Here is a 72,089-nt window from a genome sequence, read left to right on the forward strand (position 1 = left end):
AAACACCTGCCATAATGTCTCTCTCTGTTCCTCCAACTATTATACCTCTTCTGGAAATTACCATGCTCTCCACTGTAAACCCAGACTCCAACAGAATTTCATGTACAGCTCACTTGAAAAACTGCCCATTCCTAGCCACTCTAGCTTTTCACTGTCCCACCCCAAACTTCTGCTTGGAGCTCAGTCTTGTGACTGTAATCAAGAAAGAAGTTCCTTTCGGACTCGTGGAACTTCAACTCTTGTCATGAATTTCACCATATTTCTGAGGCACTCGAATTACTCATGAATACTGTGTAAAATATTCCTAACAAGAGGTCTTTGCTTGAAGACCTCTAGAGAAGAAAACTAAATCTGCCCAGAAACAATCCATTACATTTTGGACATTTTTATTTATTAGGATCTTTTCCCTTAGATTGATGTAGCTGAGGAGAAAACACATCCCAAAACAATGGTTTTTCAGGTCTAAATTTTCTCCCTTCAACAAACTTTATATGTACTAGTTATGTCCTCCTTTTGTCCTGCCTGGCACTCTCTTCCTTCTGCCCTGCTCTTTAGCTGGAATTTCCCATTATCTGAAACTTTTATGTCTAGAAATCTCTGGTTTCCTAGCTGATTAATACTTCCCTGGGTTAAGTGGGAGGCCAATCAGATTTATTTGAGTGGAACACCATCTTTCCCTACAAAATACTAAGGCTGCTCTGACGTGTATACTGGCCTGATCTTGGATTTTCTGAGTTACCATGAAAGAAGAGGCCAGTTAAGTAGCACAATGGATAGATTGCTCAGCCTGGAGTCCAGAAGATTCATCTTCCTGAGTTCAGATCTGACCTCAGATATTTACTACCTATATGACCATGGGCAAATCGCTTAACTCTGCCACAGTTTCCTCATCCTTGAAATGAGATGAGTTGGAGAAGGAAATGGCAATCCAATTTAGTACCTGTGCCATGGAAACCCCAAATGGGGTCACAAAAAGTCAGACACAACTGAAAATGCCTAACCACCAAAACAAAACCATAAAGCAAGAACTAAAGATAGACCAAGGAGCAAGAGCTCAATGTCAAATCCTGTAAGCATAATCCTTCAAGACTGTCATATTTCTTCTTCCTTCAATGATCTGAAGGTCACATCTCAGGTCATGTCCATTCTCTATTCTTTCTAATCCAGATTTGGAGATTTTAGCCTTGGACTTAGTACAGAGTCAGCAGGTTGCCCTACCTTGGCAGTATCGGTTGCTGTCCCAGTTTGAAGAACGGATTCTGGCTGCTTTTTGGGTTGTTTTTCTTTGTCTAGCTCACTCAATGGATCATTCAGAGCCTGAGGATTCAAACAAACAATCCATTTAATAAAAATATATTCACATACCTCCCAGGAAAAGCAGTTCCCCAGGCAGTTAACAAGTTCAGGAAAATAAATGAGAATATAGCTCACCAAGAAGAAGCTTCCCACGGGACTCAGGAACTCTCTGCTAAACTAAAATTTGTTTTTATTTTTTCTTTGCCCAAAGGGTTCATAGCTGTGTCTCAGATAATCCACTTGAGGCAAAGTTAACCCTACTTGTTCCTGGCCAAAGTTTCTTTTCTCACAATAGTTGCTACTAGAGTTGTGGGAGTGCTCATAACTCATGCTTCCTCAAATCTATGGGTGTCTAGGCCCATAACACCCTACCCCTGACTCCTGGTTGCCAATAACATAGGCAAAAAGTCACAAACATCAGCTTCAGAGCTCAACAGCCCACCTCTTCTTCCTTGCAGCAAAGCTAAGGGAGTCCTATTAAAATAGCAGAAAAGGCATAAGAGCCTTTTCATACCTACCTGGCTAGGGCTGCTTCTGGACCAGCTTGGTAGAGCCAGCTTGGTAGAGCCCACCCATAGCTCTCTGTAATGCACCTGAAGCCCACTTAGCCCACATGTTCCAAGGCTGATTTTGGTGTCAGGTAAAACTGTTCAATTAGGTTCAACTAGCCACGTATCTGTAGATATTATACAGACTACATTTCTCTATGTTATTCACAGAGATATCATGAAAAACATTGTCAAGTGCCTTGCTAAAATAAAGATACATCATATCTTTGACATTTTCCTACTCTAGCAGGCTAGGAACCTATCAAAAATGAAAATTGGATTAATTTAGCCTCATATTCTTAATGAATCCATGCTTGCTCTTAGTGCTGGAAATGAATATCAAACTCATTGGTCTATTGTTTCTAGGACAACTTTTCATGTTGTTTTTTTTAAGATCAACTAAATTAAATAAATACTTATTAAATGAATTTTGCAATAGAATAGGTATTAGGTGCTAAGAAAGAACCAATGACAGTATGTACCTGCCTTCATGGAACTTATAGTCTATGAAGGATCAAAATGATATTGCATTGTCTCTGGTCTTTTGGCATCTCAGCTAAAATTCTACCTTCCGTGAGAAGCCTTTCCTAAACCCCCTCAATCCTAATTCCTTCCCTCTGAAATTATCTCCAATTTATCACATATGTGTATATATGTATACATACATTAAAATATATAGCTTTTTGTGTATTGTCCTTCCAGTAGAGCTCTTTGAGTGCAGGAACTATGTTTGCGTTTTCTTTGTGTGCCCAATGCTCAACATGGTGCCTGGCACACAGTTAGGTCTTAATAAATGCATATTGACTTGGTTTGACTTTCCATAGTAGTGATAAAGTGAAGTTGAATAGATTAGTAAAATGAAGAGGGTGGAGCCAAGAAGGTCTGTATCTTAGAGATTCCTGCACATATACCCCCCAAGAAGCAAAAAGACCCTTTTTGTATAAAATATTTATAGCAACTCCATTTGTGGTGGCAAAGAATTGGAATTTGTGGAGATGCCCATTAACTGGGGAATGACTCAACAAGCTGTGGTATATGATTGTGATGGAATACTATTGTGCTGTAAAAGATGACCAGAAGGATGCTTTCAGAAAACTTAGAATGACTTACATGAACTGATGCAAAGTGAAGTGAGCAGAATCAGGAGAACAGTGTGTTCACAATGTTGATATTGCATGATGATTAGCGTGAGTGACTTAGCTATTCTCAGCAATACATTGATCCAAGACAATCTCAATGTGTTTATGATGAAAAATGCTATTCAGTTCCAGAGGACTGATGGGGTCTGAATGTAGATTGAAACATACTTTAAAAAACTTTCTTTACTTTTTTAAAGTCTATTTTCTTTCACAATATGACTAATATGAAAATAGGTTTTGCACGATGTACTTATACAATCTATATCAAATTGCTTGCCTTCTCAATGAGGGGGGGAAGGGAGAGAGGGACGTAGGAATTTTCTAATTGAAAAAATTTAAAAACAAATGTTAAGAATATTTTTACTTGTAATTTAAAAAATAAAATATTGAAATAAAAACATATTTTTAAAAAGAATTACTTTTCAGATCTCTTGGTGATGTCATTCTGTTAGAAAAATAGCTTTAAGGCATCTAAACCTGAATATGATCCTTCAACCTTTGAAGTCTAATATACACTCATTCTCTCCTTAATCAAAACCTCCTCTTTTGTGTCATAAAACTATTTCTATGCATCCTTTTTTTCTCCCAGTCAGTAGCAATTGAACACCTAGCAACCAGTAACAATTGCAGAATTAATATTAATACTGGCATTCTCCTGAATGTTAAACATAGCTGGCAAGTGAGAAACCAGGGAAAAGCATCAAAGAGGATTTGAGGTAGGATATATTCCCTGGGAGCTTACATACATTCATGGAAAGAACAGGATAATAGCTGTGTCACCAAGAGCTGACAAACACCTCAGGCTCAACATATAAAAGCTAGTAATCCTTTGGCTGTTTGGCAGCATGGGATAGATCTTTGGACTTGGAATCAGGAGCCTGTGGTTGAGTTCCAGTTCCCACACTTCAGCTGAGTGACTATGGGCAACTATTTGACCTCTCAGAACCTCCAATTCCTTACCTATAAAACTGAGATAACCACAATGTTACAGAGATACTGCAAGGATTTAGAAACCTTAAAGTATTATATAAATGTCATTTCAATATTTAAACACTGATTATTTAGTTTGTATCCAGGTTCATTGCCTCTGATTGCTTCTCTCTTCCACTGCCAGACTTTTGACCACTCTTTGACTCACCCTCATGTCCTTTGCTAGAGGCTGGGAAGAGAACTGAGGAAGTGGTGAAACTCAATCAATCTAGAAGGATACACTAATTCTAAGAGGTTTGGGTGTAGAAGGAGGTAATAGCTAGAGTGAGATCTTCATTTGCAGGTTTCTTTTATCCATGCTATCTCTATTCTATCTTGCCATAGGTAGTCAGGAATTTTAAGTTTTCATAGTATTTAAAGCTGGAAGGGATTTTAGGGATCATTTTTGTTAAAGTACATATTATAGAGGAAGAGACTGAGATACAGCAAAGGAAAATTATGCCTAAGGTCACACAGGTAAGATAAATTTGAATCTACCCCATCTGACTCTATACTTTTTAAAAAAATCTTTACCTTCTGTCTTAGCGTAGCTATCAAATATTGGTTCCAAGGCGAAGAGTGGTAAGGGCTAGGCAATTGGGGTTGTGGCTTACCCATGGTCATAGAGCTAGGAAGTATCTGGGGTCATATTTGAACCCAGGACCTCTTGCCTTTAGGCCTGGCTCTCTATCCCCTGAGCCATCTAGCTGCCCCTATATCATTTCTTTATTACGCCATAACCCAGTGTTCCAGATGAAGTTCCCCAAGAGATTTTTAATCATTTCAGACTAAGTTTAACACTAACAACCCATTTATTTTGATTTAAAAATTGATAGAAAACTCTCTATCATTGATCATTTTTCCAGCATGACTTTCATCATCTTTCCAGGTTTACTTTCAGGTGGAAAGGAAAACAAATACTACATATAAAGCAAAAAATAATATTGTAAATTGGGCTGCATGACATGAGAATGATCTGTTTTCAAGATAGTTGAAAGGCACATGGGCTGATGGAGATATTATTGAGGATGTAGACACTAAACGATAACTCTAGTCCAGTGATTCCCAAAGTGGGTGGTAGGAGCTGCAGTGATCCAGGGGAGCAGTGATGGCCACAGGCGCATTTATCTTTCCTATTAATTGCTATTAAAATTAAAAAAAATTAATTTCCAGGGGGCTAAGTAATATTTTTTCTGGAAAGGGGGTGGTAGGCCAAAAAAGTTTGGGAACCACTGCTCTAGTCCAACTATCAATAAAATGGAATTAGGTCTTGATCAATGATACATGTAAAACCCAGTGGAATTATACGTCAGCTGAGGAGGGTTAGGGGGGTTTGGGGGAGAGGGAAAGAACATGAAATATGTAACTAGGGGAAAATATTCAAAATAAAAATTAAAAAAAAAAAAGATAGTCGAAAGGAAGGTTAAAGTTGCAGGTGTATTAAGGAGTCATGCCCAAAGATTTAAGTGGCAAGATCACACAAGGAGCAAGAAGTAGAGGTGAGATTTGAACCAAAAAAAGAGAGAACACTGGCCATTTCCTTAGCAGCCCATTTCAGAGAGCTAGACTGATAAAAGCCCCTATTCCTCTTGCTACTCTGATTTATGCTTTTAGTGATGTCCCTTTCCAAAGTCCCTCTGAGTGGAGGACTCTGACCTCACTGGATGAGAGTTGGGTCATCCAGATTAGGAGTCAGGAGACCATTCCTCTACCACACTATCATAAGTAGCTCATTTACAGTGTCAACGAAGCCCTCAAACTTGTAGCTTAGAAAGGTTCAATGGACCCCTGCTTAGCTTGAAGGTGAAAATCCTGGGTTTGACCTTGTGAGTGATGGTTCTTCACTAGTCTCAGTCTCAAGTGACTCTTCTTGTCTCCAGAAGCCTCTCCCTGTATATCACATCCTCCTTCAGAGGACTGAACCCAGGACCTTCAGCTTATGAGACTGACATGCTGCCTACTACACTACAGGGTCACTCGGTTTGGGCTTGGTCCCGATAGGAATGATTATCCCTACTCAAGCTCAAATAAGGTCTACTGTTAGTCTGAGACTAGTGAAGTTGGACTTTCCCTCAGGGAAGAAACCCTCCCCAACAAGGTCAAACCCAGGACTTTCACCTTCGAGCTAACTAAGCAGGGGTTCATCAAAACTTTCTAGGCTACAAGTTTGGGGGCTTCTAGATTCCACGTGGACAACAGATAGAGAACAGGCTTTGTTTGGATTCTTATTCAACCAGGGATGGGGTAAGAAGCAGATTGTACTTTAATCTTAATATTAAACCTTTTTCCCTTTTTAAAATCCAAAGTTTGTCTTGAGGTGTCAAAAAAAAAGGGCACAGGCTGGGGGGCAGCTGGGTAGCTCAGTGGATTGAGAGCCAGGCCTAGAGATGGGAGGTCCTAGATTCAAATCTGACCTCAGACACTTCCCAGCTGTGTGACCCTGGGCAAGTCACTTGACTCCCATTGCCTACCCTTACCACTCTTCTGCCTTGGAGCCAATACACAGTATTGACTCCAAGATGAAAGGTAAGTGTTTTAAAAAAATTAAAAAAATTAAAAATTAAAATTAAAAAAAAAAGGCACAGGCTAATGTTAAATGTTTACTTTTGGAAATAGAATCAGCAATACCAGACCCATCTGGGTCTAAGGATATACAGTTTTATAGCTCTCTGGCAATAATTCCAAATTATTCTCCAAAATGATTGGACCAGTTCACAGTTCCGCCAAAAGTGTCCCCACTTTCCCATGAACTCTCCAGAATCTGTCATTTTGCTCTTTGTCATTACAGCCAATCTTATTGGTGTGAGATGATATCTCAGAATTGCTTTGGTTTGCTTTTCCCCAATCAGTTAGTGATGTAGAGCATTTTTATCTGCCTATATGTGGTTTTGATTTCTTCATCTGAAGACTGTCTATTCCTATCTTTTACCCATTTATCAATTGGGGATTTATCAGTTGGGCTCTTATTCCCAGAAATTTGACAAAATTTTTCTTTATATTTTCAATGAGACCTCTGTGTGAAAGACTGTGAAAAATTTCCTCCAATTTTATGCTTTCCTTTTAATCTTGGCAACATTTGTTTTATTTTTACAAAACCTTTTCATTGTAATGTACTCAAAATTATCCATTTTGTATCTCACAATGCTCTCGTCTCTTGTTTACTCATAAATTCCTTTTCTATTCATAACTGATAGATAATGTGTTCCTTGTTCTTCTAATTTGCCTGAGATATCTTCTTTATGTCTAGATCATGTATCCATTTTGTTCTTACCTCAGGGAATAGTATGAGATATTGGGCTATATCTAGTTTCTACCAAAGTATTTTCTAGTTGTTTCAGCAATTTTTACCAAATAATGATTTCTTAGCCCAATAGCCTGGATCTCTCTATATATTTTTCAAATACAAGATTACTATAATTTTTTTTTTACTTTGTCGTATGTCTGTTCTGTTCCATCAATCCACCTTTCTATATCTTTGCTAGAACCAGATATTTTTGATAATTACTACTTTATAATACAGTTAAAAATCTGATACTGCTAAAATTTTCCAATTCAAAGCCAGTGTTCTCTTCTTTCCTAAAGATGTCTAGGTGGTGGTGGGGGCAGCTGGGTAGCTCAGTGGATTGAGAGCCAGGCCTAGAGATGGGAGGTCCTGGGTTCAAATTTGGCCTCAGGCACATCTTAGCTGCGTGACCCTGGGCAAGTCACTTGACCCCCATTGCCTATTTTGCATTTTTATTAAACAATTGCCTTAAAAAAAAAAAAGATATCTACGTGGCTAGGTAGATAGAGCACTGGGTCTGGAGTCAGAAAGACCTGAATTTGAATCTGATCACAGAGACTTGCTGACTATGTGACCCTGGTCACTCAACCTCTATCTCTGTTCTTCATCTGTAAAATGGAGATAATAACAGTACCTACCTCCCAGGGTTCTTGTGGGGATTAAATTAGATAATTATTGTAAAACACTTAGCAGAGTACCTACCGGCACATAATCGACATTATATATACTTCCTCAGCACTTTTACAAACTTTTTTTCTGGGGACATCAAGGTGATGTACATTTTATGCCCATTTTACAGAAAGAAAGGCTAAACAGAGGAAACCTTCTGCCTACTTCATTTAAATCAATGGGAAATGTAATCATTCCAGTGGGGAAAAAGTGGGGGACAAACTGCTCCTTGATGCCAAAGCAGCTAGTTGATTAAGTTAATTGCTTCTCATCTGATTGCTTAGTGATGGATAGAACCCAAAGAGTGGGTAGATCACTTAACTTTCTTTTCCTCTGTCTGTGCCATAGAGGAACCTCTGGTCTCACTCAGTTCTTAATAACAAATGCAAAGCAAGTCATTTTTATAGCTTGGTGTTTCTGATAATATGGTTTAGGTAAAAAAAAAATATGTTAATAGAAAACCTGCTGCTTCTGAGCTATGAAATTTCCTGATTGAGGAAATAAGTCATTAAATAGCAGATCAGTACACAAACTTCCTTTTAAAAAAATTTCTTCAGTTGAATTAAAAGCAGAAGGTGCTGCTACCATCATTCCCTGAAATAAGAGGATGAAACCAAGGAAGAGCAATCACCAGCTGTTTGGGAGTTATTCAGAAGACAAATTAAAAAAAGCAGCCTTCATTTCTCAACAGTTAAAAAAAACCCACTAATTCTTTGTGCTTTGAATGAAATCCATAGCTTGAGCACAGAGCCAAATGAAAGATGCCAAGAAAAGAAAAGAAAATTACAAAAGAGAGGTTTAATCAGCTGGATATTTCCAGTTACAATGAAATTTAATTTTAAAAGGAGAATGGCTTCATCACAGTGAGGAAGTCAAGGTTCATACTTGCCCTAAGTTTTCAGAAAGTCTTTAGAAAGTTGCTCAAGCACTGCACAAATTTCCTCCCTTACTTAAATATCTTGAATCCAGACTGGGAAGAAATATTCTGGATAAATTATGTGGCTGAATACCAGTTGAAAGTTTAAACTCTGGAGTTTGAAGACTGAGATTGGAATCTCTCTTACGTATGATCCTTATTAACTGAGATTTTGAACAAATTTCCACCAATCTGAGTTTCTTTTATCTGTAAAATGAGGACAGAAGAAGGACTAGATAGATTTTGAGAGCCTTCTGCATTCTAGACCTACAAGTTTATGATCCTACTCATTTCAGCAACATATTGGAATGTAAAATATGTGACATCTTAAAACCTAGTTTTCGATGTTGTACATAAATGAATATAATAGTGTCAACCGATGAACATCTCTGCTTTCATCCTTTTTCTTACCCAATAGATATAGAGAACAAAAATACTCACCAAGGATTTTTTAAAATTAGAGAGTAAATAATTTGGGAGGTCTATGTACCTGTTTTTAGAGGAGATACAGTTGGGTAAGGAGAACTGAGGTAGGGGGAGGATTTGAGTTCTCAGAAAATTCTTCTGACACAATTAAAAATGCAATAGTAGAGAATGGAGTTGATTCTAGTAAGAATAATTGTGATATTCTATTAACAAATAGCAGATTCTATTTTAAATCCTCAAATTATGTAGAATTTAGAGCCAACTGCCTGTCCACTTTCTCACTTCAAAGTCAGGAAAATATTAAACTGGTTTAGTTTTCCCCTAAAAGCCATGAGTGGGTTTCTTTGACTCTGGATTCTATAAATAATTCCTTTTGATTAAACTATTTCTCAGAGCTAGAGGAAAAGGCATAATGTTGATCATGGCAAAGGACAAGTAACTCAAAAGAATTTCCTGACTTCTTCAATGTTATGTCACAATAAAATTCTCTGTTCATGGAAAAGTCAAGTATATTTACTTTTGTTGCTGTCTTTTTTGCTTTTCCTTCGCTCACACTACTATTTACTGGGAAAGGAGATGATAAATGAATCTTAAATCTGATATAATCTTATAGGATCTCTAGCTCCAGGGTCCTTTCTTCTTTTAATAGTAATTGAGTTAGAGAGTTGAGAAAGACATTACTAATTTCATTTGTTTACATATGTCACTGAACTCCTTATTTCAAGATTATAGTTTATCTTTTCCTAAAACTATTTTTGCTTTTCTTAGGTCAATTGAAATAGATTTCCTTTTTTTGAACTTCCCAGGTTTTTCTGAGCTCCTCCTGTTCATCATTCCTTCTAGCACAATAGTATTCCATTATAATAATATATTATAATTTACTCAGCCATTCCCCAATCCATGGATGCTCCCTCACTACCCATTTCTTTGCCATCACAAAAAGAGCAGCTATAAATATTTTTGTATTCATAGGTCCTTTTCCTTTTTGTTTTTTTTTTCCTCTTTAGTATACAAACCTAGTTAACAGTATTGCTATGCCAAAAGACACAAAAGGCTACTGTTTTGTAGCCTTTGGGCATAGGTCCAAATTACTCTCCAGAATGGCTAAATCAGTTTACAACTTTCCCAGCAATGCATTTAGTGTCTCGATTTTCCCACATCCCCTCCAAGTTATTATTTTCCTTTTCTGTCATAAAATCAATTTGGCGAGGTGGTACTTAAGAGGTATTCTAATTTGCATTTCTCTAATTAATAGTGAGAGCATTTTCCCACATGACTATAGATAACTTTACTTACCTTGTCTGAGAATTGCCTGTTCATATCCTTTGACCATTTACCTTTTTTTGAACTTTTTTGAACTTCCCAGGTTTTTCTGAGCTCAGTTGGGAAATGACTTGTATTCTTATACATTTGACTCATTTCTCAACTTACTTGAGAAATGAAGCCTTTATTAGAAAGACTTGTAAATTATTTCCACCATTATTATTACTGTGTATTACTCTTCATCCCATTTCCCCATCCCCTTTTATCCTTTTATTTCTCCTTTCATTCTGTCCACCCTCAAAAGCATTTAGCTTCTGACCACCACATCCCCCAATTTGCCCTCTTTCCCTTCTACTTTCCCGTACCCAATTGTGTATGCTCTTCCCTCTCTGTGCCAGTTCTTATGAGAGTAAGATTCAATGTTTCCCTTCTCACTCCCCCACTGTAAAAACTCTTTCAAGTCTCTTTTATGTGAGATAATTTATCCAGTTCATTTCTCCCTTCCCCCTTCTCCCAGTGCATTCCTCTTTCTCACCCCTTAATTTTGTTTTTTAAGATATCATCCCCATAATATTCAAACCATACTCGGTGTCCTTTCTCTACATGTACTCCTTTTAATGGCCTTCTTAATGATAAAGTTCTTAGGAGTTACTAGTAGCATCTTTGAATGTAAACAGTTTAATCTTATTGAATGACTTCTGATTTCTCTTTCCTGTTTACCCTTTTATGCTTCTTTTGAAACTTGCATTTGAGAGTCACCTCTTCCATTCAGCTCTAGCCTTTTCATCAGGAATGTTTCAAAGTCCTCTATTTCACTGAATATCCATTTTTTGCTCCTGAAGGATTGTGCTTAGCTTTATTGGGTAGGTGATTCTTTTTTTTTTTTAAACCCTTAACTTCTGTGTATTGTCTCATAGGTGGAAGAGTGGTAAGGGTGGGCAATGGGGGTCAAGTGACTTGCCCAGAGTCACACAGCTGGGAAGTGTCTGAGGCTGGATTTGAACCTAGGACCTCCTGTCTCTAGGCCTGACTCTCAATCCAGTGAGCTACCCAGCTGCCCCCTCGGGTAGGTGATTATTGATTGAAATCCTAGTTCCTTTATTCTCCAGAATATCATTTTCAAGGTCCTCTGATCCCTTAATGTAGAAGCTACTAAATCTTGTGTTATCCTATTTCAAAAATCCATCATTCTAGATTGTTTCTTTTCAGCTCCTTGCAATATTTTCTCCTTTACCTGGGAATTCTAGAAGTTGGCTATAATATTTCTGAGACTTTTCTTTGGGGATCTCTTTTAGGAGTGATCTGTGAATTCTTTCAATTTCTATTTTACTTTCTGATTCTAAAATATTAGGGCAGTTTTCCTTGACAATTTCTTGAAATATGAGGTCTAAGCTCTTTTTTTTTTTTAATCATTGTTTTCGGGTAATCCAATAGTTCTTAGCTTCTTTCTCTAGGGTCTATTTTCCATGTTAGTTGTATTTCCAATGAGATATTTCACATTTTCTTCAATTTTTTTCTTTTTTTTTACTTTGATTGTTTCTTAATTTTTCATGAAGTCATCAGCTTCCCAATTCTAATGTTTTAAGACATGATTTTCTTGAGTGAGCTTTTGTACTTCCTTTTCCATTTAGCCAATTCTCCTTTGTAAAGAGTTTTCTTTTCCTCAGTGAATTTTTAACCTCTTTTTTCATATGGTCAATCCCGCCTTTTAAGGAGTTCTTTTTAATGAATTTTTGTTTATCCTTTTCCACTTGGCCAAGTCTTCTTTTTAAGGAATTCTTTTCATTGGATTTTTGGGCATCTTTCACCAATTGGCCTATTCTATTTTTTAAAGTATTAATTTTCATCAGTACTTTTCGTGTCTCTTTACAAGCTGTCTACTCTTTTTTCATTACTTTCCTGAATCACTCTCTTTTCTTTCCCCAATTTTTTTTAACTCTCTTATTTGATTTTTTAAAAATTCTTTTTGAGCTCTTCTATGAATTCCTTTTTGAGCTTGAGACAATTTTCTATTTTTCTTGAACTCTTTAGCTTTTCTTGTCCTCTGAGTTTGTATTTTGGTCTTCCCTGTCTCCAAAATAACTTTTTTATGTTGAACTTCTTTTTTTTGTTGTTTGCTTATTTTTCTGGTCTTGTTCTTGTCTTTTAACTTAAAAAACTGCTACAGGTAGGCTTCATTCCTGTGGTGAAAAGAGCACTGTTCCAAGCTAGGTTCTTTGTGTAACTCCCTTCATAACCAGATATGGGGATCTATATAAGTTTTCAGTTTTTCCAAGGTGGTATGATCTAAGGTGAGGTGTGTTTAATAATTCCCAACTATGCTCTAGTCTGTAAGCAACCACAAGCACTCTTTTCCATCTTAGAACTGTGACTAGACTCCCTTGTTTTCCTGTGGAGTCAAGTGCTGGTGTGTGCTAAAGCTCTTCCTCACTCTGAGACCACAACCCAGGACTGTGACCTGGTTCTGAGTATGGGCAATGCAACAGAATCTTGCACCCAGAGCTAGCCAAAGAAATCCCTAGCCAAAGAAATGCCCCTTCTGAGCAGTTGTCTAACCTTACTGTCTGTGACTGAGAGTTGGTCTGTGCCCCACTTCCACCCCAGTGTGATAGATATTTTAATAGCTTTCTAAGTTGTTTTGGGCTGAAAAACTTTCACTCCATACTTTTGTGGGTTTTGCCACTCCAGGACTCATTTTGAACTGTTATATCACAGTTGTTTGGAGGGTAGTTTGGTAGAAATCAGTTGGCTCTGTGGACCTTCTCCACCATCTTTTAAAAAAGTATTCTATATGAAACAGTGAGGCAAACTAGAAATCAGAAATGTGTTGAGGAGTCAGGCTTCTACTACATTTCAGTCTTCCAAAATCTATGGGTGCCAAATCCATTAGAAGAGAGTCTAGTACTGTATTACACAAGTATGCATCACTGAGTCATCATTCTCTCCTTTAATGAGAAAAATCTTATGCAAATGATCTACCTTTAAAGTCTAAGTTACATAGGTAATACATTCAATATAATACTTTACTTTTCTTTTTTTCTGTTTTTTTCTAATTATGTGTAAAAACAATTTTTAACATTTGTTATTTAAAATTTTGAGTTCCAAATTCTCTACCTCCTTCCATTCCCTTCCTCACCCACTGAGAAAGTAAGCAATTTGATATAGATTATACCTGTGCTGTCATGCAAAACATATTTCCGTATTAGTCATGTAAAAAAAAAAACAAAGCAAAAAAAAACCAGGAAAAAATAAAGTAAAAAAAAAAGTATCAACATGATATTTTCAAAGCTATAAAGCTTATCTGTGTTTTCTACCAACTTTTTTGATGTTTCTTTCTATGCAGTTTTTAAGTCTCAAAGATTCTTTTTCCCCTTAATTTCTTCCGCTTTTTTTCCCTTGGTAGCCATATCTCTAATCCCTGTCTCTCTCCAATTCCCCCCCACCCCCACACACACACACTTCCAATGGCAAGAAAGAAAATAAAACCCTTGTAATAAACATACTAAATCAAGTTCACATTGACAGTCCAATAAAGTATCTTACATTCTGAACCTTGAGTTCATCCCCTTTCTGTCAGAAGTTGGTAGCACAGTTCATCAGCAGTCCTCTTGGGGCTGCTAGGTGACTCGGTGAATAGAGAGGCAGGCTTGGAGATAGGAAGTTCTGAGTTCAAATCTGGATTCAGACACTTCTTAGATGTATGATCTGAAGCAAGTCACTCAACTCCAATTGCCTACCCTTTAACCACTCTTCTGCTTTGGAACAAATACACATTACTGATTCTAAGACAGAATGTAAGGGTTAAAAAAAGAGTCCAATGGAATTGTGGTTAGTCATTGTTTTGATTAGAATTTTTAAGTCTTTCAAGTGTTTATCTTTATAATATTGTTATTATATAAATTGTTCTCCTGGTTCTGTTCGCTTCATAAAAGCCTCTGTAGGTTTCTCTGAAACCATTCCTTTCATGAATTCTTTCAGAACAAATAGCATTCTATTACATGCATATACTGTAATTTGTTCTGTCATTCCCCAATTGATTGGAACTCCCTAATTTATTTGAATTTTTTCAATTAATGAAAATCTACCCTCCCTTCCATCCTACCTCTATTTTGTCCCCAACCTCATTCAAAAGAAAAATAAAATCTTTGTATCAAATATGCAAATTGCAATGCAAATATTGCAAATATGGCCAAAAAAAAATCCCCACATTTCCACATTGACCATGTCCACGATATAAATGCTTCAATCTGTGCTCCGGGTTCATTTCTCTCTGTCAGAACCTGGGTAGCATATTTCATAATAGGCCCTATGGAATCTTGGCTGATCGTTGCATTATTCAGACTTCTTAAGTGTTCCAAATTGTTTTTCTTTATGAAGTGATTGTTATTATGTAAATTGTTCTTGTTCTACTTATTCTACTCTGCAACCTTTCATTCAAATCTTCCCAGTTTCTCTGAACCTCTCCCTTTATCACTTCTTATAACACAATAGTATTCCATTACATACCTCTGTAATAGTCTAGCCACTCCTTAATTGATGGGTACCCCCTTAAGCTTCCAGTTCTTTGCCATTATAAAGAGAGCTACTATAAATATTTTGTAACCATGAGACCTCTTCCTCTCTCTTTGATTTCTTTGGGGCATAGACTTCATATTGCTATCACTTGAGTTTCAACAAGTATACATAGTTTGATAATTCTCAGAGCATAGTTACAAAATTGCTAACCAGAATGGCTCACAGACTTTCCAACATTTATCATTTTCTTCTTTTGTTATCTTTTGTCATCCAGGGCAAGGCAGAAGAAGAAGCATTTCAAGAACAACTACTACGTGCAATAGGTAATCAGTTCTTTATAAATATTATCTCTTTTGATCTTCAAATGAAGACAGATGCACTTATTATCCCCATTTTACGGTTGAGGAAACCAAAGCAAACAGAGGTTATGTGATTTGTCTAGGGACACACAGCTAATGTCTGAAGTCAGCTTTGAACTCAGGTTTTTGCATATGCATTAAGCATAACACTTCATCTACTATACCTTCTAACTGCCCATCTGATTGGTATGACGTAGAACCTCAAAGGTACTTTACTTTGCATTTCTTGAATTATGAGTGATTTGAGGAATTTTTTTTTATATAACTGAAAATAGCTTGGATTTCTTCCCTTGAGAGCTGCCTGTTTGTATCCTTTGAACATTTATCAGTTGGAGAATGGCTCTAATTCTTTTAACTTTGAATCAGTTCCTTATATATCTTGGATATGAGACCATTATCAGAGATATTTGTCACAATTTTTTTTCCAAGTTAGCTATTTCCCTTCTCATTTTTTTTACACTAGATTTGTCTGTGCAAAACTCTTTAATTTTATATAATCAAAAGTCCTTTTTATCTTATATGCTCCTCTCCATATCATGGTTAAGCATGAACTCTTCCCACTTCATGCATTCAAAAGATAAATTCTTCCTTTCTTCTTCTTTTTTTTAAGCCTTTACCTTCTGTCTTAGATTTAATACTAAATATTGGTTCCAAGGCAGAAGAGCAACGAGGGTTAGGGCAATTGGGGTTAAGTGAATTGCCCAGGATGATACCGCTAAGAAATGCTTTAGGCTAGATTTAAACCCAGGACATCTCATCTCCAAGTCTGGCTCTTTATCCACTGAGTCACCTAGCTGCCTGTTTCTCTCCTTTGATATCAAGATTAGGATTTTATTCATAATTTATTTTGACATATGGTATAAGGTGTTAGTTTAAGAATAATTTCTACTAGACTGCTGTCCAGTTTTCTTAGCTGTCTTTCCTCTAGCAATTGAGATCTTTGAATTTATCAAATAGTATTCTACTATTTGTTTGCTTCTGTAGATTATATACCTAATTTGTTCCTCTTATGGACCTTTTTTTTAACCAAATGGATTTGGTGATTGCTGCTTTGTTGTACAGTTTGAAATCTGGTACTACTTAAGCAACTTTCCTTCTCATTTTTTCATTATTTCCCTAGAGATTATTGGCCTGTTGTTCTTTCAAATCACTTTTGTTATTTTTTCAAGCTCTACAAAGTAATGATTCTGTAGTTTGAAGGGCATGGAACTGAATAAAGAAATTAACTTAGGTAATGTTTTCATTTTTATTATATTGACTTGGCCTGCTTACGAGCAATTAATAGCTCTCTGATTATTCAAATCTATTTCTTTAAAGAGAGTTTGGTAATTGTTATTGTAATGTAATCACAATAGTTATGTTTGTTATAGTAAGGAATAGTAAGGAAGCTTGCCAGTATTCTACACATTCTGTAGTTATTTTGAATGAAAAATTTTTTTCTCTATCTTTTCCTGCTGGGTTTTGTCAGTAATATGTAAACAGGCTAATGACCTATGTAAATTTATTTTATGTCCTACTACTTTGCTGAAGTTATTAATTGCTTTAATTTATTTTTAGTCAACTCTCTAGGGTTCTCTAAATAGACCATCATATTGTCTATAAAAAAGTGATTAGTTTCCTATTTGCCTATACGCATACCTTCAATTTATTTTCTTGTTTTATTATTATAGCTAGTACATCTACCACTATATCAAATAAAATTGGTGATAATGACCACCCTTACTGATCTTAATGGAAAGACTTCTAGTTTATCATTATTATGTATGATGCTAGCTCATGATTTTAGACAGATTTTGTTTGCCATATTAAGGAAAGGTTCGCTCATTCCTATGTTTTTGTGTGTGTTTTTAACAGTAATGGGTGTTATATTTTGCTAGAAGCCTTTTCTGATCTATTGTTATAATCATGTGATTTTTTACTGTTTTGTTATTTATATGGTCTATTATGTTTGAATAGGCAATTCTCAAATGCAGATATGGCAGCTATCAACAATCACAGGGAAAAAATGCTCTAAGTTACTAGTAATAAGAGAAATACAGATCAAAACAACTCAGATGTTCTGCCTCACAAACATAAGCTTGGCAAAGATGACAAAAAAGGAAAATAGTTATTGTTGGAGGATTATAGGGAAAAAAAACACACAGAGTATGCTGTTGCAGGAAGGAGCTGTGAATGTGTTCAACCATTCCGGAGGACATATTGGAACCATACCTTGAAAGATAACTAAACCATATATGCCTTGTGACTCAGGGTACTACTATTAAACATGTACTCTAAGAAAGTCAAAGACAGAGGGGAAAGGACCTTCCTGTATAAGAATATTTATGACAATGCTTTTTGTTGTGTCCAAGTACTAGAAACAAAAGAGGTACCCATCAATTGGGGAATGGCTAAACCAGTCATGGTATCCAAATTGAATGGACTTTTATTGTGTCCTATTACAGATTCAGAGAAGTAAGTTGGAGTCTTACCTGTGGCATATGGTTTATATATAGTGGTTTCCTGAAGCCATCTTATAGTAGAATCTGATTGTTAAATTTTCACTATGAATTTTTATATCATAGAAATGAAAAAATGATATAAATCATGGTTTGATTTGCTTGGTAGATTAGACTTTGGCAGTCTAGACTTAGAAAAATGATGAAGAAAATGTTAATAATTCAGATTAAACTTAAAAATGTGCCGTGTACTTTTTCTTCCCTTCCTCCCCAACATCCCAAGAAGTGGTTCTTAAATATTTTCCAACATACTACTTTTTACACATAATTATTTAAAGTAAAATAATTGGGAATAGGGATGAAGAGGAAGGTAGTTTGAGTTCTTTTCCTAAGTTCCCATTGGCTGCAGTATTTTCTTTGAATTCTTGACTAGTGACTGCAGAAGGAACTTGCATTTGGTTATCCTTTTAATTTTGGATTGTGTAATTTTATTGTATTATATTAAAATAGTTTTTAATGGAATTTTATGTTTCACAAATGCTTGCTACATTACCATTAAAGAAAAAAAAAGTGAGCCTCCAGACTAAGCCAAATTTAGGTTGAGCCAATAATACATGGCATGGTCAGAATTATGTATTAGGAAGATTTTTTTTTTTTTTTGGTAAAGGTAGAATATAAGTGTAGAAAGAAGAGACTGGAGGCAGGGAGATCTGTAGATCTCCTATAGGGAGAGTAGAAAGCTGCTACAATAAACCAAGCAAGACGTAATGCTCTGAATTAGGGTATTAGCAGTATGAACAGACCAGAAGAGAATCTATATAAGAGACATTTGGTTCACATTTTTCTCTTTTGTTTTTTAGAAGTTAAACTTGTGCGTGACCAAAAAAGTTTAGTTCACATGGAAAAGCTGCTTTTGTCAAGCATTTGTCTTGGGTAATTTTTAAGACATAAAAAAAATTCCTTCATTGGCAATTCCATTAACCATCAGACAAGAAATCTTAGAAACAAACCCAGTGTCTGTTTAATTCATCTCCACAAAAGGACTCCACTTAGGAATATGTGTTTCCGTCCTAGAAATGATTAGTGGATGGTTCTTGTATTACAAGAAGATTGAGAACTAACATTTTGAATGAAAGGATATATAATGAGAGAGTGTGAGGCAGAAGAAAATTGCTAGCAAATAAAATAGGATTTCAAACAAGAGGAAAGCTGGCCCAGCTATTTATGTACACTACCAATTTCCATTATTTCACTTTGGGTTACTTTTCAGTTCTGGCAGGTCTTTTTTAACACTGATCATTAAATATTTCACTGTCAAGGGTTTGCTAGAATTAAGGTTCTAAAAATAAAAGGCAAATCCTCTCATCTGAGCTGTACTGAAGAGGAAGTGGCACCTCTGAAGTATGGGGAAAGTTTAAGAATGTCTATGATACCCACCTCCTGATGGAGAAGTAATGGAAATAAGATTCACAATGAGATGTGCACTCTTCAACATGGACTATGTGGGAAATTCTTTTGCCCAACTATGTGTATGAAATTTCTGTCCCAAAGACTCTCCTTACTGATGAAGCTGAAGGCTTTACCCTATGTCAGGCACAGATGGAGGTGGCAAGAGACAAGAGAGCTCCAACCTTCACCAATCCCTTTTGGGACTTTTTAAGAGAGAGTCCTCTTTAAGGATGCTTCAGAACCAGTCCCCTTTGGAACTGGCCAAGCTTCAAGTCTTATTGAGGCATTTCAGCTTTTTTATTCATATTCAGCTTTGAGAGAGAGGTTGGAAGAGGCCAACTTCACTTCAAGTGCTGAAGGAAAAGACCCTAGAAGTCATGAGAAGAGCAAGCAGTCTTCATTAAGTCTCTGCTCCCAGTGTGCTCTCCTAGAGATTGCAGAGTTTTACCTTGGGTGAAATCAAGGTTGAACTGAGTTATCTTTTTCCCAATGGGAGAGCTCCTTCACTCTGTATTGTCTGGTTTATCTTTTCCTCACTATACCTTCTCTTATGTCTGTTTTGCTATGATTTTGGAAAAATGAGTTTCTTTGCTATCCATGCTGTCCATTGTGGAACTGGTAGTTAGAGAAGGGGTCAAGTCTTGGATATAGAGCTTAGGGGTCTCCCAAAAGCAATCAGAAGTTTGATGGAACCTTATATTCCCTATTAACAGTCTTTGAGGGAGCAGATATACTTCTAGCCTGGTATCCCCTCTCTTGGAGGAGAGCAGAGTGGCCTCAGGCCCTAACCTCCTATTTTTCTTCCTAGTAGAAGAATGGAAACCTCCCTTGGAGAAGGGTAAGGAGAACAAGAGTCTAGACTTGTCTCTTCTGCCTCCGTTGAGCCACACAGCAACAGACTCCCTCAACAGACACATGAGTCTCTCTACATGGGTGGGGCCCACTCAACCACCTAACTCCTATAAATTTGTTACAAGGGCTTTTCTTTACTTTTTTGGTTTTAAAATGGAAGAGAGAATAAAATAAAAGTTCATTAAAGTGAAAAATGAAATAACATTTTTTAAAAGTTTTAAGGCAGAGGAGAAGAAATGAAATAACTTACACTCTACTATTGTTTTGTTTTGTTTTTTCTCTCATGCCTGAAAACTGGGCAGAGCAGGATCAATAGAACAGAGCCACATAACTATGGCTGGACATTTGGGTTTCTTCAGTTAACCAACATGGGTAGGTCTCCACAACAGTCTCTGTGTTTAACGGTCCTCCAGGTTACACCCCTGAAAAAATGTCTTAATTCCCTTGCCATTCCCTGAGCTTTTCTTCCTCTCCTCCCTGATGATCATATCACCAAAAGTGTCCTGTCTTTTTGGATCCAACTTGCTCCACTGGCAACTTTCTTCAAATATTTAGAGACTTTTAACCATGGGAGACACCTAGAATCAATGGTGATGGTGTCCCATACTGGCCTTAGGATATCCTGGAATCTCTGGGTCTCCCCAGTTTTCTCCTCTCTTCCTGCACTCAGTTGGAATTGCCTAACTTTCTAGAATTCCTAGTTACCAACCTATAACCACAAAGACATTATTGATGTGAGCATTTGAATATATAATAACAGAAATAATATCCTGCATTCATGCATCACTTTGAAAAATATTCTCCATATACTAGCTCATGTGAGTTTCACAACTCTGTCAGTAGAATAAAGATGGGTATCCCCAGAAAGGACGTCTGTATAAGGGATGTCAAAATAGCAGAATAACAGCTAGCCAAAACAGAGCTTCTAACTCATAATCCATTCACTTCTTATCTTGGAAAGAAAAGAAACTCTTCCCGCCCCCCTCCCCCTTCCCCATCAGTCCTAAGTGGCAAAGTAAACATAAAATGCTTCATGTTTTAATGTTTGATGCATTAACCTCCCAGGAGAATATAATAGGAGGTATAAGTTAATGTGTCGCACTTTAAGTATTTGTCACTGCATACTTACGGGTCTTTATGTTTCAAGCATTTATTTTGTGGTGGAGGAAATAAATAGCTATCCTTATTTGATCTACTTTGGACACTGAGTACATTTCTTTCAAGAAGGAAACCTGTTTCCTTCTTTTGAGGAAACCCTAGATATGGGTCAAATTTAAGTTTGGGGTAATTGATTGTCCTCAGAGAATTACTTTGGGTAGGGGTATAATGAATCAGACAATAAGAAAAAAAGACTGACTCTGTTCTTGAGAGTCCATGCTCTCTCAGGACTGAACCCAGGCCATGCGAGTTCCAATCTCGGCTCCCTTAGTCTAAGAGGATGCCCTAGATTTCTTACAAAGATATGGGCAGTGATTCATCTGTTTTTCATTGAGTGGAAGTGCAAAAAGCCTCAAAAGCATCAATGACCACCATTTTTTTATTTCAGCAAATTCAAAGGAGGAAAAGTGGGGATCTTTGAATGTTAGAATAATGTGAAGTATAAAGTGCTGCTAAAGCCATGATATCGTCTCCTCTTTCGGAAACAGGAATTGCCTAGAGTCTTCTTGTGAATCAAATTCTTATATCTGCATTCATCTATCTTTTTTTTTAACCCTTACCTTTCATCTTAGAACCACTACTAAGTATTGGTTCCAAAGCAGAAGAGCAGTAAGGGCTAAGCAACTGGAGTTAAGTGATTTGCCTAGGGTCACACAACTAGGAAGTGTCTGAGGTCAGATTTGAACCCAGGATCTCCTATCTCCAAGCCTGGCTCTCTATTCACTGAGCCATCCAGCTGCCACTGCATTTATCCTGTCTTAAGGACTAATTTCTATATCCTTGATCCTACAAGTCTTATATTCAACCTAATTCAATCATTAAGCAAGTTCCAAACACTACAGAGGCTGTGTTTACTTCTAATGGTTTTTATGGTGTCAATAACCTGTCAGAGTACCAGGCCTAGAGTCAGGAAGACTCATCTTCCCAGCTCATATTTGGCTTCAGACTTACCAGCTGTGTGACCCTGGATAAGTCACTTAATCCAGTTTCCTCATCTATAAAATAAGCTGGAGAAGAAAATGGCACATCATTCCAATATCTTTGCCAAGAAAACTCCAAATGGTGTCATGAGGAGTTGGACATGAATGAAACAACAAAATCTTCCTGTGAGACCCCTCTGGGTGAAAACTGTTAGAAGCCTTGAATAAGTTCTCTTCAGTGATGTCTTACACAAATGACTCAATCTCAAGATGTTTATCCATTTTGATGAAAATGTGCTATAGATATGAGTGGGGTACTTATCAGACTTTCTGGTAAATCCTTTGGCTTTTCAATAGCTCATTTAGAAGAAAAAAAATCATCCAAAAAAGAAAAAGGTTTCAAAAGCAAGTGATTAGAACTGTGGTTATTATCTACAAAAGTAATTTTAAAAAATTCTCTACTTTAATTGACAGGTTCAATTTATCATCGTCAGCAGCAAAGGCAGAAGTGCTATCAATAAACACTTACTGAGCATTATCTACCACATACTGTTATTCCTACTGATAACCCCCATTTGTACAATACTTTCAGATTTATAAATCAAAGGCCTTATAAATGTCCAAAGGGGTAGGTCAAGTCAGTATTCTTAGCCTGATTTTATAGAGGAAATCAAGTGAGATAGTATTTGTAAAGCACCTAGCACATGCTACTATGTGCATAGCCCATATAAGGTGCTTAATAAATGCTTGTTCCCTTCCTCTCCCCGCTAAGAGGAGACTACTTTTTAATCTGTATACAAGATATTTCCTTCCAGTAATATGTGAGCTCATAGACAACAAGGGTTGTTTGATTTTTGTCTTTGTAACCCCATCTCCTAAGATGGTGCCAAACACAGAGTAGGCATTTCATTTAGCTAGGCAACATAGTAGATAAACACTGCATTCTGTAAGACCTGGGTTCAAATCTCAACTTAAACACTTAACTATCTAGCTGTGTGACCATGGACAAGTTCCTTGGTCTCTTTAAGTCTCATTTTCCTCATCTATAAAAAGAAAGGATTGGACTTGGTAACCTTAAAGCTCTAAAAACTCTAAAGCTCTTAAACCTTCCAGCTCTAAATCTATTGATCTTATGATCCATTTGAGAAATGCTTGTGGAACTGAATTCTCTACAGTTAATAAGTGCCAGAGCCCAGGTTTCTTCCTTCTAAGAGTGATATTTCTTTTAGAAATACTCAAAGAAGATGGCAAATGCATAAAGCCAAGATACTTCTTGGGCACTATATATGTCAGCTAAAAGTCCTGATGGCCAGTGGTTCCTGTCTCTACTCCATTTAACTCCTTTTCTCTTATAGTAACTAGAGCATCATTATCATAAATATTAATAATAAAAATAGCTAGCATGTATATAATGCTATAAAAAACAGGACTGTTAACTATTAGAGCCTTGCAACAACCCTGGGATGTAGGTACTATTATTATATCCATTTTATTTCAGGTCTCCCTGACTACAGACCTGGTGGTGATCTATCCATTGTGTCACCTAGTCACTCAAAGTATTCTAGACCCTCATCTCTTCTCCCTTGATATAATTTTCTTAGTGATCTCATCATTTCCCATATATTCAATTGTTATCTCTATGTTGTTGATTTTCAGATCCATTTATTCAGCCCTAATCTCTCTCTTAACCTATAGTCCTCCATCTCTAATTGCCTATTGAACATCTAAAACTGGATGTCCTATGGATAGTTTAAACTCATCACATTAAAAATTGAACTTTTTAGGGGGCAGCTAGGTGGCTCAGTGGATAGAAATCCAAGCCCCAAGATTGGAGATTCTGGGTTCAAAGGTAGCCTTTAGACACTTCCTTGCTATGTAATTGTGGGCAAGTCATTTAATCCCTAGTGCCTAGCCCATATCACTCTTCTGTCTTAGAACCAATGCATGGCATTTATTTTAAGGTGGAAGTTAAGAGTTTTGAAAAATTGAACTTATTGGTCTTTCCCCCAACCTATCTCCTCTCTCTAATTGAAGGCACTACCATCTTTCCAGTTGCCCAGGCTTGAAACCTAATTGTAAATGTCATCTTAGATGTCCTCTTCTTTCTCACCACCCCAATATCCAATTGCCAAGTTCTCTCTCTCTCTCTCCCTCTCTCTCTCTCTCTCTCTCTCTCTCTCTCTCTCCATTCTCTCTATTGCTTATCTTCAATTTATTTTGTATATGTAGTGAGATAGATAGATAGAGATCATATCTAGAGACAGTTATATATATATCTTATCTCTCTCTGTCACTTCTTTGTACATGGTTGTTTGCCTATGGTCTTCCCCATTAGACTGTGAGCACATTAAGAGAGCAAGGACTGTTTTTTGGTCTTTTTATTCTCAGTGCTTTAGCAAAATGCCTGGCACACAGAAGTGCTAATAATGCTTGCTGACTAACTTATAGGAAGTTTATTCTGATATAGACAACAATAAACATAATATAACAGAGGACTGGCACATGCATTGAATGCCTCCTAATCTTACTTCCCACAAGCAAGGGGCTAGGAAGCAAGATCCCAAGAGAATCTAGTGACAAGTATTTGAAAAACTTCAGAGACCCTCAGGAGTATCTGTAGATGTTCTGAAACTGGTTCTGGTCTGCTAACTACATGGCAAATGGCAGCCTCTTTGATGGCCTGTGTAGCCAGAACTTTGAGTGCCCTCAAAAGGTACCAGCAAATCCCAGAATCTGGGCCATTCTCCTTGTCTTTCCCCTCCCTGGGTCTCTATTCTTGGTTTATTTGACAGACTTAAGAGGATTGCTAAAAGATAATGTCATAAGGGAAAGAGAAGTCCTGAACCTTCCTCTTCCAAGACTGATGTAGCTCCACCAAAACAGACTTCCATCCTTTGACTCAGTCCTTTGATTGGAGACTATGACCTTATAAGTTTTGAAAGGACAAAAGATTGAGCTCTGCAGGAGTCTGGGGATTCAGGAAGCAGAATCCAGGCTGGGTTTTATAGTCAGCCTAGAATGAAGGATGGAATGATCTTTGGGACCCAGTCCAATAATCAAAGATGCTAGGTCTGGATAGAAGGACCAGTGCTATGTCAGATTTTTGCTCAATATGAGCTCACTCTCATCAGAGACCAAAGTGGTACAGGTATTGTTAAAAAATGTTTGTACCTTTGTTCTTGCTATATCTTCAAAGAAATATCTTTTCTAAAAGCTAATTTGTGCAGCTGGGTGATGCAGTGGAAAGAGTGCTAGACCTGGAGCCAGGAAGACTCATCTTTATGAGTTCAAATCCAGCCTCAGACATTTACTAGCTATGTGACTCTGGGTAAGTCACCCCTTTTGCTTCATTTTCCTCATCTGGAAAATGAGCTAGGAAAGGAAATGGCAAACCGCTCCAGTAGTTTTGCCAAGAAAATCCCAAATGGCATGAGTGAAAAACAATTGATTGAAGAGCTAATTAGTATTAAGTGGTTAATAGAACTATTGATTATTGGTAGCTAAAAGTAGGGGAGAAACACTCAGAATGGGAGTTGAGCTGAAGGCCTTAGAGAATAATAATAATAATAAAAACAATACAAAAAACTGGCATTTAGATACCACTTGACATTTGTTAATGAATTCATTTGATCCTCATAACAACCCTGTGACATAGGTATTCTTATCATCCCCATTTTACAGATAAGAAACGGGAGACAGCTAGAGATTAAAGGACTTGACCAGGGTCACAAGACAGGGTTTGAACTCTGACTTTCTAACTCCAAGTTCCATACTCTATCCTTCACCAGCTGCCTAACTGAGAAGAGATAAGTCACTGCCTAAGGAGCATCTTCCAATAATCCCAAAGGGAAGAACAGACATATCTGTCCTTGCTCTGAAAGAGCGAAGGCAGTGCATATTTGATGAAATGAACTAAGCACAAGATCCATTAGCAGAATAATTAAGACAAAATTAAATAACATGACACTGGTATAGTCCCTTGAGAGGCTAGTGTAGTTAATCCTCAGTGAAACATAAAACTTTTTTTTTTTTAACCTCTCACCTTCTATCTTGGGATCAATCCTGTGTATTGGTTCCAAGGCAGAAGTGGGGTAAGGGCTAAGCAATGGAGGTTAAGTACTTGCCCAGAGACACGCAGCGAGGAAGTGAACTGAGGCCAGTTTTGGATCCAGGACCTCCCATTTCTGGGTCTGTAAAACAGTTTTTAAAAAGCTGTTCATTAAGCATTTTATATTTTACCTCCTCTGGGGATTGCCTGATCCTGGTATAAGCTTCCTGGTGCTGATCACTCTCTCCCACTCTCCTAGATGTTCCCCTTCTTATCAGAGAACTCCTGTTGCCACCTTCACTACAGCCTGTCTCATAGACATTGCTGCCACCACTCACAGACCTTTCGAGACAAATATGGTCACCTAACTAAAGCGACCGAAAAGCCAAGGATCCCCAGGCAAGCTCTCCTGGGAAAGTCCCAAGCATCAGATGTCGCCTGAGTGGGGTAACCCTTCAACCCCTGCCCTTCTCCACCCCTCACTGAAGTTACATCTTGCTGGAGAGATAAAATCCAGACATCCAGACAGACACTATCTCATCTCTTAAAAGGTACTCCGAGTCCTTAGCTCTTCCAGATCAGAAACCAAAAGGAGATTTTCAGCAATAAGTCTTCCAGAGCTGGGAAACTGGACTTCGGAGTTCCAGGAAGCAGACACAGACTATCTGAGTATATACAAGTATTCCCCATGATACATAGGAAAAAAAGAGAAAATAACAAATCAGTTCTGTGTTCAGTTATGCTATTCCTTTTGTTGGATTCAACTAAGCTTTCTGCTCCGCTGGGACTAGAGGCAGATTTATATTCCTAGTGCCAAGTGGCAAAGATGGGGCTGAAAAAATAGTTTTTGGTGGTTTTTACAAGAATGGCTTAGGGCAGGTCTGGTTTCTGGGAAATATTATGGAAATGGCAAAGTTTGTCTTCAATTCATACTCCTTTTTCTGTGCTATTCCCCCCACCCCCATCCCTCCCAACTTTGGAGGGGAGCTGGGTCCCGGAGTCAGGAAGATTACAGTTCAAATCGGATCTCGGACATTGACTAACCATGTGACCTTGAGCAAGTCACTTAACTCTGCCTTAGTTTGTCTCATCTAAAAAATAAACTGGAGAAGGAAATAACAAACCACTTTAAAATCTGGACTCAACTGATAGGACTCAATAAAGCCTTTAACAAGAGCTTTCTCTGTGTGACCCTGGACAAGTCATTTAATCCCCATTGCATAGCCCCTTTATTGCTCTTCTGCCTTACAACCAATATATAGTATCCATTCTAAGTCAAAAACAAAAACAACACAAACAAAAAGACTTTCTCCCCGTTGGGGTAAAATGAGAGCAGGGGGAATTTAGAGGGTACTGATAGCATCTGAAGTTTTAGCAACATAAAAATAAGAGCTTTTCATCTAACTAATAAGAAAAAAATAATTAGGATAGGAAACTGACATATACTAGAGCTATTTCCCCACCTCCACCTCATGCTGTCAGAAATGCTTAGTTCCAGGGTCCGCTCTCTTCTCAGCGTCCATCAGTCTTCTATCACCAACTGCTAGGTCTCGTCACCTGGATGTTACATAGCCATTTCCAACTCAAATGCGATGTTTCATTGAGAATGCAAGTATTTAACAGACTGAAGGATTTTCAAGAACACAGTAAAAAAATTTTCAAGAACACTTTCTTGGATATTAAAATACTTACTAGTGGTGTGACCTTGGGCAAGTCACTTAACCTCTAGGATCCTAATTTACTCATCAGCAAAATGAGCCCATTGGACTTTATTGCCCTTCTAACTCTAAATCTCTGATCCTGTTATCTCTTCCAGCTATAGATCTGTGATTGCATGTTATTAACTATGGAATTTATTCACTTAAGTCGCATCCTATTTCTCATTCTTGTACCCATGAGTGACTTTCTTTTTTTTTTTAAACCCTTACCTTCCATCTTAGAATCAATACTGTGTATTAGCTCCAAGGCAGAAGAGTGGTAAGAGCTAGGCAATGGAGGGTTAAGTGACTTGCCCAGGGTCACACAGCTAGGAAGTGTCTGAGGCCGGGTTTGAACCTAGGACCTCCCATCTCTAGGCCTGGCTCTCCATCCACTGAGCTACCCAGCTGCCCCCCATGAGTGACTTTCTGCTTGGATATTAGCTGTTTTCATGAAGAATACAGAACCAAGTGGATACAAACATTGCTCAGAGATTGGCCACAAAACCAAAAATCTCAGATGGTTGGTCCTTTCCAGGTTTATTGGTTTATGAATGTTCATTCACTGAATCATTAAATTTTAGATCTTTGAGATTTCGAAGGGACTTCGCCAACATTCTAACCAACCCATATCCCCAAGGGATTCATACAGCAGCATGTTTGACAAATAGTCAGTAAGTCTCAATGTAAAGACCTCCAAGGTGGGGGAACTAGATGGTTCAGTGGATAGAGAACCAGATCTGGAATCAGGAAGTCCTAAGTTCAAATCTGACCTCAGACACTTACTAGCTGTGTGACCCTGGGCAAATCATGTACTCTGTTAGCCTCAGTTTCTACATCTGTAAAATGAACTAGAGAAGGAAATAACAAACCACTTTGGTATTTTTGCCAAGAAAACCCCAATGGGGTCACGAAGAGTTGGACATGACCGAAATGAGTAAACAACAACAAAGTGGGGGAACCCATCGTTCTTCAGGATAGCTCATTCATTCCACTTTTAGATGGCTCCAATTGTTAGGTAGTTTTTCATGACAAGCCTAAATCTGCCTCTGTGTTAACTTCCACCCATTGCTTCTGGTTCTGCCTTGTGGGGACAAATAGAACAAGTCAAATCCTTCTTCCACATGACTGCCCTTCAAATATCTGAAGACAGCTCTCATGCCCCAACATGTGTTTTCTCTCCTCCTGACCAAACATTTCCAGTTCCTTCAACTGATATTCTAGTAATGCATACTCAGGACCTTGACCATCCTGGTTGTTCACCTCTTAGACACTGTCTGTCTTCGTCAATGTTATTCTTAAATGATAGTGCCTAGAATGGAACATAATATGCCAGAAGAAGTTTGACAAGAGCAAAGGACAGAGACTGCCATTCCACCCTATTCACTGAAGCTTGGACTCTCTTAATATCAATCGTTTGGCTACCCCTTTCACACTGCTGACTCATTTTGAGCTTACAGTCCACTGAAATTCACTTTCTGAAAAATTACAGCCTAACTATGCCTTCCTAATCTTATACTCATGAAATTGATTTTTGAATCTAAGGATAAGATGCGATTACATTTATGTTTTTAAATTAAATTTTACCCATTAGATCCAGCCCCATACTCGAGCTTCTTAAGGTCTTTTTGAATTTAGATTTTTACCTCCAGTGCATTAGCACTCTTTCCCAGCTTTGCGGTAGCTCTAAATTTGACATTCGAGCCAACTATGCCTTTATCCAAATCCCATAAAAATGACATGATTTGGTAAAAATAAATAATTTACCTAAAATACTCATATTCTGGGGTTAGGAGGAGCTCATTCACAGCTAAGAGGCTGCAGAAATCAGAGTGCTGCACTTGGAAGCAAGAAGACTTAAGATCAAATCTAGCCTCACACATTTACTAGCTCTGTAACCCTGGGCATGTCATTTGCACAGTTAGCCTCTGTTTCCTCATTGGTAAAATAAGAGTAATAATAGCACCTACTTTCCTAGAAGCAAAGGAGATAATAATTCTAAAACAATTAGCACAGAGCCTGGTACATAGTAAGGACTATGTAAATGTTAGCTATTATCATAATATTATTATTTGGTATGTGGGCCATATATTTGATAATTAGAAAGTAAAAGAACTGGCATGAAAAGGGAAATGATAGATTGGCCATCATTTGAAGATTATCGAAATGTATTTCAGGTTGACTAAATCATCCTGCACAGCCAGCAACAAAAGTGATTAAGATAAGAAATTCAAGGATGATTTCCTGGTAATACTAGGATTTATCAGAGAAGGCTTCATCAGCTCTTTGATACTTTGGAATGAGGATCTGAGCTAAAAACAATCTGTTAAAGAATTGACATAACTCATTCCATTTTGGTCTGTATTTGCCGGTTGTTGTTGTTGCTATGTGATGTCTCAGCAAAATCTCTCTTTCAATACCTCCCTTCCTCCTAATTATTTTATGACTACAAAAGAAAACTCAGAGAACCTTAAAATAACTCAGAGAAGCTGCCCCTTTGTCTTTATCTTATCTGATAAAGTATATATAGTAGGCTCTTCACAAATGCTTTTTGACTGACTAACTGACTGGTAAAGAAGGTATTGTTTTTTAGTGTAAGTGCTATGCTAACAAGGACATATTCCTTCCTTAGTAACAATTTAAACATCCTCTTTTTGTTTTAATAAGTACAAAATTACTAAGAAAAGTATTTTTGTGAGAAACTCTTTTGTTAACTCAAGAGGGGAAAATGTATACATGTGCACACACTCACATACACATATATTCACATACACACATGTTATATAACAGAATATTATATAATTACATGAAATATAATATACAATTGCAGATACTATACAGCATATTATTATTAACACATAAATATATATTATTGTTTATTATAATATATGGTTATATAATATGTAATAAGATGTAATGTGCATCATATTATATTTGTCACACAAAATATATTTTTATGTGATGTAAAGCATTACATAGAATTATATATCATGTATAAATATAAAATTATCTCCTCCTGAGCTACATGATGTAATAAGAATAACAAGAGTGACAAAGTTTTTTATAATATTATATCTATTATATGCACTATATTATTAATAGATATTATGTAATATATAACTTATTATATATGTCATCTGTGAAATTGTGTTTTATCAACTACTTATCATTCATCGAGTCTTATCAACTACTGATAGTAGGTATATCACACTCTTAAGTGAATAAATAGTAAAGTACCTGCTTGTATTCAGCTGTCCCTTTTTTGGGCCATAGCTAGTAAGGAGTCTGATAAATTTCTTAGTGAGATCAATGGGGGATTTCATTCTGTTGGAAATAGAATATACCTATAAGTAAGTATAATACAAATAATATATGATAAATAAACTAGAGAATTATAGATGGATATACTATTGGAATTCCAAGTAGGAACGGTCATTAACAACTCGATATTCCCCTAGTACTGTGATGGCGAACCTATGGCACATATGCCAAAGATGGCACATAGACAGCTCTCTATGGACACATGGCAATCCCCCACCCCATCCTCAGTTCATTATTAGAACAGCAGAGGGACTCAGGTGGAGCTCTTCCCTTCCCCCTCTCCACTGTGCCTGATGACACTTTTTCACTTCACCCACCCCTCTGTCCAGTAACCCAATGGAAGCACTTTCTCCCTCCCAAGTCGGGTAAGGGGCAGGGATCATCACTGCCCTAGTACTAAACTCAATAATGGTAGTTACTTTAAAATGTTTGTTGATCTGAATTGTCATTGAACTGCGCCCCTCTTCTCAGTATCCCTCTGACTCACATTATAATTTTAGTGACTTTATTTTCATTTCTTTTTATACTTCAGTTAGTGCAGAGTTCTTAACCCTTTAGCTTTATTTCTCTGCCCTACAGACTCTCTTTTAAGTATTTAACAATCTCTAAGCAAACATTTCACGGCACTAGAAGAATTTTCATCTTTCCCATCGATTTAGTTCTACAAACATTTACTAAAGGATCTGAGAGGCAGTACATGAAGTAGAAAGAACATGGGGGATAAAGTCTGAGGCTTCAGATACCTGTGGGATTTGGGGAAAGACACCTGTTGAGATTCAAATTCAAATCATCTGACTCCAAAGTCAACACTTTCCACTACACATTGTTTTATCTTCTCTAAGTAATTGAAAATTGTGAGGCTATTGTATGAGATCTGAGGGAATAATTTCAGTTGAAGACCGGTAAAATGCCAAGTATCTTCTGCCTAGTCTCCAAAATTTAGCATTCAAAGCTCTTTAAGTGCATGGCTTTGTGGCAACCATTGCCATTATAGGCAGTTAGATGGTACAATGGATAGAACCCTCCTTAGGCCAGGAGTCAGGAAGATCAGAGTTCAAATCCAGCCTCAGGCACTTGGTAATTGTGTAACCCTGGGCAAGTCACTTAATCCTGATTGCCTCAGTTCCCTCATCTGTAACATGAAGTGGAGAAGGAAATGGCAAACCACTCTAGTATCTTTGCCAAGAAAACCCCCCAAATTGGGGGGGAAGGGAAGCTGGGTGGCTCAGTGGATTGAGAGCCAGGCCTAGAGACTAGAGGTCCTAGGTTCAAATCTAGCCTCAGACACTTCCTAGATGTGTGACCCTGGGCAAATCACATAACCCCAATTGCCTAGCCTTTACTGCTCTTCTGCCTTATAACTAATACACAGTATTGATTCTAAGACAGAAGGTAAGGGTTTAAACCAAAATAAAAAAAAGAAAAAGAAAACCCCAAATGGGGTCACAAAGAGTCATACGTGACTAAAAATGACTAAAGAACAACATTTCCATTTTACCTCTAAAGCAGGGGTCGGCAACCTTTTTGGCTGTAAGAGCCATAAACGCCACATTTTTTAAAATGTAATTTCATGAGAGCCGTACAGTGCTCACAGTGTGCGCTGCTCCTGTAACAGCGCCTGAAAAAAAATGGACTTTATGGCTCCTGCAGAAAGAGCCATATCTGGCCCTCAAAAGAGCCAGATATGGCTCGAGAGCCATACGTTGCCAACCCCTGCTCTAAAGAGTGTAAGAAAAACTCATCCCATAATTTACACATCCAAGTGAGTTTTGTCAGAGGAAGTAGCACAGTCAACAAGGTCCTTCTGCAAATGTGACTGCTTTTAGTGGGAGGAACCCCAGGAGAGTGAGCAGTCTTTGCATCTCATCATCAGCTGCCATTTCTGTGGAGAGGAAGCACTCTCAGGCATATTTAACAGAATCAATCTTTGGCACTGTGTGGTTTGAGATAGTTCTTATTTCTCAAGTAGAGAAAAAGCTCTATCTCTGATATCATTTGCCAGCAAGGTCGTGCTTTGCAAATGGCCATAAAGATCTGGTAGGGCTAAGTGATGAAGGTACTTGGTGGCTGAATTCAGAGACAATCTTTTCTGAACTCATAATTAGTCCTTTGTACAACTGAGCTATAACATATTCAAATCCCAGTAATGGACATTTTGTCATAATCAATCAATCAACAAGCACTTGGTAAACATTCATATGTTAGTCACTGTGCTAGGCTCTAGGGAGCAGATAAGGGAGCACAGTGGATAAAGCACCAGGACTGGTGTCAGGAAGACCTGAGTTCATATCCAGACTCAGATATTTCTTAGCTGTGTGACCCTGGGCAAGTCTCTTAATGCAACTGTTTGCTTCAATTTCCTCGTTTGTCAAATGAGCTGGAGAAGGAAATGGCAAACCACTCCATTATCTTTGCTAAGAAAACCTCAAATGGAGATCATAAGGAGTCTGAAGCAACTGAATAATGAGAACAGACAGTACACAAAAATAAAATAATTTCATCATCAAAGGGCTTATCTTCTTTTGAGAGGGTAACATGTAAACATAGAAGTCTAGTGGGAATTGGTTTGGAGTGCATACCTCATGGAGTACATACAGGATTGGGCTTGCAGGGGCTACCCCATCCCTGAGCTTCTCTGGCATTTCCAGGCACAGGTTTAACTCAGGACTGAAGAGCTCCATACTGTGGAATGATGATGAAAACCTTACATGGTCTCTTGGTCTACTCTCATGAGGAAGAGCATGACATCAGTTTAAAAAGAGAGATTACTTCTTCTTTCACTTCTATTCCATGCGTTTTCCCTTTCTTTCCCCTTACCTCTTCTCCCCCTCCTTTTTCTTTTCCTTCCCTTCTTTTTTCCCATGGCATTAAGTTCTTTCTCCATGCTTCTCTCAAAGAGTGCTTATGTGCAGGGCTAGGTAAGCCTGAGACTCTCTCAAAACTCCAGCTACCTCTTTTGCTTTGTGTGTCTTCCCAGAGCAGGGACAATTGTCAGATAAATATTTCTAGCACTGGAGTCAATCTTGTGAGTTTTAGATAGTCGGAGTGCTTGCATCTCTCAAACAATGATTCCCATGCTTGGGAGGTGTCCTCTAGATACACTGACAGAAGGATGGAGATGAATAGAGGTCAGCTAGGTGGCTCAGAGAAGGGAGGTCCTGGGTTCAAATATTGTCTTGGACACTTCCTAGTTGTGTGACCCTAGTGTAGTACAGAGAGAGGGGGTCATGATAGTTATTTTTTTCAAGCTTTGGCAGACTTCTGAAATCAGTTAGGAGTGTAGAATCTTGAGGGGAGTTTCAGTTGGTTTGGGAATCTCCTGGAGAGAGGGTCAGATCAACTGAGCTGCTTCCTTGCCTACCTGAAGAATTGAAAATTTAGCCTAGCTTTGGAATTTTTATTTAAGAATTGTTAGTTTAGATAAACCCTTTGTATCTTCATTCCCTACATTATTTCCTACCTTCCTTCCCTTACCTTAAATGTCTGTGGAGTGAATCAGGAGAGTAAATTAGAGAGTAGTTCAAATCTGTGAGGGGTTTAACTATAATTTGGCAGTATTTTATCTAAAGAAATTGGTTAGTCATCATCTTATTCCCTTTAGACATCAAGAGCACCTTGAGAGCTGAGCTAAGGCAGGACCTTGCTCAGACTCCATCTCTGCCTCCCTTCCCCCACCTGAGGTTTCTTTAAACAACTGTTAGGGCTTCCTCAATCCACTTTCCTGACACATCATCCTTGAAGACAATAAACCCTTTTGTGTTTCAACAGACCTGTTAATTAATTTGTCAGTTAATTAGTAAGAGAGGGAAGAAGAGGGAAAGAACCAACATACTCTGGGCTTGAAGGGAAGCCGGGTATCCATCTTGAAGGAAGGTGTAACTTCAAAACAAGTCCCTTCCTGTGAAATTAACTAAAGCCTGTAGTTAATTTCAGTTCAGTCTATTTCCCTCAGTTTGTCTTTAAGACTAAGTCCTAGTCTATAAGCCCTGCTGGTTTTGCCTGTTTATATTAATTCCTCCTCTCCCTGAAGATCTTTGTTCCCTTCAGGGCTATACTCCCTGACTTCAGCCCATATTATATCCTGAATCTCCTTAGTCCAGCCTACCTGTAACCCATATTACTTACCTAGCAAGTCCCTGACAACCTCCTTTCAAAATCCCCTTTTACCACACACCTCTTCTCAAATTATCCCCATTACATTTGGCGAGCCAAGTCAAACAAAACCTACAATCTTCTGAAGCAAAGAAAATGAATTTCACAAGAATAATTTTTGTATTAGGCAGTCTTTCCCTGCTTATTTGGTCTTTTATGCAGGGACTATATACATTTTGGCTGATAAAGGTACCAAATTTGATACAACAATTAATTGAAATCTATGACTATTACAAATGGTTTGCTTCATTTTAGCTGAGTGTATATGCTTCATACCAACAGCTGTGGCAATTGTTCTGTCTCTATGGCATTTTTTGGCAATTTCAAAAGCAGTCCTGACTCATCTGTTCAATTATTACAAGGCATCTTCTCCAAAACACGATAATGATAGCAAGGATCTAGTAGAGAACATCAAACTACTGTTCCAAGTGTTAAAGCAAATACGTGAAGGCAAGGAACTCGATAAGCACACGATCTTACAACTAGAAATTGTGGAATCAAAATTTTGGGGGAAAAAGGAAACTGAGAAAGAGCAACCGATTCAAAATGCAGTGGTCTCTGTACTTCCAATAGTGGACAGGACTATTATGCAACCTGGAGAGGGGGTGGTGCATGTCAAAACATACAAGGCATTCACTCCTAGTGACATGGAAGTTTTAAAAAGGCGTTTTCCTAGGTTCTACGAAAAGCCTTACAAGAGCCTAAAAGAATTAAAACGGGTGTTCACTCTTTTCAACCCTAGTTTCGACAATGTCAAATTTCTTTTGGGGGAATTTTACTCTCCCTCGGAAAAGGAAAAATTCCTCAATGAAACTAGGATGAATCCCAATTTAGAGTCATGGTCACTAGTGCATCAAGATCTGGATTTCACTCAACACGCTAACATGAGATACTTGTTAAGATGCAGGGCTGATCTTATTGAAGCAATGAGATCCTTTGCAAAAAGACCAAATGCCTGGCAGAAATTTGAAAAACTGAGGCAAGGGGAAGAAGAACACTGGAGCAGTTTTCTAGATAGAGTTATTGAAGCAGCAGAAACAATATTAGGACTTAGAGACACACATGCCCAGGATACAATTGATCATATAAGGAGGCAATTTGTAAAGGGAACTTCAATCCCGATACAAAATTATTTCAGGCAAAGTTGACCACAGTGGGAATCATTACCACTGGAGGATGTTAGGCAACATGTGGTGTATATACATGATTCAAAACAGAAAGAAGTAAGAATGGCTAGGCAATCTGACAATGATAAAGATGAGATCATAGCAGATTTGAAGCGTCAATTGAAGCAATCTAGACATGAGAAAGAAATTGAGGAGGTAAAGAATTTTGCTCTCCAAACAAGTAGAAATCAATTTAGACAACCTGCCAATAACACCCCAAAATCAAAATCAGCATCCTGTTGCTATTTGTGTGGGAGGATCGGGCACGTTATTTGTGTTTGTAGATTTTCGCAACAAATAGATTTTTCAAAACCCAATAATCAAAGAGAAAATAGAAAGACATTTTATAATTCAAAATGGGCTAGGAATAATGAATCAAAAAGGCATAATGAAGATAAACATGAAGGTACTTGCTGCAATCATACATGCAAAAAGTACAATCAAACACCTTCATTAGATGACATGGAGAGATATATACAAATGGGAACAAAACCGAAAAAATCATTATGAATCGAGATACCTGATTTAAAACCTATCAATCAGTGTAATTTGGGTGTGGCAGAATCTAATAGAAATGAGGAAAGCAAAATGAGAAATCTGGGCAAAATAGAAAAAGTGTCTAAAGTAATCTACACAGAGGATACACATAGGTCTGTGGTAGATAATGAGCAATGGGAAGAGATAATGCAAATGCACAAAGAAATCTTTGGCATTAAGGAGGATGATTATATAAGGGATCAGCTTTCTCATTCCATATCACACACATTGGGTGGGAAGCATGAATCAAACCATTGCAAAGAATCACATCAAGAAATTTTGCAAAATGGTTTAGAATCATCAAACACTAAAATTCCTCTTTATTCCAAGTATAAAGCAAAGGGATAGCTTGCCAGATTTTACAGAGTTTGAGAAATACAATGGAGAACCCACCTGAGGCCAAAACAATAATTCAATATTCCTGCAAAATGCTTCATGGTTTGATGTTTTTAAGCATGAACCTCTCAGAAGAGTATAACAGCAATCACAAATTACTGCTTTTTGTTTAAAGTTTCTTTGTCAATTGTGAACTTAAGATCTTTTGTGTGAAAGAAATAAATAGCTGTCCTATACTTGATTTATATTACACCTTGAGTACTGTTCTACTCCTCTCCTTTGAAAAGATCTTAGACATGAACTGAATCTAAATTAAGTGATTTCCCCAACTCACCCACCCAGGAGTCTGGGATGGGATATAAAAAGCCAGAGTTTGAGGGAAAAAGCCTGACCCCTCTCTTTAGGGACCAGGCTCCCTCAGAACTGAACTCAATCCATGTGTCCAGAGTTAGGGACCCCTTATGGGAGAGAGAGAAGGCAAGAATCCTATGGACTTATGCACCCAGCAATGATTGTATGGTGCGGCATAAGCAGAAACAAAATAAATATTAGGTAATTTATGCACTGGAGCACACATTTCCTTTCCAAGCACAGGTCAGAGGTCTAATAATATTTTTTCCAACCCAAGAGAAGACAGTTCATGGAGAATGTTTTTAGATCTAACCAGCCTTTGTATAAGAAGAGAAATTTTGATTTAGTGTGTAATAGTGTGATCCTAGAATCTACCCAGAAGGTGATTTCTTAGGCAGCAACAACAGTAGCAATTGCCTTGGGAGTAGCCCTAAATAATAATAATAATAGCCAACATTTATATAGCACTTACTATATGGCAGGCATGGTGCTAAGTTCTTTACAACTATTATTTCATTTGATTTTCACAACTCTCAGAGGTTTTATTATTTTAAAATACAGAACATAAATCTATTATGCTCATTTTCAGATAAGGAACTAAAGCAAACAAGAGTTAAGTGACTTGTCCAGGGTCACAGAATCACTAAATGTTTAAGGCCAGATTTCAATTCAGGTTTTCCTGCCTCCAAGGCCTCCCACCTAACCCCCAAAATCAATAGTATAGATACTGAACCTTCTAAAGAAAGTTGGAGATTTCTTGAGTAGCAAATTACTAAAGGATGGAAGGATAAATTCATTTCAAAGTCTTTCCCAAAAGAGTGCTGTGCAACAGTAGTTCAACCTGAGTGCTACCATATTAGGAAATCCCAGAAAATTAAAGGGTTAGACATTCAGAGACAATCATCAGTGAGAGTGGAACCTACTCACTGGTTCTTACATCACTTTTTACCATTGTCATTATTTGTCCTTCATTTTTGAAGATAACCAATGACATCAAGGCAAAGATGTCTTGACTAGGAGGTGAATTGGATTTAAATAAGGAAGAGGTGCACAAAATTGTTAGCCTTGTTTTCTCTTCCAGTTATCCAAGTCCAGTGGCAAGAAAAAATCAGGGTGACTGTTGATGACCAAAAATGCTGTGGATTACCTAGGCATCTTTGATGTCTGACCAACCTCTTTAAGTGTTCCACAGTTCCTGCTTTAGCTGCCTTCAAGGGCATTGGAACAAATTGTTCTCATTAGCCCATTGCACTATAAGTCTTCACATGCTTGAAATAGACATTCCCCTCACTCATCCTTGGGGCTATAGGTTGGTTACCCTCAACCTTGTTTAGCCCATCTGCCAAGAAGGTTTTACTGGGGATGAGGTGGAACACTGTGCATTCAACAGCTTCTTGGAGCTGTAGGAAGAGCTGAAATGCCAGGTAGACACCAAAGATGGATGAGCAGTGCTGAAAGGATTCAGCAAGACCTTACACCAGAAGTGCTAATCCTCCCTGCCCACCCCATATACCCCACCTTCTATCATATGATTGAACAGGAAACTTTCCTCTATATACCTACCACCAATAGTGAATCAGGACTTTTAGGAGGCATTTGCCAGTTGTTGTAACTATAGTACTTAAACATAGAGCTGTTGCTATAGGTGGATTGATGATGGAGTAGAGAGTTGATTAGAAATCCTATGAAAATGAGCCCTGGATTCCTCATTTTTGAAATGAGAGTTCAACTAAATGATATCTCTGCTCTCACCCAAATCATGCTTTGAGAGTAACCCCAAATAAAAGTAATAATAATAACTAACATTTATATAACTATATAGCTAATATAATGATATTACACATGTACAATATAGCTAATATAAAAATAGCTAACATTATATAACATTTACATGTCAGGTACCATGCTAAGTGCTTTACAATTATTTCATTTGATCCAATTTTCGCTGTTAGCATTTACAAATCAGGGCTTGATTTATTGTTTTGCTGGTTGTCTAGAATAAGATAGTGATGAAGAGAATTTTAATAGAGTAGATTAAACTTTAAATCATGTCCAGCATATATTCCTCCCAATCTCCCAGAGTTTATTGTTAATCATTTACCAACACATCCTTGCCTGTGACCCCATGAATCCACCCACTGGCTACCTATCTGATTTTGTCAGCATCACGGCAGTACCTCAGATCCTGGCAATGTATGATAATGAAAAGCCAGTTAGAATTCAAAGTTTCCCAGGGGAGATTAATATGTAGATAATTGAGAACTAACTGGTTATTTTCATAGCTTTAAATTATTCCTTTAGTACAATAAAATTCTATTAATTTACTTAACATGTAACAAGACATATGAAAAATTGAGTAAATTTGGGTTTTTTCTTTTCCTACTGAAGGTCACTGATCCACAGAGTGGAATGGGGGGTATCAAAAGTCACAGAAATAGAAATTAACATAGTTTGCTTTTTACACGTGGAATAAGGAACTCCTGGGACAAGACGGAGGATATCCTGAGTGACAGGAATGTCGGTTGAAGACCTTGGAATGTGCCCAGGGTGGCGTGAGCCAGGGCCAGAAGACAGTTAGAACCACCCTATGAATACCCAGGGACAACAGCACACTTGGTCTCATTTTTGAGAAATCTTGGGAGGAGGGTAGATTGGAGGGAGGGTAGACTCTAGACCTGCAATCCAGCATCCATATCTGAGTGCCATAGGAAATCAATTTTACCTGCTAACTAATAAAGCTGAGGGAGATAACACCACAGCCAACAAGAAGAACATCACTGACCTTCCTATCCTTTGGCTTGTGCCACAGCCGAGCTAAGCCAGGGATTGAGAGAGGGAGAAGAAAGCTCCAGCCTGTTACCAAATCTATCATCCATTTGATTCAGATCACCTTTATTTATTTAGATTTAGCTTACCATCTCCAAACCCCTTTCTCCTATTTCCTTGTTCCTAACCCTTATAGATAGCAAATAAAGCCTGTTACAGTTCAATCAAAGAAGTTTGGTGTTCCTTTCCTAATCATCTGTAGCTGATTAGGGAAGGGATTTACAAACCGCAGTCAGAATAGCGTTTATCCAGCGAGCATATCTATAGCAGCCCGAACCAACCTTTTACAATCAAATCCAACCCCAAGCCAGGGCTTGAGGAGTTGTTAAACACTTATACGACTCCCATTAGGTTCCTGATTTGGGCACTGTTGTAGAGGCAGAGGCTTGGCCAAGCTGATCTTCATAAGCCCTGGGTTACTGGCACATTGGGTCACCGCCTGGCAAACACTTCACTCACTAGCCCAGATTCATCCAGTGCCTGTGACTCCAGTGCCTACCTGGCAAACTCAGCCAACAGAGCCTGTCAGGCCCAAGTGAGGCTTAGCAGCCTTCTTATTACCAACCTGCCTCCAATTTCTACACAACACAAGGAAGTATACAAAACATCTATCTTGGCAACTTTAAGATTCAGAACAATGAATGTAAAATTCCATTCAAGAAGCACTACAACTAATAATATCAAATCTATGTTCTACAATACATTATGATGAATTGAGGGTGATTGGAAGGGAGGAGAAAGATGAAAAAAAACAAAACACCACCAGAGGTAAAGCAGCAGAAAAACAGAAAGATAATGCCAGCAGCCAGTTTTTTTTTTACTGTCCTCATACTGTATTCTTTAAAAGCATTTCTGCAAAAGACTTAAAATTATGTTGCTTGATTCAGTGATAACACTACAACACGAATGCATGAAAGAGAACAAAAGTAAGTATCTATGTGTACAAGCTATTAAAAGCAGCACTTTTGGTTGGAGCAAAGAACTAGTAACTAAGGGAGTATCTATTAAATGGAGAACTGATGAACAAATTATGTTATGTAAAGGTCATGAAATATGATTGTATCATAAGAGATAATGAAAGGAATGCATTCAGTGAAATCTGGGAAGGCTTATATGAATTGATGTAGAGTGAAGTGAGCAGAACCAGGAGAATAATTTATGCAATACCTACAATATCATAAGGGAAAATAAGTTTGAAAGACTTAAGAACCCTGATCAGTGCAATGACCAACCACTGCTCCAGAAAACCAAGAAACACTTCTACACACTGCCTGACAGGTCAAAAACCAACGGGAAAAGTGAGACATTTTTGTACATGACCAATGTATAGATTTGTTTTTTTGGCTAGTCTTATTTATTGAAAGGGACTTGTTTGTTTTTTGTTTTTTTTTTTTAATTGGGGGAAATTTGGTAGGTAGAATGGAACTAGTAATAGTAAGCTCCCCTCTAAAGAAAAGTAGGTCATTATAGCATTTTTAAGTGGGGGAAAAAAAAAACAAGAGACCCAGACAAATACAAAAGCTTTGAAATTAATATGCTGACTTCATTTTTTAAAGTAAGCTATAAATATTCATAGTTTCACATATCAATTTCTTAGTTATTCTGTATTTAAGGAAACAATCATCTTTGTTAGTGATTGTCAAGTTCACAATATGCCCCCACCCTTAATTAAAAAAAATTAAACTAAAAAAATTTTAATGATGTCTCATTTTCACAACCACAGACAGAAATTGACTATTACCTGGTTCTGGGATAGATTTGATATAGACCAGTCCCTGGTAGCTTAGCTATAATGTTGAAATAAAATAGATACTCATAAGTCATCCAAGACTTAACCAAATTGCCAAGAACACTGCAAGCTGATTAAGCTAAGCCTCTGAGTTGCCCATGGAATCATGGCTGGCTTTGCCTGCCAGACATTACATAGAAGCAGGAATTCCTTTCCATTCTTTGTACCCAGAAAGTGATGTCAACCACCAGTGAATTAAATATCAAGGTTAGTTTCCATATCTTTTAAAGACAAGCTAACTCAATTAACCAAAGCCTAGATACAGAGTTAGGTTGTGGCTATCTATATATTTCTTAGAATCAACCCCAAAAGAAAGATGAAATTAAGCAGGCCTGGCCCATAAATCAGGTTTAAAGGAGCAAAGGAGTAAAATGGATTAAATTCAATTCTATATAGACATTTTCTTCCCCTAAGGTAAGAAATCTACTTTGTTATCTTTCTCCTCTCTCCTAGCTCATTATCTTCTCTCTCTCTCTCTCTCTCTCTCTCTCTCTCTCTCTTTCTCTCTCTCTCTCTCTCACACACTCTCTCTCTCTCACTCTCTCTCTGCTCTCTTACTCTTTGTTTCTTTTCTTTTTGATCTCTCTTTTTCTCTGTCACAAATGGTTATCTCATTCAGTAAACTCTGATTTTTATTTGAGAGAGAAGAAGATATGCAAATTCATATACTTGTGCATTTGCCTAAAAGACTCTCCTCACTGGTGAAAATAATTACTCAACACTCCCTGCGTATGTGAGGTGTAGAATTGGTGACAGTTTGGAAAAAACTTTTTTCTTTTTTTTTTTCCTCCTGGCTTCCAGCTTGGAGAGAAAATACACAGTTCTAGATCCTCTGAGTCAGTCAATAAACATTTATGAAGCACTATGTGATAGGCACTGTGCTAAGTTTTGGGGATACAAATACCAATAAAAACAAAGACTGTGACTGCCCTCAGAGAGTTTACATTTTAATAGAAGATAACACACAAAAAGAATTTGAAAAGCAGTAAAGGGAGGAGAAAGAAACTAACAGATGTAGGGGCATAGGGCACAATGGAGAGTTCCAAAGACGTCCAAAGTTGGGTAGTTGGTGGGAAAAGTGGGAGGGAAAATATGTGCCGAGTCCCCTCCTAAATAGCAATCTTGTAGCCCATGACCCTGTCTTTCAATCAGAGGGTTCAAGAAGAGAGGTAGGGAGTACTGATGAAATATAAGTACCAGGGAGACTCAATCTTGTAGCATAATGAATATTTCCCAAAGGTGAGTTTTCTAGAGAAGGGAGGCAAGATGCAAAGATACAGAGAAGTCTAAAAGCAGTATAGGTGGTAGGAAAAGTGGAGAAACCTCTGGAGGGGAAAGCTTTGGGGAGAAACCCAGGCCTATAGAGGAGTAAATCTCAATCACAGACAAACACACTGTATCTTGATCCCAACATCATGATGTCATTTGTCTTCTTCAAATACAAATGATGTATTTCCAGCTTACTATATTGGAGATTTGGAGAAACTTCCCATTGGATGAAATTGGTGATTTTCTCTCTAGGTTAAACTCAGATACCTCACTCTTAATGGGAGTGCTCATTCATTCTGTATTGGCTAGTATATTCTAATCTGTATGATAATTTCTGTTTGTACTGGCAGGGGTAAATAGGTTTATTTGCTATTTGATATTTGTGGTGATCTTTGTGTAATTAGTATTTGGTGGAAAGGGAATCATACCTTTAGATATAACTTTTGACACTCTTCATTAAGGAAGAGCAATCAGTAAAAACAACATGAATCTAAAAATCATTTTCCCTAGACTAGTAATAGAGGGAGAAAGGGCCAGACAGACATAATTCTGGTCCATTTATGATGACGGCAGAACTGACCAGCCTTATGGTCCCAATCTTGTATCCCTTCTGACAGGAACCTGTCTCCCAAGGAGAGGGATGAATGAGACCTCTCTGCAAAGTTACATTTTGACAGACCCATAGACTTCTAAGATGCTCAACTGTTAGTAAACAAGGTAGAATAGCAAACTTTTTAAAGGATTATAAAAGGGAGAGAAAACAAGATGCCAAGAGCTGGCATTTCAAGCCTGATGATTGCTTTCAGATTGTAAGAAGCAAAAGTGCTGATCGCTGTAGGGGGTTACTAAATGCAGAGGGAACCTTTTAAAAGGTTAGTGAATTTCATGCACACATATTTGTAGAAAATCACCTTAGCCATAATGGAGATATTTCTGAGCATTCCATTCTAAAGTCTCTATAGACTATGGCAGAAATTTTCTTTACGATTTTCTTTTTGATTATTAAAGATGCATATAGTGATACATCAATATGTAGCTGCATTAAATTCTTGAAATACCCATTTTCTTAAATTCATAGAACCTCTGATTCTTAAGGATTGTAATGTTCTCTTAAAACAATGAAAACAGTTGCCAACTCTGAGTGATCAGTGCTATTTTCTGTTAGATTTTGGAGCACTGGTTTTGCATTAGATGATGGTCTATGTGTTTTTTTGGATTCTGCCTTTGTTTCTATATGTGTGGCAGTTGTTATATTCATAATCTGGGAAGTGATGGATGCCACCTTGACTGACAGGGATGGCAGTTGAAAGACTTGGAATGTTCCCAGGTGCCGTGAGCCAGGGGCAAACTTCAGTTGGCCCCATGGTATAAATACCCTGGACAGCTACTTTGAGGGAGGTCTCTGGATAGGATTCTCTGGACTGGGAAATCTGAGTGGGTGGTTGAAGGGTGGAAGGAAGGTCTATGAAGAAGAGGGTTGGAATATCTCTGAAGCTATTTCCTGAGAGACTGTGAGAGCTAGTGCATCATCAACATGGGTAGTGAGAAAGCTGAAAGAATAAGATCATCAATACAGCTGCATTAATAGCTTCCCTATTCTCTGGCTTGGCTGTGGCCAGGTCTGGCCAGAGGGAGTGGAGTGAGCAAATCTCCAGCTTTCACTTGATCAATAGCCTCCAATCTTGATTGTCAACTAGTTTATAGATCAATAGGGTCTCCAATTACCAATCCTTGCCCTTGTTATCCTTTCCCTGAGTATAGATAAAGAGTGTTCAACAAGTACCTTTCTGAGTGGAGTCAAACCCAGTTAGATCCTAAACGTCATCCAAGGCAAATCAATAGCCCAATACTAATCTATACAACCCCAGGTTGGACCTGGAAAGGTTACCCATCTATCTATCCTCTCAAGGGTCCTTCTTGGGCAACTGTTAGAGAGAAAGGGATAAATTACAGCACCATTTAAGGGTGATCAGAGTTGGTGTTCCTCTATCATCTGCAGCTGAGGAGAATACAGATAGATACATCAACATCATTGTACATCTATACATCTCCACTGGACCTCTTTTATTTATAACACAGTTGAATACATATTTTGTTTATACGCTAAAATTTCATTTAGTGGCCTAATTAGAATATAAGAAACATCATTTATTGAATTGCTGTTGTTAAAAAACAACAACACAAAACCTCATCAACTGATGGCAGCTTTCTGGTGATGAGCCTCTTGGAATTTTATGGGGCTGATCCTCAGGCAATAGGGATTTGCTTTAATGAAGAGATAGGACTAATTTTCAATTCATATATTAATTATTTGTCTGTTGACAACATAAAAATCATAGCACATTAATAACATTAGTGCAGCATAGTAATTGTCTACTTATGGTGTAATAGGATGTATACCTCTAATTATATTTTTGTCTCTTTGAAAAAGTCAGCCAATGGATAAGGGTGGCTGTGAATCAACCTAACACTCTGCCACACTGTGGGGTACTTCTTCCCCACCTAATTGCACATTCAATTCGTGGCTCCTTCTCCCAACTGATGAGTCACTCCCCTTCATCTCTTCCTACATGTCACTCAAACCTCTATTATGGGGTTATAACTTTAGTAAGCAGCTTAATTAGGACAGCACCTGGAGTTAGAAGACCTGAGTTCAAATTCAGACTTACTAGCTGTGTGACCCTAGCCAGGTCACTTAACCCTGTTAGCTGCAGTTTCCCCATCTGTAAAATGAGCTGGAGAAGGAAATGGCAATAACAAAAAGCAAGCAAAGGAAGAAACAGAAAGTTCAAATGTGAGTGCAAAACTCCTGACTCTCATTGAGCTTGGAGAAGGTGTGATGCTAATTGCTCTTGACAGTCACCATCAGCAGAAAAACTAGAATTTCTCCCTCCAGCTCAAACCCATAAACCAGGCCCATGGTTCTCCATGTAATGTGCTCATTAGTGAGTTTGACTGGATAGGAGTCTCCTTATTCCATTGTAACCCAGTACCGCTCATACCAGGATCTAGCTCACATCCTCTTGGCAATGAAGTTATGGGAGGTACTACTTGCCCTTCCTTAGTTCCAAGGAAAATATAATATCTTTGATGGCAACTTTCACCCTCCTCCATCTCTTTGTTTTTCTGGGTCTCCTAGACCTCAAGTTGAAAGTCTATGCTCAATGAGATTGTGTTCTCCTACATGGACCCTTGGGAAGTCACCTCCAGGATTTCTGTTCTCTTTGCCCCCAAAGCATTCTGGAGGATGAAGCTCATGGGGAAAAGTCCATGAAGTCCCAATACAAAAGTCAGTTACAATATTATTTCCAAAGGTTTTTTAAAAGATTCCTTCTTTCCCCAGAAATCTCATTTATGCTATTAATTTGGACCATCTAGGAATAATAAGTATGTTAAGCAAATATAAGTTTCAGGCCAGTGCCTGTCCAAATGATCAGCAATTAATTGAAGTACAAATTAATTAGGTTTTTCTTCTCAGAGGTTCTTTAAGTATGATCATATTTTAATCCTCATTTTTAAAAAAACGAGGATTTTTTTCAGCTTGAATAAACATTTGCTTAGCAGAGTCTTTTTGGCATAGAGCCAGTTTTGATGGCATTTACTTTCAGCCCCAGGAAATAATGCCACCAGACCTGAATGGAGAGTGGCAGAAAAAAATTATTACATGAGAGCAGAAATGCAATGTGTGTGAGTCAAAAGGAAAATCCACTGAAATCAAAACTAGAAGATTGAGGTTCTAGGTTTATCTCTCCTAATGTGTGATCTTAGACATGTCACTTAAATGTTTCTAGTTTCAGATTATTCATCGCTCAATCAATAAACAACATTTTAATGTTCCTACTATGGGTCAGGCACCAGGTTAGGTGTTGAAGATGTAAAATCAAGAACAAAAACAGTATCTACCCTCAAGGAGTTTACATCCTACTGCAAAGAGACACTATGTTCTTATATAAGAAATATATAGCATTTATGCAAAATAAATACAAGTTAATTTAAGTGACATCATTGATATTTGGAGAGATCAGGAAAGGCCTCATATAGAAGGTGGCATTTCAATTGAGTCTTGAAAGAAACTTGGGATTCTAAGAGATGGAAGTATAGAAGAAATATATTTCAGATATGAGGTAATCTCAGCACAAAGATTAGATTTAAGATGGAGTGGCATATTTGAAGAGCAGTAGATAAAATGCTGGGCTTGGAGTCATCAAATCTGGCCTCAGACACTTACTAGCTGTATGACCTTGGGCAAGTCGCTTAACTCTGTTTGCCTCAGTCTCCTCATTTGTAAATGAAGCTGGAGAAGGAAATGGATGCATTGCTAGGAAAACCCCAAATGCATTTAAGAAGAGTTGAATACAACTGAAACAACTGAATAACAACCACAAATTTACCAATCACTCTGAAGTCCTTAGCTACTTTTTTTAAAAAACAGGAAAAAAAATATAAATACAACTATCAACAAAAGCTACAATCAAACATATAAGGCCAGGGGCAAAATAGCAAACAAAACCAAATTAATTAATTGACAATGAAAGACAAAGAAAGAAATTGACAACGAAGAAATAAAAATACAAATTGATTTTGTATCTTATCTCAGGCCTATTGGAAGTTCTGTGACCTTTGGTCTTATTTTCCTGTCTTCCTTCCTGCCTTCTTTTCTCCTTCTGTTCTTTCTTTTATAGTTATTGTCAATGTGTATAAGCTTCCTGGTCTGAGTTTACTCTGCCTCACTTGATCTAGGTATTTTCATATTTCTTTGCATATTTTATACTTCTATTTTTTACATTACCATTTACATTTCATAACATTCAAACATCCTAATTCATTTAGCATGTTGCAGTAAAAAGATAGCTGACCATGGAGACAGGAAAATCTGAATTCAAGTCTTGCCTCTAATATATATTAACTTTGGGATGAAGGGTAAGTCATTATCTCTTTGGTGCCTAGGCAATTCCCTAAAACTATAAGTTTTTCATATAAGTAGCCAGTCTGTGCTGGTAGAAAGATTTTCTCTATCAAAGGTTTCCTCTACTCTAAATTATTCAGCTATTTTCCAAATGTCAGACATGTATAGGCTGATTCAAAGCTTTTATGCAGAGAGAACACCTGTGTATATATTTTTTAATAGATGGGCTAGTTTTAAAGGGTGAGGAATGGGATAAAGACTATACCTACTTTCTTTTTTTTTTAAACATTTATTAATATTTATTTTTTAGAAAAGTTAACATGCTTACAAAGTTCATGCTCTTAATTTCCCCTTCACCCCTTGACCTCCCCCCCGCCATGGCCAATGCACATTTCCACTGGTTTTAACGTGTCATCGATCAAGACCTATTTCCAAATTGTTGATAGTTGCATTGGTGTGGTAGTTTCGAGTCTATATCCCCAATCATGTCCTCTTCAACCCATGTGTTCAAGCAGTTGTTTTTCTTATATGTTTCCTCTCCTGCAGTTCTTCCTCTGAATGTGGGTAGCGTTCTTTACCCCAAATCCCTCAGAACTGTCCTTTGTCATTGCATTGCTGCTGGTACAGAAGTCCATCACATTTGACTTTACCATAGTATATCAGTCTCTATGTACAGTGTTCTGGCTCTGCTCCTTTCGCTCTGCATCAGTTCCTGGAGGTCTTTCCAGTTCACATGGAATTCCTCCAGTTTATTATTCCTTTGAGCACAATAGTATTCCATCACCAGCATATACCACAATTTGTTCAGCCACTCCCCAATTGAAAGACATACTCTCTTTTTCCAGTTTTTTTGTCACCACAAAAAGCGCGGCTATAAATATTTTCGTACAAGTCTGTTTATCTATGATCTCTTTGGGGTACAAACCCAACAATGGTATGGCTGGATCAAAGGGCAGGCAGTCTTTTATAGCCCTTTGAGCATAGTTCCAAATTGCCAGCCAGAATGGTTGGATTAGTTCACAACTCCACATTAATGTCCCAGTTTTGCCACATCCCCTCCAGCATTCATTACTCTCCCCTTCTTTCATTTTAGCCAATCTGCTAAGTGTGAGGTGATACCTCAGAGTTGTTTTGATTTGCATTTCTCTAATTATTAGAGTATACCTACTTTCTTGAGGTCACAGAGTGAATGGCACAATTGGGAAAGGAACAGGATACCTTACTTGCTATACTCACACTCTTTCCTTTAATTCCAAGCCTTTTCAAGACAATCATCTCCTGAAATGTATACTTCAACAGGATGCAAAAATGCTGAACCAACTGAACATTTCCTTGACACAGGTCATTATATTTTATATTAATGCAATGGACTAACACAAGCATTTTTACTCTTTCAATAATCAATCCCAAAGCATTTACAACTGTCTTTGCTTTTGTTCAAGGAACACACATTATAACTTCTAATTACAGGGGGGAAATGAATGAAAAGCAGTGAAAGAGAATCCACAGAGCAAGTCAACTGGGTGACAATTCTAGGCTCTTTCTCCCCAGTGACTTTATGCTCTAATGGATTTGCTTCATCCCTTTGCAGTTTTTTCTTCTCAGGCTTCGGGTCAAAATACATAACATGAGACAGGAACCATCAGGTCCATTTTCTCTTGTGGCAGAGAAGCCTAGCAGATAAGATTATTTGCTTGACAAAGACAGATGCTGATCAGTTGCCCCCCCAAAAAAGACCTGACAACAGGTTCTCCTTGAGAACCTGTTGCTATGGTGATGGTCTATGCTGCCTATACCACATAGGGAGGGAAAGTGAAGGCTTGATAATGCTTTTTAATGTTTGAGGACTGGGTGAAATCTTTCACAGTGGAGAGCAAAATGAAAGAACACTGAAAGAAATCAGGAAATGTATTGGTGTTGGTATTGTCTTTGCTAAACAGACCAAAACCTAACTTACCACCATTTATGCATTAACTAAATGTGCCTTTTTTTCTCTGAACAGGACCAAGATGGAGTAGAGAAATGTTGAATACAGTCATCAGAAGGGGTTACCTTGGCCTCACTGACCCCATGGTAGGAGCAGGTCTTGTGATATCTCTAGAAACTCATTGCACTTGGAGTCTTTTTTTTCTAACCAGATGACAATCACTCCCCAGCCTCTGGAGATTTTGCTAAACAACTCCAGCCAGTTGAAGTGTATTTTATACCCTGGCCCTTGTGTGCTTTTTGAGCACTCCTCTATTTGGGTGCTATGTGATTCCTTCCTTGTATTGCAATTCCCATTCCTCATTTAAAGATCTTTATTGCCACTTCAGTAGTTCCCTCTCTTTCACACACATATGTATGTATGTATGTACGTTTGTATTTGATATATTTTATGACAAACTTTCAAAATTTTATTTTGTTAGATATTCCTCAATTTTAAATTATATGTAACAGGGGGCAGCTGGGTAGCTCAGTGGATTGAGAGTCAGGCCTAGAGACAGGAGGTCCTAGGTTCAAATCCGGCCTCAGCCACTTCCCAGCTGTGTGACCCTGGGCAGGTCACTTGACCCCCATTGCCCACCCTTACCACTCTTCCACCTATGAGACAATACACCGAAGTTAAGGGTTTAAAAAAAATTATATGTAACAACAATTTTCAACAATCACTTTCTGAAGTTTTGTGATCCAAATTTTCTACCTTCCTCTGTCTCTCTTCCCAGACAGTAAATAATTTGATATAAGTTAAACCATGCACTATGTATTTCTATATTTCCCATGTTGTGAAAGAAGACATATAGCACACACAAGAAAAAATTCATGAAGGAAATAAAGTGAAAAATGGTATGCTTTGATCTGCATTCATACTCCAATAATTCTTCTATAGCTCTGGATAGCATTTGTCATCATGAGTACCTTGGAGTTGTCTTGGATCCTTTCATTGTAGATAATAATTTAGTTCTTCATGACTGATCATCATGCAATATTTCTGTTTCTATAGATAATGCTCTTTTGATTCTGTTTACTTCACTCTGAATCAGTTCATATGTCTTTCCAGGTTAGATTTTTCTGAAATTGTCCAGCTCATTTCTTATGGCACAATAGTATTCCATTACAACCATATAGCACTACTTGTTTAGCCATTCCCCAATTGATAGATATACTCTCATTTTCCAATTCTTCGCAACTTCTAAAAGAGTGTCTATAAATATTTTTGTACATATGTGTTCTTTTCCTTTTTCTTTGATTTCTTTGGGATGTAGTGGTAGTTCTCTTTATTTTAGGTTGATGGAAAAAATCATAGAAATAGAAGAAGAGGAAGTAGTTCCAACGAACTAGACACAGGCTTTGGAAGATCTCAAAATTCAATTAACTCAAGAACTTCAGGAACTCAAAAAGCAAGCAAGAGAGGCAAGAGAGGCTGAAGACAATTTGAAAAAGGAAATACATGAACTAAAACAAGAAAATAAAGTCTTAAAAACCAGAATTGGCTAGCTTGAAAATGAAGCAAAGAAGGCAAAAGATGATCTACAAAGAAAATCAGACCAGAAGGAGAAGGATGACCAAAAAGCCAGGGATGAAATTCAGTCTTTAAAAAACGGAACTCAACAACTAGAAGCAAATGACTTCACAAGGCAGCAAGAATATATTAAACAAAATTGTAAAAAATGAAAAATTTGAGGAGAATATGAAACACCTCATTGATTCAACCAAAGATCTGGAGAACAGAGCTAGAAGAGACAGCTTAAGCTAGAACTATTTTCAGAGTCAGCCTGTGGGAGTAAAAGAGTAGTTTAAGTCTTATGGTGCTCACATGCAACAATTCTCCTGACTCTTTTGGCAACACCGGAGATCATACCCTGAACATTTTAGCTCCTTTCTCTCCAGAACTTTTGTCCTGGGGACTGCCGCCTTCTTTAGTGATTGCCCCTCCTGCATCCCCACTATTTCAAGAAAGCCTTCAGCCATGTTTACTTCAACCCCTACCCTCCAGTCTTCTCTGTGGTTTTGCCAATAGCCTTTCCACAAAAGTATCGTTTTCTTTCCTTTTCCCCCACCTGCTCCAGTTCTGGAACCATGATCCAAGGCAAAATCAGTCCTGCTAATGTTCCTGGATGGAACATGTCAGCATGCTTTCCTATGGCCAATGGACATCCATGTAATTTTCAGGACCAATGTATCTCTCCCTAGCCATTATTTCACTAGGTATGTGGTCTTCAAGATACTTTTTGAAGGCAGGGACCATTTTTGCATTTCAATCAGTCAATAAAATATATGTTAAACACCTAGGCTAGGAGTTTAACTCCCTGCCCACAAGGAGTTTACAATTTCTCAGAAGGGAAGACAAACACACACAAAAAAAGCTCAAAAAGGGGAGGAGGAAGGTACTCAGCCCTTAGGCCAGGTAGAAAAGTCAAAGAAGTCTCAAGAATAGTGTAGCCAGATGAGAAATGAGAAGCTGTCTGAACTGAGCTCTCTTCTAAAATACAAGCTTAGAATTCATAGCTCCACTCTTCAATCCGAGGGATAGAAGTTGATGATGAGTTGAATTTCCAAGACTGAAGGGATCTTATAGGATGATCACTATATTCTCAGTACCTAGTATGGAGTTTTTCATATTGTAAATGCTTAATACTTTTTTCCCCATTCATTCATTCATTCATTCAGTCATTCATTCATTCATTCACTTTGTTAAAGTTCAAGACCAATCAAACTATTAATGAAGTATTACATAGCATTTCTTTATTTTAAAAAATTAACATGAAGAATTAAAATTAATTTTGAGATTAAGAAACTGCATAATATTGTTTTGTGACATATAAATATGTATTACTCTAAATTTGTCAGTTGATTTTAATTGTTTAATTATACTCTGTTAAATGTGAGCCTTACCCTAGGTATACTTCTTTTCAAATAATCCAAGACATTTGAGATACAAAGAGGAAAGTGAAAATAATCCTTGTCCTCAAGGAGTTCACAGTCTATCTGAGAGAGACAGATTCATAAAATATATGGAGCAGCTGTTTGGGAAGGTTCAGATTCCCAGAACTCTTGATGTTTTGGGGGACATTGGAAGTTCTACTTTCATATATGTGACTGTGATTGGTTCATGGATATTTCTAGGAAAAAAAAGAAGAGAGAAGAGAGAAAGCTTGATGCCTTTCTTGTCTTCCTAGCACCTTTAGAGAGAGAAAATAGAAGTACCAACAACCATAGAGATGCTACTAGAGATGTGGAGACAATATCATGAACTATATTCAGTTAGGTGAGACAATTCCTCACAGATGTTATTCTGTTCTCCCTTCCCTCTACTCCCCTTATACCTACAGAGGGAAGGTAGTAATTATCTGTCTCCTAGTTCCTGAGCAGGAAGCCCCTCTAGCTCCTTATAGTCAGAAAATTAGCTAATAAATTTCAGTGTCTGAGCTGATCAAATTACTTCCTCCCCTGATCTTATTTCCTGTCTACATATACATATGTGAATTTGCTTTAGAATGTCAAATGTTTAGAATATCTTCTTTATGTATTTTATGAGCAAAGCATCTGAGGTAGAGATGTAGAATAGTTCTGGAAGCCTTAGATTCACCAATGTTTGACTAGTGTATTACACTAGGAAGATAGCACCTGGTGCTAAAACATCTGGAAGAATAATAAACTCTCTCTAGGAACTAATCCTAGCTGCTCAGCTAGTATCCAGGTGGAAGTGGGACAAATAAATAAAAACCTGAGATCATGATAGTGTATGGTCCAATATAATAGACCCCTTAGATATAATACAAGGCCAATAAGAGAAGTATGGTAGCCAAGGACAAAAAGAAATGAAGAGAAGAGGAACCTATGTCTGGGTTCCTTTCTTCTCTAACCTTACCTCCCTATTACATGACTTCCAGTGTGTGCAACAATGCTGCACACCATTTCCCTATATGTTACATGTTGGGAGCTGTCTAATTATTCTGCACACATACAAGGTAGCTTTGGGAAGGGAGAGCACTGACTAGCAGCCGGGGGAATCATGAATAGCTTCATTAAGGAGACGGTATTTGAGCAAATTTTTGAAGGAAACAAGGGATTTTAAGAGTCAGGGGGTAAGGTGGGACTTCCTTCCAGGCAGAAGGAATAGTCCAAAGGCACTGAGATAGAAGGTGATGGGAGATGGAGTGTCCTCTGAGAGGAACAGTAAGACTTTGTTGCTCTTCCTTTGTCTTCTTTTACAGGTGAGTCCTTTCCTGGTCCTCTTTAATCTTAGCATCTTCCTTCTAAGATCATCTCCAATTTATCCCATACAGTATAGAGCTGGTTTGTACATAGTTGTTTGCACATTGTCTCCCCCCATTAGATTATGAGTTCCTTGAAAGCAGGGGTTTTGTTTTTGTCTTTTTTTGTATCCTTAGCCTTTAGTACATAAAGTGTTTAATAAATGCCTTTTGACTTGACTTGACTTTGCTCATGATTACAAGGCCAGTGTTTCCCTGATTCCAAGTCTACTCCTTTAGACACTAATCCAAGCTCCCTCTTCATAGTTACACTCACGCAAATGCAAAAACTGACTTGTGAATGGTTACTAATGATTACTACACTTTCTGTTTGTAAACATTTTCATTCTAAGATTGACACCTTTTTAACTTAGTAGAATGCAGTTTAGATGCTGAGCCTGCACGCCTTTGTTCCTACTTGTTATTGTCTTTATATAATGCATCCTTCTCTGGCCTTATTTCAACTTGTTTTCCCCAGCCCCAACCCATCCAGGCTACCTGATCTCATTAATCTAAATTTATTTTTACTCAGATCTATATCTCACAAGGAGATGATTCTTGTCTGTTTTGGCTTTATGACTGATTACAAATTCGCTGTTTTAGGAGGTTGTGTTCTGTAGTCAAAGGAAAACCCCCTCCTATAAAAGGTCCATTTTTGTTTGAGTCAAAGGCAACAACTCCAGTAATAATGAAGCAAACATAGAATAATGCTAGCTGTGGATTTAAATATGAAGAAATTTCAAGAAACCTACTTTTCCTCTTGGACCTCCCAACCTCTATTTCTAAGCAGGTGAGAATTATAATATCATGCATGAGAATGTGGATAATTAGCTCTACAATGCTAGTAGAGTCCACAGAAGCGGTGTATATATTTTGAGCAGATTGTTTGCCATAAGATCAAACATGAAAAACTTCCAAGAGTTTCAGCATGGAAAATCAGATGTGGTTTCTGGAAGCATGATTTCAGGGCATCCCTGTTGACTGATGTTTAAATTCCTTCAGCAAAGTGTTCTTTCATCCTACATAAAGCCATAGAGCCGTGCAAAGGCTATTGGGAGAGATAACATTTATATTGGTTCTCAGAATCAGATTGTTTCCTTAAAGTAGATTTTGACATTTGGCAAAAGGGAGGCAGTAAGGAGACACTAGGTATCTAAGGCAGGATGAAGTGGGGATAAAGGTGCACACGAAGGCTGGGGACATATTAAAGACAAACTTTACTTTTTCTTTCACCTTTGCCTAGAGGTCTGTCCTATTAATCATTAACAATGTTTTTTCTTAGTAACTCAATTCAATTCAATCCATGAAAGGTATTGTTGAGGCTGCTGGGGATGCAAAAGTGAAAAACAAAATATTCACTGGCCTCATTCTATGAGGTGGATACACTGTGGTATACAGTACAGGTGTATTGGAAACCAATTTTTACTGGCAAGAGAGGAAGGCTCTGTGTAATTCCCTGGGAATAGCGTGGCTAGACTACTTTGAAAAGAGTTGTTTTATTCTTGAATCTGGGAGGAAATGGGGAGAGGAAAATCCCAGTCAAGAGACAATGGTGGTGAGGAGAATGCAGGGCATATATTTTAGAATGGTTACATGATTCATGTTCTTTCCCTTCCGTCCCCCTTCCATTAGCTAATGAGTAATTCCACTGGGTTTTAAATATGTCATTGATCAAGGCCTATTTCCATAGAACAGAATGAAACTCAGAAGGTAGAGGTTTGAATGCCAGCTCTGCCACATTTTTACCTCAACTTTTCTGAGCTGAAGTTTCTCTTATGGGGATAATCATACTTACACTATCCCATTTGTAAGTACTAAAGATGAATGTGACCTTTAAACAGAAACTACAAATGCTTATCAAATAGGTTCAATTATAGTCTCTCTATATATGATTCACAATCTACACATCCAGATCTCAACTATCTCCTCATTTCCATTCTCATATTACCAACTGCCTGCTGGACATTTTTACCCAGATGTTAAGTAAGCATCTCAGAGTCTAATTTCCAAAATTGAGCTCATGATAGTTCTTCAAAGATCCATCCTTCTCCAAATGTCCCAGTTGCTATTTAAAGTATAACCATCCTTCCAGTCACTTAGATTCAGAACCTTAGAATCATTCTTTTTGTTTTAATTTTTAACTTTTTAACTTTTAAAAACCCTTACCTTCTATCTTAAAATCAGTATTAAGTATTGGTTACAAGGCAGAAGAGTGGTAGGGCCTAGGGACCTGGGATGAAATGACTTGACCAGGGTCACCCAGTTGGGAAGTATTTGAGGCCAGATTTGAACCCAGAATCATCCCATCTCTAGGCTTGACTCTCAATCCATTGAGCCACCTAATTGCCCCTCCTTGGATTAATTCTTGATTCTTCCTTCCCTCTTTACTCCTATACCCAACTGATCCTAGCTTCACTACATCTCTTTCATCTGTCCCCTCCTCTCTACTCAGACAGCCTCTAGTTCTGACCCTAATCACCTCTCACCTAGATCACTGTATGCCTCCTATCTGGTTTTCTGGTCTCATTTCTGTTCCTTCTCAAATTTATCCTCCAAAGAGTTGCTAAATTGGTATTTCTAATCTATGCCACATGTTTCCTCTGAAAAATTCTTAATGGCTCTTTAACACCTTTAGCATAAAATAAAAATTTCTCAACCTAGTATTTGAAATGCTCCACCAAAAAATCCAGGTTTATTTCACATTATTTCTGTAACTGGTAGCCCAAAGCCAGTTTGGTATAGGACTCTCTTTCCTCATGAGTGGAAACCAATGCAGGAAACCTGTGTGAGAATCTGGCAGAGTTGGCAAGAGTGCGGAGAGGAGAGGTCTGATCTTTTGTGTTTCTTCAGTCTTCTAACTTCCAAAGTTTTTTCCTAGTCTCCAGTACAAAGAGAATGGAATTCCTGCCTTTCTTCAGGACCAAAAATGTAGGAAGACTTTGGGAAGAAGGCAACATAGAAAATTTAGATCACGTCCTTATTCTAAGTTTGCTTCGCCAGAGACTCTAAGAATTTTCTGCTTTGGTGGAGATGTGGAGTTCTCTTGGTTGAACTGAGTTACCTTGCTCCTGATGAGAAAGATCTTTCAAGCTTGGCATATATTGGTATATATTGGTCTGATGCACATTCTCATATGTATACTTTCTCTGATTTAGATAAATGGGTCTCTTGCTATTTGCAATGTATGTTCATTATGGGACTGCTATTTGGCAAGAAGGAAGTCAAGGCATGGATATAAGATTTCATGTACTTCTATACAGCTAAGAAACAGGGATGAAATTGGCAAAGATTACAAGAAGGAAAATTGCATTCATTGGTGAAGAAGTGAAAAAACAGGCACATTAATATGTTCCTGGTGAAGCTGTTAATTTGTCTAGTTATCTTAGAAAACAATTTGAAACTATACACAAAAAGTTACCAAGCTGGGCATGCCTTTTGACCCAGCAGTACAATTAGGTCTATACCTAGAAGCAGCTAAACAGCACAGCAGAGAAATGAAAGAAAGAATAAAAGAAAGAGGAAAAGGACCCAGATGTACAAAAACAATTTTGGGGCTCTTTTTATGGTAGCAAACTGGAAACTAAGGAGTCGTCCTTCAACTGAAGAACGGCTAGATAAATTATAGAGTGTAAATATAATGGAATAAATAGTATCGTGCCATAAAAAATGGGTCCTGAGAAACTTAAGAAAATTTAAATAATCTAACTCAGAGTGAAGTGGAAGGAACCAGGACAACATTTAATTCAATGGTAATAACATTATAAAGAAGAACAACTCTGAATGACAAATCTGATCAATGCAGTGACCACTGTGTAATTAGAATCTGCTCCCCAGAACTCTCTTTCCCAGCTTCCCATTTTCATTCTCACGGTAGGTGCTTATGCTTTGAAGATAAAGTTGTGGGTGTAGCTCCTTCCTCCCTCTCTGCTCCAGGAAAGGTAGTTGTGGAGGTTGGGTGAGAGCCAGGCAGGAGAATTTTAACCACGTGGTTTTAATTAGGTTTTATACTTTGTTCTTTTGTTTCTTCTATTTCAAGTGATTAATAATAAACCTTGTGAAATATAATACTTGGAGTTATTGGACATTAATTTAAATTTAATACCAACTTGACTTGAGAAGACCAGGAAGGAAGAATGTTTGCCACTTCATGACAGAAAAGTTATCGGCTAGTGGAGGAAGGAAGTAAAGGGAGGAAGAATTTGGAAAGAAGCCAACATGTAGAGCTTGGATCATGATCTTATTCTTAGCTTGGTAAACTAGAAACTTCAAGGGAATTTTTCCCCCTTTGGTGAGATCTGGAACTTCTTGGTTGAACTGAGTAATCTTGCTTCTAATGAAAAATCACCTTTGAAAAAATAAAACAAAAGAAAAAACTCTTACCTTCTGTCTTAGAATTGATACTAAAAATGGATTACAAGGCAGAAGAGCAGAAAGAGCTAGGAAGTTTGGATTAAATGACTTGCCTAGGATAAAACAGCTGAGAAGTGTCTGAGGCTAGATTTGAACCCAGGATCTCTATCCCTAGGATAATTCTCTATCTATTGAGCTACCTAACTGCCCTGAGAAAGCTTTCACTCTGTATTGTTCAGTAATATACATTTCTGAATAGCACCTAGGTGTGGTGTTTTTTTTTCTTGATTATGCTTATTCATAATAAGGTTTGGCTTGGTTTTTAATGGGGAAAGTATGGAGAAGGAGAATAGGGAGTAGTGATAAAGATGCCAAAAACAATGAAAAGAATGGTCCTGAAACATTTTTTAAATGGAAAGAAAATAACAAAGGAAAATAAGAAAGAAAAAGATAAATAGAACATCTTTGAAACTAAGGATTGAATTATAAATTTTTAAAATAAAAAATAAAAAAAATACAAGTTGTATTCTCTTTGTGGTGGCAAAGAATTGGAAAACTATGGAGATGTTCATTTACAGGGAAATGGCTGAAAAAGTAGAAGCATATGATTATGGTGGAACACTATTATGGTATAAGAAATGACAAGCAGGATGATTTCAGAAAAATCTGGAAAGAATTATATGAACTGAAGCAGAGAATAGTAAGTAGAACCAGGAGAACGTTGTACCCAGTAACAGCAATAATGTATGACAATCAAGTGTGAATGACTTAGCTATTCTCAGCAATACCATCCAAGACAATTCTAAAGGATTTATGATGAAAAATACTTCCCATCTCCAGAGAAAGAACTGATGGAATCTGAATGTAGATGGATGAATATAATACTATTTTTCTATATTATTCTATATATAATATAATACTATATTATGAAGATTAAATTTAAAATTGTGCCAGATACAGGTTTTTTTTTTTTAAGAGAGCCAATTGTTAAACACTTACCAGAACTTTTCTAGCTGTGTGAATATTGAGAAGGGGACAGATGTAAAAGATTTGGAGGTGGATTGATATGGTTTGGTTATCAATTGAATATATGGGATGAAGGAGAGGGAGACATGGATCATAACTCTAAGAGTACCAGCTGATGGGTGAAGTGAATACCTCCACCTCCCTCTGTCATCCTTATCCCCCATTATTGTACTTTATCAATGGCCTTGGGCTGGAGTCCCAGGATCTCTACTTGTTTCTCTCATCTCAGGGAATGTTTTATCTACTAGCCCCAGTTTGGGTTTGTGTTACTTGACCTTGGTACAAAGATTCCTATTTCCAGCTCTATGAAAATGCACTACTCCTCTGTTTAGCAGCTTCTGCAGAGTTGCAGCTTCAGAGGGATGCAATGGATAGGGCACTGGGCCTGGAATCAAGAAGTCATGAGTTCAAATTAGACCTCAGACATTTACTAACTGTGTGACCCTGGGCAAGTCCCTTAGTCCTCTTTGCCTCCGTTTCCTCATCTGTAACCTGAATTGGAGAAGGAAATGGCAAACCGCTCCAGTATCTTTGCCAAGAAAATCCCAAATAGGGTCACAAAGACTCAGAGACAACTGAACAACATAACAAAAGCAAAGTGTACAAAATAATATTTAATAGACTTTGGGGGAAAAAAGAATAACCAAGGTAAGTTCTTTCTAAACATTTCATATTTGTACAATTATATACATGGAATAAATTTGAAAGCTAACAAAGAGTGGTTTGCTTCTTCCATTTTATTAGTTGTACAACATTTTCTGGGTTTTTGTTGTTTGTTTGTTTGTTTTTTAAGTCAAGGGACTTTACTTTTGACCAGTTTTAACGTTCCTATGGATTGCATTTTGAATGAAGAGAATAGGTAACCTTTATGATGTAAGTGGATTTACTTTCTGTAGAGAAAATCCATTCTTCCTGCAGAGCAGAGAAGCAAGTATTCTCACTCCTTAACAGAGGGAGTCACAGAGATTTAAGGAGATTATTCCATCTATCACAGTGTGGGCCTAAGTGCAGTCTATAGCTTCGAGAAGCACCCTTATTTTCTGTGCTTTGTCTAAGTAAGAGGTCCTTAATTTTGGGGTGTGTCATGGTTCCCTTTGCAGTCTGGCGAGGCCTCTGGAACCATTCTCAGAATAATGCTTTTAAAGGCATTAAATAAAATACATAGGATTATAAAAGTGATTATATTGAAATATAACAATCAAAATATATATTTTTAAAGTTCATAGATCTCAGATTAAGAACTCTGTATCTACATAGAAGTTGTCTTAGAACATATTTCTATCTTTTGTCCCATGAAGTTGTCTCATTTTTTTTCTTGCTTGGGTCCCTCCAAATCAGACAGAAATTATCCAAAAGGGCAAGGTTGCATCACATTCGATTTCACGTCTTGTTAAGCAGGAGTCACCTGCAGATCTACAATGCTAAAAGCATAGTCTCTGAAGCACCAAAAAGGATTAATGGTTTATACTGTAGCCTGGCTACAGTAGATGGCACGGTGGGTAGAGTGCTGTGTCTAAAGTTTGGAAAACTCATCTTCTTTAATTCAAATCTAGCCTCAGACACTTACTAGCTGTGTTAACCCTATGACTTAGCTTTGTTTTCCTCAGTTTCCTCATCTGTCAAATGAACTGGAAAAGGAAATGGCAAACCACTCCAATGTTTTTCCCAAGAAAAACAAACATAGGAGAACTTCCTATCAATGAGACTTGTTAAATATGAGTGACCATAAATTTCAATATTCTTTTATGGCATTCTTTGACATTCTCAGTTGTATGCGGTAGCTTGAGTGGAGTTCTTCATGGAGATGACAAGAATGAGCCAGAGTATTTCTTAGGGCAGTGATGGGCAAATTGTGGCTGGAGGGCCAGATGCAGCCCCTTGAAATGTTCTATCCGGCCCTGCGGCATTATTCCTAATCTGTCAAATACAATGAGTAGGATACAATACAATGAAACTTCAAAAGAGTTGCCTTAGAAACAGACTGACAGATGAGCATTTCCTTTCCTTTGGCCCCTCTTTAAAAAGTTTGCCAATCACTGTCTTATGGGATTCTAAGATTAAGTAAAGTAGGTGGCACAGTGGGTAAAGTATTTGACTTAGAATCAGGAAAACCTGAATTCAAATCATGCCTCAGACACTAACTAGCTGAATGACAGGAGGCAAATCACCTAAAATCTGTCTGCTTTAGTTTCCTCATCTGTCAAAGGGGGAACGAAATAGCACCTATCTTCCAGAATTGTTGTGAGAATAAAATCAGATAATATTTGTAAAGTGCTTTACAAACCTTAAAGTGCTAATAAATGTTAATCATCATTATCGTTCATCTTTGTTGCTCTTATTTCCCAGCCTTACTTTGGGTAGAAGCATTGTATTTGAGATATATTCATTGATGAAGAAGGAAGTACATTCTCTGGTGCATGATTTCCATCTATTTAAGTTTAACCCCACTATAGGCAGTTAAAATCCAAATCAACTCAACAAGCATCATTGTTGTGCCAGGCATAGTAATAGGGACTGAGGATATAAAGCAAAAAAAAAAAAAGAGTGGGTACCCTCAGGAAGCTTCCATCCTGCTGGGGATGGGGGAGGAGTAGCTTGGTGGCACATATATTAGAGAGATAAGTCAATATAAAATACACACCAAATAGTTTGGAGGGAGGAGAGAACTAGCAATGGAGGAAATCTGGAATAGCCTCAAGTAGGAAGTATCATTTGAGTTTTTACATGAAGAAGAAAAAAGAAAATAAATACCATAACTGATATTTTTTTAAAAAGCCAACAAAGTTAAAATGAAGGAAAAGCAAAACAGGTTAGCACATTTATTTGTATCTCCTGATGAAATTCTTAAACAAATAAAACAATATACTTGATTTATTTTAAGTGGAATTTTCACTCTAGCAAATATTGTCTACTTACATGGAGTTCTTGTCTCTCAATTTTTGGCTTATGTAGATGTGCTCCTGATTTTTATATTCCTGTAGCTTTTGAGAATTATTTATATCTATGAATTGTCCTCTGAGCTTAAAAAGATCCCCCAAACTACAGGATTTGATACCTTGTCCTTAAAATGAAAGAAGCCTTTGATCAAAGCATTCTGCCATCTGTTTTAAAATTTGACTGTGTACTTTGCAAAAAGTAAATAGGAGAAGCAAAACTTACTTGCTTTCTTGAACTGGTTTTATGGCCAAGTTTCCACAAGATAAAGTAAATTTGAGCACTAAGAATCAATTAGTGAATTAGAATTATATAAAAACTTGCCCCATCAATTATTAGCTTTATCCACTATTTTAAAAGATAATATAGTTGTATTTTGGATTTGAATTAAATTATTCAAAGTAGTGTTGTGTGGGTTTATTTAGTAATTTATTTAGCAATAGTGTTGGACCTAGCAGGAAGGGCTGGAGGATTCCAAGATGGAATGAAGGAGCAGGAAGTGAGCTTGTGCTCTGGGAGAGACTCCATTAGTGGTTGGCACAAACTGTTGCTAGCCCTGGGAGATCTCCGAATTAAGGACACCCTGCATCCAGATTCCCTGGGATCCTGACTGGTGGAGGCTTTCAGCAAGTGGACAAGATCTGCAAAGCTGCACCAAGTGGAGAAGGGGTTTGGGATCTGGTGGACAGCATCTCAAGCACACTCTCTGTACTTGGGTACCTTGGATCACCTTGGCTCTTAGCATTCTGTGATCATCTTTGGATTACCGTGAGAACCCTCAAAACCACCCTCAGGCCCATTAGCTGTGCTGATCAAACCTGGCTGGAACCAGCCTTCCCAGTGACTCCAGTATTGCTCTTTTGGGCCCTGCCTGGCTTAGGTCAATTACATTAGAGTAGTCAAGTCCTCCCCTTGTCCCTGTGGTTTGCCCTTTAGTTTTTTAAGTGTAGAATCCCCTATCCCATCTTTATTTTAGTTACTCACGATTAAACTGTTAAAACCCTTTACCTTGCCTGCTGGTTCCCTAGACCCTGGCCTAGTGGTGAGCTGGGTGACCGTTGGCCTAACTGCCATTCTTGGCAGTTACCAGCTTAGCAGTGAACCCTGGTTTCGCTATCCTGGTTGGTCCTGTCTCTCCTTCAATCCAGTGTGTGTACCCACAACCATTTAGGTTATATTTTAACATCCCTGGTGCCCCATCTTTTACAGTAGGCATGGATTAACGAGATAGGTTAGGAGCTCAGGACTTTCTAACTTAAAAAATTGGGAGAGAATTGAAACTGCAGGTGATCGAAAGGGGAGTAGAGTGCTATATGATAGTTGATACATGATAGAAATCACAGTGAAAAGGGGTATCATTCAATCCCATGGCCATATGCCTAGTAAATAGGTGATTTAAAATTCAAATTTTTGACACATTTCTCTCTAGGGATTCTGCTTATTTAATTAACATGGTATGGAGGAACTATAGGAACCCCTTTCTCCATAAGGTTCACCTCCCTTGGCTAGAGGTTGCTTTACCTTATTCATACACCCAGTAAATCTCAAAGGTAAATTATGATGATAATCTTTTTTGACAGATTAAAGATCATGTGATTCAGCCTCTCCTCCTCTGTTTCCAAATTCTATATTGTTTTTCTAAACCGACCTTTTCTACATTGACCAAGGAAACAATCAGAATGCATCCAATGGCATTGAATTGATAGTTGACTAAAAGTCAACTTACTCTTTGGCTAACATGAACTATATTAATAAATAATACATGCACATTCATATATATGCATGTACATATGTACATGTGTGAATGTGTATATGTATACATATGAATATGTATATAGATGAATTTATTAGAATTCTTCTGAAAATCATGATTTCTTTTTTTTAAAACCCTTACCTCTGTCTTAGTATCAATTCTATGACAGAAGAGTAGCAAGGTCTAGCATGGTGGCAGACCTATGGCATATGTGCCAGAGGGGGCCCTCAGAGCCTTCTCTGTGGGCACGTCCTATTTCGACCTTGCCCCAGCACAGAGTTCACCAGAGTTCATTATTAGAAAGTCAGTGGGGCAGGCTGCTCTCTTCCCCATCTCCACTGTGCCTGAGGACATTTTCTCTCATCACCCACCTCTCTCCCCAGCAGCCCAAAGGGAATGCTTCCTTCATCCCCTCTCTGGGGCAAGGAGAGTGCAATTGGGGCACTCAATCTCTAAAAAGTTTGCCATCACCAATCTAGGCTACGTGAGTTCAGAGATTTGCCCAAGGTTCCACAGCAAAGAAGTATCTGAGGCCATATTTGAACCCAGGTCCTACTGAGTCCAGGCCTGGTGCTCTGTCCACTGTACTATCTAGCTGCCCCTCATGACTTCTTTTTTCTTTAATTTTTAAAAATTACACTTTATTTTTTTTTATTGAACACAAATCTTCATGATTTCTTATAGGACATAAAAAGATTTTTAGATTTGGAATGAGAAGAATTCAGTTCAAATCTTGACTCTGTCACTAAATAGCCTGTGTGATTCTGGGAAGGTCACACATCATCTCTCCAAGTTTCAGGTCTGTTGGCTATAAAATGAGATGATTGGAACAGATGACCATCTAGATCCCATGACCCCCCAATATAGAAGGCACGCTAATTCATGGTAAGAATGTAAGCCAGGATTCCTGCTGATCATAATACACATTCCCTTGCACAAAACAATGATTTTAATTTCTTTACTGTCTTTCAGTTGCCCTTTAGGGATTGTCAATGCACATTATGATGTAGAACCAAAGTTAACTCCTGCCCCAGTTTCTTGGTGACAGTTTCCATCTGGGAGTCTGAGCTTTTATGTGCTGAGGACTTTAAAATGACTATGAGCTGCTGAAATGGATTCCTTTTCCCTCTTTCTCTAACCACAGGAAGGCAGTTAGGAGGGGAGGTTTCAGAAACCCTCAGATCTATTTTTAACTCATATAATGGCTTTTATGCTCTAATGGACAGCAGGTACTCTCCTTCTTCTGACATTGCATTGTACTCTTGAACCACACAGATAGATTCCATTCTATTGTCTGGGTTACACTCACTTTTGCCTAATGATAGATAAAATGAGAAACAGGACATAAATATTTGGGAAACCCAAAGTAGAGAAAGTAAATATCCATGATTTTAATAGATAATGCAGAATGGAAATGCATAATAGGAAAATAGCTAGAAGAAACAACTTACAATTTAAATGGGCTAATCTAAATAATGATACTTTTATGTAAGACTAAGGAATAAGTATGCCTAAGTGAAAAGAGGGTATTAAAGGATGCTAGCTAGCTTACCTAACCTCAAAGTTTTTCTTTATTGACTTGTTCTGGTGCCTGAAAGTCTCACCCTTTGGGTCTTTCCTTTCATTTCTGACCTTCACTCAAGAGATGTTGATACATAATATTAAGTGGGTGTTAACATTAATCTGTTAGCATCCTTATCAGCTTAGGGTCATACAGAAAAGGAAGGACATTGATTCTATGTAGCTATAGGATGCTAAACTAGGACAGGGCGATTGATTTCAAGTCAAGACAAGGAAGATCTTATTAATACATTACAATTTCATGTAAATTTTAAAAGGATCACTTCACTAAGTAATGATTCCATGAACAATAGTCATAGCTAACATTTATGTAGTGCTTTATGACTTATAAAGTACTTTATATGTATGATTATTTTTTACTTAGTCCTCAAAACATCTGTGTGAGGTATAAGGGCTATTATTTTATTCATTATAGAGATGAGGAAACTGAGGCTATGAGAGGTTAAATGACTTGCCCACGGTCACATAGCACTGCCTAAAACAGGATTTGAACTCAGGTCTTTGTGACTCCGAGGCAGCTAGGTGATGCAGTGGATAGAGTACTGGTCAGAAAGCCCTGAGTTCAAATTCAATCTCGGACACTTCCTAGACATATGACCCAGGGCAAATCACTTAACCCCATTTGCCTCAGTTTACTTATTTATAAAATGTACTAGAGAAGGAAATAGCTAACCACTCCAATATCTTTACCAAGAAAACCCCAAGTGGGGGTCACAAAGATTTGGGCACAACTGAAAATATCTAAACATCAACTTCCTGACTCTGAGTCTGGCACCCTATAAATCAGGAAGTGTTCAAGTAGAGGACTGGACAATTGGCTGTTAAGGAAACGTCTATCGCTTCACGAATAAGGAGTCATATATTGGGTCAAAGATTGCTTCTCTGAGGTTGTTCCAAAATTTAAGGCTCAGGCTCAGTGATTAGTATATACCTTAAGCAAACTGTCTAGCAGAAAGTGTTCTCTAAGGAATTGAAAATGAGATTTTGTTTGGCACCTGGAAATGGGAAAGATCTAGATCACGGAGAAGCTAGGCACGGCTGTGCAAAGTTCTAGGAAATCAAGGAGTGGTCTGTAAGCATTAGACATATTCTATTCAGTTCAACCAACATTAATTAATACCTACTAAGTGTAAGATATTGTGTTAGAAACTAGGACAAAAGATTTATATACCAGAAAGGTTTTTCCAAACAAACTAACTTTAATCCACCAGGTGGCACTGACAAGCAAGACAGACTGAGCTATCATCCAATATCCTGAGTGGCCTGTCTGTGCATATGCTGAGAGGAACTCATTTCCTCTGTCCCTCCCAGGTATGGCTTTCCTTTTTCAGTGATTCAGTCTCTCTCCCTACACAAGCATATGACCTTCCTTTGAAACTCAGCACAGGACTTACCATTGCCTCCCTTGGAAAAGGGAAAATAAATTGCTGCCATATCTCTTAGCCATTTTTCTATTCATCTGCATTTCCTAACTATTCATATTTAATGATAATAATGTTGTTGAGTCATTTCAGTCATGTCTGACTCTTCATGATGTTGTTTGGGGTTTTCTTGGCAAAGCTACTTTATGGTTAGCCATTTCCTTCTCTAGTACTTTTTACAGATAAGGGAACTGAGGCAAATAGGATTAAGTGACTCGCCTAGGGTCACACAGCTAGTAAGTGTCTGAGGTCAGATTTGAATTTAGGAAGAGGAGTCTTCCTGACTCCAGTCTTGGCACTCTATCCACACACCACCCAGCTGCCCTTTTTAACAGGAGTATCAAGTCCCAAGGATCATTCTCTTTCAGTCCAATGAATAAATCCACCTCTCTGTTAAATGTGAGCTCTCAGACCCCCAGGCCCTTAGCAAACTAGTAGTCAGCATTTATAAACACGTCATATTTTAGACCTCTCTTTTGTGTTTTCTTCTTTCTTTCCCAACCTTCCTGGTTACTTTCGAGTAACAAGGGCATAATTAAGATAGCTACCCACCTTTTAATGCAGAATTGCAATTAAGTTAGATTCTCCTGAGAGGATTTAAAGCTGAGAAAACAACAAATGACAAAAAGAGAAAAGATCTGTCAAGATTAGTCTAACAAACTAGTATCTCTCTCAATAAGAGGAGCAGGAATGGCTCTTATGAAATCAAAGGTGAGAAGAGCAGCTTGACTAGAACAACTACACACAGAGAAGGAAAGTAAAAGAGACACCGAAATTTCAAAGGAATTGAAGGATCCATTTTTAATATAACCAAATAAGGATTACCGAAGGATAGTTTTTGCTTCAGTCTTAAGAAAACTAGAAATAGGACCTCTTAGTTCCTCGTCTTAAATGGGATCTCCACCAAGTAGGTGGTCAATACAGAGGCCTACAGAATAACATGAAATAGAGGGCAGGATGTCAGCTCCTCAGATAACCAGTGAGGGTTGCAATACCAAATATTAGGTGGCAATGCAAAAGATGATTCTTCACCAGCTCCCAAGGCAACACTGTGGTCTCAGAGCAGCTTATGAATGGTAGTAACCCCTCAATGGTTCTGGGGTTGGTAGCACGAGATTTCCCTGCTTCTACAAAAAAAGTCTCATCTCTGCTACAGGTAATGTTTTTGTTTTGTACTTCCCATAGATTCAAGTGCCATGAGAAGCTAAGTGAGATGCAGATGCAGTGGGAGCAAAGGATCCATTTTTTTAAAAACCTTACCTTCCATCTTGGAGTCAATACTGTATATTGGCTCCAAGGCAAAGAGTGGTAAGGGTAGGCAATGGGGTTCAAGTGACTTGCCCAGGGTCACACAACTGGGAAATGTCTGAGGTCAGATTTGAACCTAGAACCTCCTGTCTCTAGGCCTGGCTCTCAATCCTCTGAGCTACCAAGCTCATTTTTTAAAAATTAAAAAAATTTTTAATACCATTTTATTTATTTATTTTAAAATACCATTTAAAAAAATCTCTGCTTAGTATGAAGAAATCTGTTATTTATAGGATATATTGCTCCCAAAAAACCAAACCTCAAAACAACCAGGATTCAAAAATTCAAAAATCCTATACCTGGGGCATCTAAAAAGTGGAATGGTCTATCTTGTTCCCCTCTTACCCCTGTTTTGAAAGCTGTGATCTGTTTATAGACCAGAGCAGACAGAAAGCCAGGATGAAGAGTAGGGAGATCGCATAGAAGAAAATGAGGAAGACCTTTCTGGTTAAAATAGAGACAGGAAAGGTCTTCCAGCTCTTCCTTGTATTCTCCAACAAAAGTCTGAAAAAGAATACCAGATCAAATGATGATTAAGAAATCCAAAGAGAAATCTTAATATGCTTCTTATTCTGGCCTGTTCAGTTGTTTTAGTCATGCCCAACTCTTCATGATCCCATTTGGATGTTTTTTTTGGAAAAGAGATAGGAATGGTTTACCATTTCCTTCTCCAGTTTAATCCAGCCTAGGATTACACAAAAATATAGCTGGAAATTTATAGGTCATATGGGACAGGTATTACCAGGGAAGCTGTCATGAATTTAGATAAATAGCCAGAGATGTTCCAAGTACCTCTGAAGCTTACTTTGTCCCCAAGATGAATCAGAGAGACTTAAAGGCTACCAATGAAGTTTTGCAATAATTTTACAGCAAATCAGAAGAAATGAAGACTATTTTCATCTGGAAAATATTTTTGCACATCATAGTTATTTTGATAAATACATGTTTGTTATATTTAAATGTTGTATCATTTATTTGCTAGTCTTTACATTTCCTTATGGAATATCATATGGAATGCTAAGGTTCCATAGAAATCCATCTCTGAGCTCTGGATGTTTTCCCTGACTGTCTTCCACACTAGGAATTTTCTCCCTCCTCATCTCTGCCACCTTACTTCTCTGGCTCCCTTCAAGTTCCAGCTAACATCTCACCTTTTATAAGAAGCTTCTCCTGATTCCCCCTTATTGCTAGTGTCTTCCCTTTGTTGACTATCTCCAATTTATCCTTTATATATTTTGTTTGTACAGGTTGAATCTCCTTGGACTATACATTTCTTGGGAGCAGGTATTTTATTTTTTAAAATATGTAGTATTTTTCCCCTTTCTTTGAATACCTAGTGCTTAGCACAATGCCTGAGATGATGTTCTAGTGCAGTGATGGCGAACCTTTTAGAGATGGAATGCCAGGCCCTGACCCACCCTCCAGACTGAGTGCCATGTCCACCACCCCCAGAGACCTTGTGCTGTGCCCCTCCCCCCCCCCACCACATTCTGGGTACAGCCAGCCCCCTACTTATTCTACACAGGAGAGGGAGAAAGTGCTCCCATTGAACTGCTAGGTAGAGAAGCAGGTGAAGTGAGGAATGTCCTCAGTGAGTATAGAGAGGAGGAAGGGAGTGACCTGAGTGCTTAGCTCCCCTCCAGCTCTGCCGCCTGTGAGCCTCCCCCCTTACCCACTATGTGCTCCCATTAGGCTGCTGGTCAGAGGAGCAGGGGATGTGAAAAGATATCATTAAGCAAGGTGGAGAGGGTTAGGGGAGCAGCTCCACCCAAGTCCCTCCGCTTTTTTAGTAACAAACTTGGGGGGGGGTGTCTGAGTGCCCACAGTGAGTAATCTGCATGCTATCTTTGGCACCTGTGCCATAGGTTTGCCATCACTGGTCTACTGAGAAGAGATTTAGGCTAGAAGTCAGGAGACCTGGGTTCCATTTGGAGATCTGCCACTATTTGACCTTGGCTAATTCCTTTAACCCCTCTGGATTTCATTTTCCTTATCTATGAAATGAAGGGACTAGATTTCTAAGGTTGGTCTAGTTGAACAAAATCTTTGATTGACCTTCAATGTTTGTCTTCAGGCTAATTTAGACTAATGGAAAGTTCATGTTGAAGAAGTGTTGGTTAGTGGAAAGACCACTGGATTTAAGGCAAAATAACATGAGTTCAAATCTTGTATCTACTGCTTACCAACTGTGCGACTTCGAACAAGTCACTTCTCTCTAGGTTTTGGTTCATTAATCTGCAAATTGAAGGGAATGGGCTAAATGATCTCATATATCCTTTCCTGATTTAATCTTCAGATCTTTGTAAATTTGTATGGTTAAACAATGCATCCCAACATCACTGATGGAAAGTATTGATTTAACTATGAAAAGGAGATCAACATTTCTTTTATGTGTACTTTGAAATTGCCATAACCCTTTGAAGACCAAGTTTTAAATAGCCCTCTGAAGAACTACTGATGATGCATACAGATGATCAAACTGGAAACTTCCAAAAGCATAAAATGCCAAATTATGTAATTTCTTGATTTGTTCTTATGTCTTAAAATAGCAGAATATAAAACAGACAGTAATAAAAATAATAGTTCTTTACATTAATGATGACTTCTCCTTAAAAAAAATAGAGTTCTTTAGGTCAGAAAGGATGAAAAATTATAAAAGGCCAATCAATAGATTTGACCTAAAGGCAGCTAGGTGGCTCAGTGAATTGAGAACCAGTCCTGGAGATAGGAAATACTGGATTCAAATCTAGCTTTAAATACGTCCTAGCTGTGTGACCCTGGGCAGGTCACTTAATTCCCATTGCCTCAACCTTACCACTCTTCTGCCTTGGAACCAATACATAGTACTGATTCTAAGCTCGAAGTTAAGGTTTTTTTTTTAA

Source organism: Gracilinanus agilis, chromosome 3 (assembly GCF_016433145.1).
Source record: "Gracilinanus agilis isolate LMUSP501 chromosome 3, AgileGrace, whole genome shotgun sequence".
In the NCBI taxonomy this organism is placed as follows: domain Eukaryota; kingdom Metazoa; phylum Chordata; class Mammalia; order Didelphimorphia; family Didelphidae; genus Gracilinanus; species Gracilinanus agilis.